The sequence below is a fragment of the Hippopotamus amphibius genome, chromosome 1 (assembly GCF_030028045.1).
Source record: "Hippopotamus amphibius kiboko isolate mHipAmp2 chromosome 1, mHipAmp2.hap2, whole genome shotgun sequence".
Classification (NCBI taxonomy): domain Eukaryota; kingdom Metazoa; phylum Chordata; class Mammalia; order Artiodactyla; family Hippopotamidae; genus Hippopotamus; species Hippopotamus amphibius.
Genome location: NC_080186.1, coordinates 115237897 through 115309985, shown reverse-complemented (window position 1 = coordinate 115309985; position 72089 = coordinate 115237897). Strand labels below are relative to the sequence as shown.

The window sequence follows — 72089 nt, the reverse complement described above, 5'->3', positions numbered from 1 at the left end:
GATACATGGAAACACACAGGCTTCGGAGGCTGGCAGACCTAAGTTCAAACTCAGGTGTATCACTTTCTAAATATGTGGCCTTGGGTAGGTTACTTAATCTCTTTATATCTCAGTTTCTTCATCTGTAAATTGGATATAATGATACCTACCTCACGGTTACCCCATAGAAAAAGCACCAGGCTTATCACTTTCTTATTTTCATTTAGTTTCCAAGTCTTTCTCGATGTTCTAAGCCCCCTTTGACAAGGCTTAGCACATCACTTACAGCAGGAAGGTCTAATCTGCTGAACCCCTCTTGTTCCCCAACTTCCCCCTCTCATAGTGACCTTCTCCTAACCCTGACCAGTTATCATAGCAACCTCTGTCCCCTGCCCCCAGCGGGGACTGGAGCCAGTCCCTCCCCTTGCAGACAAACCTCCCCAGCCCCAAAGCCTACCGCAGCTCCTCCTGCAGTCTGCATCTCACCCCTTCTCTTCGTCCTGTACTGGGGCTCCTGCCATGGCTGCAGGGCTGCCCTTTCTATGCCAGACACTGCAACCAAGGCCCTTCCTGCACCTGCCCAGCCTTCATTGCCTTTCCTGTGTGCTGCATGCTAACTTGTAAGTGAGGGTTGCAAAGATGCCTTTCCCCATCCAGAGGCACTCGAGAAGCTACCAGTACTTTCTGTAAAAGTGTGGCTTAGGAGTGCCTTTGGGACTTGACCTCGGAGCTAAGAATGTTTCCTTCTCAGCATCCTCAAGGATGGTTGGTTTTCCTGCATGGAGGACAAAGTTGATGCCTGGATGGAAAGTGTCAAAAGTCGTGGAGACAAGAATAAGCGTTAGCGTGCTATGATGGAGGGGACCATGGCCCAAAGTTGAGGGCTCTTGGGCAGCCCTGTCCCTTCTACACGGAGTAGCCACATCTCTGAGAATTCTCAGCATCTTCATTTATAAAAGGGCTTAGCCATACCACCTCACAGGCCTATCCTGAGGATCCAAGGAAATGAGATGGTGATGGAAATCAAAGTAAAGAGTGATTACCAATACTCTTATCCTCTTAGGGACTTTCTCCTGGGACTGCCAGGCTATAAACTCCCTGAGACATAAGCCCGCAGACGTGACCTGCTGGTCAACACTGAGTCCTCAGGCTTGAGAGCTCTGTGTCTGAATAGTTCTCCATAAATATTTGCTGACCAATTGGCCAGCTGAGTTCCCTAACTTTACAATGAAGGGGTTACACATAATCATCTTAAGCCTCTTCTCCCACCAGCTGTAAAACTCTACCTACCTCTAGGATGGGGTTGCAGGGGAAGAGGTGTTAACATTCTTTGTTTTGATCAAAAATGAGGCCAACCATAAAGAAAATGACAAAAGATTTTGTGCGTGTCTCATAAACTTGGTATGAAAGGCAATTCCACAACAAGAATTCCAAGAATGTTCTAAGGAACGGCAACATCATCAGAAAAACATGTATAGCCTCCCAAGTGACAGCTTTGAAAAGGATAACCCTCAGTCCATGCATATGTTTATGAATGCTTGCATTTAAAAAAAAAAAAAAAAAAAAAGAGGACTCTCATGACTGTGCAGTCACACCAAGGTGAAGAATGTTCACCAGGAACCCCCACCTGTGCCAAGCCCATCACATAGCAAACGTGATGTCCTGTCATGAGGAGGCAGACCCAGGGAGAGATGAGAGATGGACAGAGGGCACCAAATGTGGTAGGACGTGCCTGCTAATTAGACCAGCAGGTGAAACACACAAGAAAGGAGGTGAGGCTGGGCTGGGCGAGCTTGGGGTGAATCAAGCCTTCCCTTAGGGTGCGGACATCCTGTCTAAAACACTAGCCTGGATTAAACCCCATATAAAAGGTTTCCATCCCACTCACCGGGTGCTCCACGCACTGCTTAACAGCCACCTGCTTCATTCTGCCTGTGCTTTAGGTAAGTACCCGCCTGAGGGACCCCTCTCTCACTTTCAGTGTCTTGATGATCTGAGCTCATAAAACCAGGGCTGCCGGTAAGGGGCCCGTGGGTCTATCCGTGGCAGCTGTGGGCAGAAAGTGTCTGCTCTGACTGGGCTGTGGGCAAACCAGGCACTCTCCAAAAGCAGCTGTGCTTTCTCCTCCTCTCCTCCTCTCCTCCTTCCCTCCTCCCCTCCTCCCCTCCTCCCCTGTGGCTGCCCTGACAGCAGCAACTCTCACTGGGAGGCTGTGTTGGCAACAGAACCACCCACGTGCCTTCTTGGATCAGCAAAGTCTCTGGTTCTTGGGGTTCTGGAAGCCTCTTTGCAGTGCTCAGAGTCTGTGACACCAGGTTATTTCTGCCAACCAAACAATGGGCTTGAGCCTTCCCATGGAGGGAGGGGCTTACATGGCGGCCCTCCCCCACCCCAGGGCCATATTTAGGCGAGATGAGTTTGTGCATTTATTCTAAGGGATTTGAAGTGTAATGAAAAGGTCATCTTATTATCTGTACTGTTCATAGGTCAGTGGCTAAGATCTGCTACATGGATAAAACAAAACAAAACAAAAACAAAAAACCAAGATCTTTTCACGTCTCTGTTGAGGTGCAATATTCTGAGCTTTGTACCTTGACATAAACAAGAAAGCAAGGTCTACCCGAGATTTTTGGCTACCAGATGGTAGCAAGGTCACCCCTGAAGAGCCCTCTTGGGGTCTGTAACCTTCCACACTGACCTGCTTCGTCTAGCACTGAGTCCCCTGCCTTCCTTTACTCCCTTGGTTCTCTAATCATGCCTTCCCCTTCCAGTGCCTTTCTCCTCTCCTTCTCCAAGGTACTCCCTCCCCTGGTTTTCCAGCTTCTGCAGCTTTCCATCCCCCACCCCCGCATTTGAACCTCACCAGCTGTGATGGTCACCTTTTTTGGTCTCTCCGAGGCTTCTGCTCAATGCATCTCCAGATCTCTTTGCCTCTCACACATCTGCCAAATCCAGAACCCAGAAAATCTGTCCCTTCCGTTCCTCACAGACCACCAGGGCCATGGGCTTAGAGGGGCCACACAGCTATGGCAGCTGACTTCTCCCCAGGTCCCAGCACTGAGGACAGAGGTCACATTCAGAGAAACTTGGACTCTCAACTGGAAGGCCTCCCACCGAGGGAAGGCATCCCCCTCCTCAGTATTTCCAGCAGCTGGTAGCCCAGCCTCTCTAAGAACACCTTCTAAAAAGGAAGCCAGAAAGGGCAGAGTTGAGCCCTGGGGTTCCTGCTGGGCCCCCTCCCAAGGCAGGGGTTGATTCACACAGGTTATTACTTCCTGTTGGTATTCCCAGCAGGACCGTAACACCTGTGACCGGCAAAGGCATTGCCCTGTCCACAGAGTATTGTCTAGAAGACTCGCTGCATCTGGGTTCTAGGATTTCTTGGCTCCTTACAAGCTGTGTGGTCTTGGGCAAATGATATAACTTCTCTGAGCCTGTTTCTTCGCCTGTAAAAAAGTGAAGATAATAAGGGTTATCAGAGATGATGCATCTGAAAGTGCTTTGTGAATAGCGTGTACGTAGATGTACACAAATTATATCTGTGTATAATAACGTACTAATATTAAATAGCTAGCACTTAGTCTAAGCATCTGCCAAGTGTTTTATATGCATAATCTCTTTAATCTTTACAAGAATCCTATAAAATAAATACCAGTACTACTTTCATTTCACAGTGGGTAAACTGAGGCATGGAGCGGCAACGCAACCCGCCCTAGCTCACCTGAGAGGTGGGCGGCGGGGCCACATCTAGATCCTGCCGCAGAGCCTGCCTGCAGCCACACGTGCTCCTCCTTCCTGTTCCTAAAACGCATTCTGTAGGAAAGGTCAAGGAAGACAAAGCCGCAGAGAGGCCAGAAGCAGAGCTGAACATGCAAGGAAAGGACGTAGAAGCAGGAGTGCGCCCTAGGAAACAGCTGAGGTTGATTACGGAGCCCCCAAGGGGGGCCTTTCCTCTTTCCCCAGGTTGACTCAAAAGATGCCTCAGTTACTGCGAAACATTAATGGCATCATCGAAGCCTTCGGGCGCTACGCCAGGACCGAGGGCGACTGCGTGGTGCTCAGCCGGGGGGAGCTGAAGAGGCTCCTGGAGCAAGAGTTCGCTGACGTCATCGTGGTACGATTTGCCCAGCAGTGGGGGGGCCTGGGGGAGGCAGGAGGGGAGGGAGAGTGGCCGTGTCTGCCTGGGGACTCTGAGCTGGCCGCCGCTGGATCCTGGCCCACCAGTCCTCACGGAGGCTGTGCAGCAGAGAAAGAGGAGGAGAGGGAGCAGAGATGATCATAGCCCTGGTCCTTAGAGAAAATACCTTGACTTCAATTAATTCTAATTTGGAGACAAGGTAAGAGGACACTAAAGGGACAACTCAGGAAGGAACAGAGCCTTTGATTATTCTAGAAACGACAGTAATTGCTACTTTCCACGGCTTCTTAAATCTGATACAGTGGCCACTTCCTACATCTACCAGACGTGTGGTCATCTATTAATCCGCAGCCATGAGAAGCTTGGCTCTGTGCCTGGTACGAACATATTAGCTGACAGGTGACTTCAGAAGTGGGGTTTTGGAGAGCAGGCTGTTAGCAGCTGGGGGAGACTCTGGGAGCCCGTCCCTGGCAAGCCCGACCTGGAGCCTTGATGCCCTTCCTTGCCTCTCCCAGCCTTTGGTGCACAGCTAAAGCAACCAGGATGGTGAAAGTCCTAAGGGCAGGAATGTGCGGGCACAGCAGGCTGCTGCTTCTGCACCCTCAGGGCAACCCACGGTCCCACCAGACCCCCACCCAGCCTGTGTTGGCAAAACACCTGCGCCTCCTCAGTGAGGAGCTCACAGAATTCCCTAAGGGCCGTCTTTCCGCTGTGCTTCTCTTGGTCTTGGGCTCAATGGAGAAAATACAGCCTCCATGCCAGGGGCCAGGGGCTGAGGACAGCCTGCAGAATCACTATGAGCTCAATTATTTATTCATTCTTCATTAAATCTTTATCCAGTTCTCCTGTAGACCAGAAATGGGGCCAGACACAGAGGATACAAAACAAAGAGTGCTTCCTACCTTTGAGGGAGAGGCTGACTAAATGAAAATGATTTTGTGTTAGTGCTGCTATAGCAGTGTGTGTGTGTGTCTGTCTCTGTATGTGTGTGTGTGTGTGTGTGTGTGTGTGTGTGTGTGTGTGTGTGTGTGTGTGTGCGCCTGCGTGCAGTGTGGGGGCACCTAGTGGGTGGGCTCCCAGGCTCAGGGGTGGGATGCCTGGAAGCTGAGTGGACCGGCCTGACCACGTCCTCCTCGGGAGAGGGATGCTGACTTAGCCTCATCTTCTCCCCAGAAACCCCACGATCCGGCCACTGTGGATGAAGTCCTGCGTCTGCTAGACGAAGACGACACAGGGACAGTGGAATTTAGCGAATTTTTGGTCTTGGTGTTTAAAGTCGCCCAGGCCTGTTTCAAGACACTGAGTGAGAGTCCTGAGGGAGCGTGTAGATCTCAGCAGTCTGGAAGCAGCACCCCTGTGGCCTCCCGAGAGCCAGGGGATGGACAGAGAAGTGGCACTGCAGTGGGAGGTGCTGAAAAAGGACAGGGCCATGAGGGGAGCAGCAGCACACCAAGCAAGCAGGCTTCCAGGGCGCCGGGTGGGCCCGGGCCTCAGACCCAGGGTCGGGACATCAGCCCTGCTCAGGGCAGTCATCAGGACGGGCAGTCTGAGTCCCAGGGACAGGAGGGAGCCAGCCAGCTGACGCACGCAAGGGGCCGCGTGGGGCAGACCCAGAGAGTGCAAGCAGACAAGAGTCCTCAGACCAGAGAGAGGGGGGCAGAGAGGCAGTCGCAGACCAGGGAACAGGACAGAGCCCACCACACAAGTGGCACCGTCACTGGCACCATAACTCAGACCCAGACAGGTGCCACCCAGACTGAGGAGCAGGACAGGAGCCACCACACAGGAAGTGCCAGCACCCAGCCACGGGAGTCCACCTGTGGCCAGACCAGAGGGACCGAGCTCCATAGTCAAGACAGGCATCAGACCAGCCAAGTGGTGACAGGAGGACATGTTCAGACACAGACAGGGTCACAAACCCAGACACACACCCAGAGTGTGGAGCAGGACAGGAGCCACCAGACAGGAAGTACCAGCACCCAGCCACGGGAGTCCACCAGAGGGACCGAGACCCACAGTCGAGACAGGAGGCAGACAAGCCAAGCGGTGACAGGAGGACATGTTCAGACACAGGGAGGTGCCACCCAGGCCGTGGAGCAGGACAGAAGCCATCAGACAGGAAGTACCAGCACCCAGCCACGGGAGTCCACCAGAGGGACTGAGACCCACAGTCGAGACAGGCATCAGACAAGCCAGGTTGTGATAGGAGGACATGTTCAGACACAGGGAGGTGCCACCCAGGCTGTGGAGCAGGACAGAAGCCATCAGACAGGAAGTGCCAGCACCCAGCCACGGGAGTCCACCTGTGGCCAGACCAGAGGGACCGAGCTCCATAGTCAAGACAGGCATCAGACCAGCCAAGTGGTGACAGGAGGACATGTTCAGACACAGACAGGGTCACAAACCCAGACACACACCCAGAGTGTGGAGCAGGACAGGAGCCACCAGACAGGAAGTGCCAGCACCCAGCCACGGGAGTCCACCAGAGGGACCGAGACCCACAGTCGAGACAGGCATCAGACGAGCCAGGTTGTGATAGGAGGACATGTTCAGACACAGACAGGGTCACAAACCCAGACACACACCCAGAGTGTGGAGCAGGACAGGAGCCACCAGACAGGAAGTGCCAGCACCCAGCCACGGGAGTCCACCAGAGGGACCGAGACCCACAGTCAAGACAGGCATCAGACGAGCCAGGTTGTGACAGGAGGACATGTTCAGACACAAGGAGATACCACCCAGGCCGTGGAGCAGGACAGAAGCCATCAGACAGGAAGTACCAGCACCCAGCCACGGGACTCCACCAGAGGGACCGAGACCCACAGTCGAGACAGGAGGCAGACAAGCCAAGCGGTGACAGGAGGACACGTTCAGACACAGGGAGGTGCCACCCAGGCTGTGGAGCAGGACAGAAGCCATCAGACAGGAAGTGCTAGCACCCAGCCACGGGAGTCCACCAGAGGCACCGAGACCCACAGTCGAGACAGGAGGCAGACAAGCCAAGCGGTGACAGGAGGACACGTTCAGACACAGGGAGGTGCCACCCAGGCCGTGGAGCAGGACAGAAGTCATCAGACAGGAAGCGCCAGCACCCAGCCACGGGAGTCCACCAGAGGGACCGAGTCCCACAATCAAGACAGACATCAGACGAGCCAGGTTGTGACAGGAGGACACGTTCAGACACAGGGAGGTGCCACCCAGGCCGTGGAGCAGGACAGGAGCCAGACCACAAGCCACACAGGGGCTAGAGAACAGAGCCAGACCCAGAGGCAGTCAGGCAGTGGTCAAAGATGGACACAAGTGAGCAACTACGAGGCAGGAGAGGCAGTGCTGGGTGGACAGGCCCAGGCTGGGGCAAGCTCTGTGACAGGCAGCCAGGACCAGAGCAGCACTCACCCACCATGCAGTGTGACCGGAGGGCAGGGAGAGAGCGAGCCCACCGTGGTTAGACAGGAGTGGGTTGATGACCACACGAGGGAGACAGTGACCCGAAGGCAGGACCAGGGCAGCCTGCACACCAGTGTGGCACCAGCACAAGGCCAGGAAGTGACCCAGCCAGAGGGGAAGCAAGGCTTCACAGCCAGGGGGCTATATTCCTACTTCAAAAGCAGCAAGCCATGAGTGCCCAGCCCCGGACTCCAGTGCCCAGCTCTGGGAGAAGAGTGGAGAGTGGTTGGCTTGCTGTGCCCTGGGCAGTCCACTTAGCAGGTCCCTGGACATGAAGTCTTCACCGTGGTGCTTCTTTCTTAGGTCTTTCTCAGTGAGACCATTTCTGCAAGGTGCTTTCTATCCTAAACTCTTCTCTCTTACCTGCTTTGCTGTGCAGACCCTCTCAGGAGCAAGACGACATGGAGCAAGTCATCCCTTTGTGCCAGATTTTCCTCAGCTTGTGGGGGTTTTCAGAGCTACTTTTATTTCTGCCATCTGTCCACGGCCCCATCTATCCTAATGCATCAATAAAACCTTCCTAAACAACTGGGCTTTGTGTTCCATTCAATCACTACTGATATGATGGACTAAGGGCTTTGATGCTAAACTGGACATGGTCCCAGCTTTGAAGAGCATCTGACTGAGTAAACACTGTGCAAGATTACAAGAGTTGTGCAGCCACTATGGAAAATAGTATGGAGATTCCTTAAAAAACTAAAAATTGAGTTACCATATGATCCAGCAATCCCACTCCTGGGCATTTATCCAGGAAAAGATAAAAGCTCTAATTTGAAAAGATACATACACCACACTGTTCATAGCTGCACTATTTACAATAGCCAAGACATGGAAGCAACCTAAATGTCTATTGACAGATAAATGGATAAAAAAGATGTGGTACATATATACAGTGGAATATTACTCAGCTGTAAAAAAGAATGAAATAACGCCATTTGCAGCAACATGGATGGACCCAGAGATTATCATACTATGTGAAGTAAGTCAGATAAAGACAAATATTATATATCATTTACATGTGGAATCTAAAAAATAGTGCAAGTGAACTTATTTACAAAACAGAAACAGATTCACAGACATAGAAAACAAATTTACAGTTATCAGAGAGAAAGGGGGGTAGGGATTAACAGATACACACTACCATAAATAAAATAAACAACAAGGTAAAAGGCTATCACTTCAAATTAGATATTGAGGAAGAAATAAGTTGGGAGAGTGAAAAAGATTTCAGCAAATTCCGCTGTTACTTAGAGAAGGGGTTGAATAGACAGTATATTTCAAAAGGAAGGTGCTACATATTACATGAAGATGTTACTATAAAAGTAACATTAGAATGAAAATACAAACCTTTCTCAACATCAAAATATATTCCGGGGGGAAAAAAGCAAATACAGTGACGACATAGTGAATGATGTTATTTATGTACAAGCCATATATTTGCATAAATGTGACACAAAAGAGTGTGGTAGACTGAGATCAAGCATACAATTTATAATAATAAAAGCCTTAATTCACTATCGAAAGAACACGTTCATATTAGGTCTATGTAAGTCTATGCTCTTTACAAGAGACATTCAAGTCAAAGAGATTCGGAAAATTATTTTAAAAGGTGTGAGCGGGTTAATAAAAATCAGGGAAATGCAGATTAAGACAAAACTTTAAGAGCAGGGTCATGATCTTGATTGCTGACAAGACAGACTGTCAAAAAGCATTAAATAAGACCAAGAAGACTACTTTAAAATGTCAAAGGCTATAATCTCACAATGAAAACAGAACAATTTTTAGTATCTATACTTTCAATAATGTACCACAAGTCTCATAAAGCAGGAACTACAGTAGGTACAAGGACAAATTTTAAAAACAGAAATAATAGGGTACTTTTATTTCAAGGCAATAAGTGCAGAGATGAATTAAACAACACAAATATTAAAATATAACTCAACATATATAATCCACTAATATACTAACAATAAAAAATACACCTTCTACACATGAAATAGTTAACATTAGGCCACAAAGAAACCCTCAGTGCATTATTCAAAAATAGAGATAGTACAAATAGCATTCTTACAGGCACATGTACTAGCGATGGGAATATTGCCAAATCTGTCGTTGTTGTGGTTGGAAATTAACAACAGACACACACTCTATTAAACAATTTTTGGATAAAAGGAGATGAATACAAAATGAAATTGCAGAACTTTTAGAAAATGATGACAAACTAGACACCTTAGGATCTATAGAACACAACTGCATGAGTGCTCCAAGGAAAATTCAGAGCCTTAATAACATGCGAATAAAAATTAAAATAAATGAATTAAACGTGCCAATTGAAAAGCTAGAAAAATACCAATGAAGAAAACATGTGTGTGTGTGTGAATTTTTAAAGGTACAAGAAGAAACTGATGGCTAAGAAAGTAGAAAAGTAGTATAATAAGTAAATAAATAACCAATTTCTTTGAATCGATAAAGTAGAAAACCACTAATCAACCTAATAGTTAAATTAGGTGAGAAAGCCCAACTACACAAAATAAGAACAAAAGATATAAACAGATGGTTGACAGAAGAAATACAAACAATCCTTACATATATAAAAAGATGCTAAAGCTTGTTTATACTAATAGAAACACAAAACTAATATGAGATGCCATTTCTCACCATCGGCTTGGCAAAAATCTAAAGGAGGCTAGACTTGAGAACAGATTTTCTGAGAATAGATTTTGCTGATAAGGCTGTGGGGAGGAGCTGCTCCCACATTTTTCTGGTGAGAGTGCAAAATGATACAGCCTCGATGGAGGAAATTTGGCCAAATTCATCATTGCAGCTGCCTGTTTTGCTCTATTTCCCTGGACCTGAAATAGATCCGGGCTGACAGTAGTCATCCATGATTATTTGTTGAAAAAAAATGGAATGACTTGACCTTAAGGTAGGAGATAGATGTGCCCCTGGGCAGAGTAGCTGGAGTTTGTCAAATGGAGTAAATCAGAGCTTTTGTTTTCCCTAAATACTCCAGGGACAAAGTTAAGGGCTGGAGCTGAGCTCTGCTGGAATACAGAGTTAAGATGACCACTCCTTCGCTCAGGAAAAACCTCCCTCACTGCACACGCGCAGGACGGCTCCTGGGGGGGGGGGGGTCAAAAAGGGCGGGGGCGCCAGCCCATAATGTGCTGTCAAACTTCCCCCAGGCCTCTGCTTTGGAATCCACCTTGGCAAAAACATGCACATGCATACTGCGGAGGGCCCTAGGACAGGTCAGGTGTGGGAAAAGAAACAAGATAATTGGCCAAAGGGGAAAAAAGACCCAGAAGAACGGCCCCTACGTAAATGATGTAACCACCTCTTTACTGTGCTCCCCCCTCACTGCAACCCCGACACCCTTCTTCTCCGGGTGTATATTTCTGCCTTGTTTCTGTCTTAAATAAATCAACTGCTTCTCTCTGTGCTCTCCCACAACTTGTGCTGTGCTGATAATAATAAGCTTTGTCCCTGTTTTTGCAGTTATTGCCTCCTTGAGAAATTCATTTCTCGAGGGCCACGTTGCCTCTAGTCTCTGGCCCCTGGTGGACCACCAGCTGAGAGTCCTGGTTTTCACCCAGGCTACCCAGGTCCAATTCCTGGGCAGGGAACTCGGATCTCACTCCAAGCCACTGCTCACTGCTCTCTGTCTGAAAGCAACCTCTCCTTTCACATAGAGTAGTTCATATAATCTCTTATCGAATAAGAAGATGTAGTTTCTTTAATGTTGCCAAAGTCACATAGTTAGAAAATGGCAGAGGTAGGACTGAACCCAGACCTTTTAGAGAGAAACTCAGGGATGGATCACACCTCACAGAGAAAACAGGGCACAGGAGTGTGTGAGGAGCTACCCAAAGGGGCCCGTGGGAGTCACAGAGAGCGGCCCTTCCAGGCCCGCTTCCAGCCCCAAAAGGGGATTCAGACCGTGAAAGCATGGAGGCCACTGATGCCTTGGAATAGATGCCACTCTCAGGATCCATGCTCTCGGGGAGCTTCCAGGAAGAGGAAGGGGGCTGCCCTGCAACAGTCGGGGAAAATATGAAGGCATACATGGTTCTGAAAGAGAAGTCAAGCAACCGTGAGTCATGGAGAGGCGAGAGCAGGCAGCCCCTCTCTTCTAACCCTCCCTGCGCCTCACTGGGTGGATCCGGAAGCTACTGTGAGAGTCCCCCTTTTCCCAAGTTTTAGGTATAAATGAATAGAGATTCCTTATAAACATTGCAATGGATCAAATCACAGACGTATCCATAGTGAACCTTAAAAAGGAAGAATGGTGTCCAAGTCAACAGAATCTGACGGCAACTTTAATTTAATGTATTCACCTTACATTCAGAAGGGAAAGGGGTTATTCAGCCAAATATAGAAAAGGGGAGTCACGCAGCCTATGAGGCGGGACCCACATAAGCAGTCCGTCTCTGGGCGAGAGGGCCAGCTCCCAGCGGCAAGGCATATGGTCGCCATGGACCTCCATCAGGTGAATGGCTCGATGCCTTCCTCCAAATCAGGAAACGAGCTCTCCTCCTCTGCGTCTGTAACCACCAACTCTGGTCATGATGTGGGTCCATGTGGGAGAAGGCACTGCCCAGGGGATGTGAGTGACTAGTTCTTCAGTTTTGGGGACAGGAAAGTAGGATTTATTGGTGGGCACAAGTAAGGAGGGGACAGCGCCAAGGCTCTCATGAGTGCAGGGCCCACCATTTGTCCAGAGGGTCACGATTAGGGAAGTATTTGACCCCACAGCCATCTGGGATGAGTCACTTTCCTGCCACCATGTTTTCAAATTCATCCGCATTAAACTTAGTAAATCCCCACTTCTTGGAGATGTGAATCGTCTAGTGGCCAAAGAACTTGAACTTGGCCCTGCAGAGGGCCTCAATCACATGCTCCTTGTTCTGCAGCTTGGTGCAGATGGACGTTATATGACTTGGCCAACGTGGACCCTGGCCACTGTGCCCTGGGGCTTTCCAAAGGCACCACGCATACCTTTTTGGAGCCTAGACTGGGTACAGCATGCCAGTCATGAATGTCCACTGAAAAGGGCTGTCTCCAAGGTCCCTTAGGGCAACTCGTACAGGCAACAGGTGGCATACACTACCAAGGAGGCTGTTTGTTTGCAGCCATTGCACACCAGGGAAAAGACCACAATTGGCTTAACTGGCTGCAAATTCTTGTTATAAATCAATGAACTGAAATCATGAAGGTCAGTCCTCTGGGCTCGGCAGATAAGAGTCTGCCACTCGAGAAGACTTTCCTGGGACTTCCCTGGTGGTCCAGGGGTTAAGAATCCACCTTCCAATGCAGGGGCTGCGGGTTCGATCGCTGGTCAGGGAACTAAGATCCCACATGCCACAGGGCAACTATGCCTACACACTGCAACTACTGAGCCCACATGCTCTAGAGCCCGTGTGCCACAACTGAGAACCAGCGCGTGGCAACAAAGACCCGATGCAGCCAAATAAATAAAGATATTTTTTAAAAAGTATTGTACTGTGTATAACATTTAAGATGCATAATAAATTATACATTTAAAGAAAAAAAGAAGAAGGCTCTCCTCTCAGATTCAGAGCCTGGGGGGCCTGTGCCTGTGTCCTAGCCCCTGTGAACCAGGGCATTCGCTAAGGTAACCAGGCTGCTCCAACCCTAACATGACTCTCTTTCTCTCAGGACTTACTAGCCTTGCTCAGTCTCTTAAAGTTTCCACATAGATGCTTCTTTCAAACAATGTGCATGTTATCTTAGACCCAAGAGGAAAAACTTCTGGAAAATACACAGGGGCTTGATGGGAATGGCATGTTTTTTTTCACAGCCCCTGAGATAAACTCTATTCCCTTTCAAGGATGGAAGAATCATCCTTCCACATCATATCAAACATATTAAAATGCACCTACAGACCACTTAGATATAATTTTTACTAATTTTGGGGAAAGTTTTAATAATTTTGATTTTGAAATTATTTACATATAAATAATACATTTACCTGATTTTAGTTATGATTTCTTTGCAATTACAGTACGCATTCTTCAGAAAAACTCTATTAAAAATTGTTTAAGAGGGTGGGGGGAGTCGAGGGAGGAAGGGAATACGGGGATATGTGTATAAATACAGATGATTGAACTTGGTGTACCTCAAAAAAAATAAATTAATTAATTAATTTAAAAAATTGTTTAAGTAAGAATTTCTTATGATTACTAAATTTAACAAAGAACAGATTTCATGAAGCTTTATTTCTAGATCTTTAAAAATTTACAGAATTAATTTTGCACATTTTTTATTTTGGAGCAGACACATATATCACATATAGAATGACATCTATTTATTTTTGACTCAAACACCCTGTTGGCCTTTGCAAAGCTCAGAAATGCCAGTTATATGCTTTGTCGCATGTAAAGTGTCCTACCTCCCCAAACCTCTCCCCGGGGTGGGACACTTGGGGCTGAAGCCACATTCCAAATCCCTCCCAAACCTTTTCCACCAGGTGCTTTCCGTTCACGCAGAGAGCAGGTGTGCCGCACTGCTGCCCCCTGGTGGTAGTGGAGACTGAAGCCTCTAAAGGAACTCCCATAAGATATTTGCTTATGCTGGAAAGAGAGATGGTATCAGAAACTAGGACAGGCTCAGTAGTGTGACACCAGGCACAGCAGCATCTGGAGGAAGTGACCCTGAAATATCAGCAGTGACCCACCCCAGACTGCTCTGAGCTTCAGAGTTGATAGTGGGCGTGTATATGTGTATTTGTTTGTTTGGGGGTTCCCGTCACAGAGCTGCTCCCACTGACAAATGGGCTCCCAGTATCTGGCTTGGGGCAGACCCTGCCTCATTCCTCTGTAGAGCTAGACCTCTTGCCAGGGCTGTGGCTCCACTGGGCAAGGACGGCCCTGTGGGTGTCTGGTTATCCCACCTGGGAAAGTACATTTCTGGAGCACTCCACGTGGAAAGGCAGGAAGGTAAACATCCCTTGGCTCTCCCACCTCACGTCAGAAGACAACAGTCTGTGCACTTCTCCTGGGGTCCCTGAGACCAAGGCTGCAGGCCACCCTTGTCTTAGCCACTCATAGGACCACTCTGGGTTCATCTCCCAGGGCTGATGTAGGCCACTCGGCTCTGTGTAAAACGTTCTCAGTGCTCCCGTTTATACACGGGCTACAGGCAATAAATGGTGGTTCCCTTCTCCACATCTCCGGGAAGTGGGCAGGGTTTGGGGTGGGAGGAACATCCTATTCTTATATATCTCCATTCAACAGAGAGAGAAAAAACAAGGGAAAAAAAAAGGCCAAATGGCTTTGCCTGTATTGCTACCTGAATGGTGAGAGGCTTGCAGGTCCACAAGGCCAGTGATTGTGGAGGGGCTGAGGAGTAGGGCTGGGGGCTGTTGAAACAGACACGACTAAACTCTCAAGGTGGCACCACCTCCTACCATCAGGGCTGAAAGGGGCTCCTGGACCTTCCTCTTACAGCACTCACTAGATGGCCAGGGGAAGAGGCTCCCCATTCCCTGGTACTACCAGGGTAGCTGAGGCAGTTTTGAGGCCCATGGCTTGGGTGAAATGTGGAGGAATTGTTGTTCCAGTTATCTGCAGATGCTCCGGAAAAGAGCTGACATCACAAAGATAAAATGAACCCAGTTCTAATAGGAATGCTTGTTGGGGTCCTGCGGGCCCTTATAGTAATGCATGCCGTTGGAAGACTCCACCCTCTCTTGGAAAAAAAGTAAAACCCATTATAATAATGAGACAGCCCGGTGCCATTCCAGACCCAGGGTTCTGCTTGGGCTTTGTGTCATCCTGTACTGAGCAGGTAGGAACTCAGTCAATGCGTGTTTTTAAATATGTTAAATAGAGGAAAATATTCTATTTTTAATTTTTTTGACATCTCTGAGAAGCTTGTGGCATCTTTGTTCCCTGACTAGGGATTGAATCCAGGCCCTCAGCAGTGAAGGCCCAGAGTCCTAACCACTAGACCACCAGGGAATTCCCCAAATCCTTTTTTAAATTAAGAAAATTTACCTTCAAACCATTATATGTTTATCATAGAGAAATCACAAAAGAAATAAGCAAAGAGATGAGTACAAAAAACACCAAAAATAAATCCCTTCCACACGCTTCTCTTTATGCAAATTACCATGTAAATATCTATATGAAAATGCACATCTATTATATGTGCAGATGACTATGGAAATTATATTTGTAAATTATATATCTATATGTAAACCATATAAAAGTTATTCTATGAAAATTACATTTATATGTATATGCACATATATATTATTTAAAGATATATGATTGCAGAATAGCTTCCATGGACTTTTTCCAATGATTTAGAGCATCGCATGTCAGTACTGTTTGATGATTAAGACTGAGTGCTAGGGACCCAGGTTGCCAGGGTTCAAACCTCAGCTGTGCACCTTATGAGAGGTGTGTCCTTGATCAAGGTACCTGTGTTAGTTATCACCTGTAAAGTGGAGACATATGGTATCTCCTTATAGTAGTTGTGAGGATAGGTAAATCCAAACATATAAAAGTGTATGTATACCTGACACACAACATGGTAAGCACTCAAAAATGTTACAAACTGAATAAAGCATTCTTTGAGGCCAGCTATTTATAAAGCAAAGGATGTTTGAAGAAGGAGGAGAAGGTACAAATGGTCCTAATCAGCTTGACCTTGACCCAGTATAGAAGATTCTCACGGACTGGGCTTTCTTCCTGTGAGGATAATTATGGCTTTTAGCAGCTGCTCTGGACCAAGACCCAACTGTGGAGATTTCCATCTCAAAAAAAACCCTAAGGATTAGGGCTGAATGTCAGAGCATTACTCCAAATGTACCCATGTAATACAAACCCTCCCCCCTTCTCTCTCAAGTCCCTGTCCTGTCTACCAGGGTAAAATCAGTTTCTCACTGGTCCATCTCTCTCCCTCTCAGGATTACTAGGCTGTTACCTAAGAAGAGGGTAGGGAGTGGATCTCTAATTGGCTTATTTTTTCACAGGACTCAGAAAGCGGAACGGAGGGTGTGTGTGGTTGGAGAAGGCATAGTCAACCATTTGTGTCTCAACTTTTGCATCTAACTTTAAGAGGCACATTTAACAAACTAGAACAAGCTAGGCCACATTGACCAGAAAAATCAATCTTTTGTTCCATGAGATATTTCATCACCTATCATGACATACTTATCATTTGGGTTCAGTTTTTTTCTTCCACGGGAAAGTCACCATCCACAGAGGAAAATTCCCATACACAGGCTGAAATCTACCTTGTCTTTTAATCCTAATCCCAAATATAAATAACCACAAATAATAAAAATGGGATGATATGCTACATGCTGATTTGTATATTACTATGAATTTACTGAGCACCGATTTTATACTTGGCATGTTATAAAATGAAACAGACCTAGTCTCTCTGTCAAGGAACTAACATGAAATTAATAGATATAATGGAATGCATATTGAAATAACCAAAGAATCTTAGCTCAGAGAGCAAGCACTCATGCTGTCTGCTTATGGGCTCCCCTAAACTAACCTTAGCTTTGGTATGATTCCAGGGGGCTCCATTACCGTCATCGTCAAGCCTGAAAATGGCTATTTGGGCCTCATTCTCTGGTGCAGAGAAAGATGTTTTGTAAAGATGTTTTGTAACTCTACTCACAATGACTGCAACACCCTCTCCACCAAAAACACTCTCTGTCATTTCATCAAGGATCTTTTTCCACTGCCTCCCACTCACAACAAGCATGTAGTTACCCTTATACAACAGAGGGCTAAAATCCACTTCTATTTTCCATGATACACAAGCCAAGAACTCACTGCTTTAATTACCATCTATTTTGTGATAAGATCAGTAGCTATATGTATTGTTGAAGTGTTTGTTTGACTTGTGAAAGGGTGTTGTAATATTTAATTACACCTCCTTTCTCACAAACAGTGAAAGATCAAGTCACACCTTAACGTAACAGAGGGTATTATTTATGCCCACTTAAGCAGTAATGCAGGAATCTGAGGTAAACCACAGATTTATGATTTTTTCACCCATGACCTGATCTTTCTCACTTCGCTGGTTCTGGCCATCTGCCTCCCCCTTAGAGTTTTGCCATCAGAATAAGCTGCTGATTACTCTGCTCTCCACCCTTACATAAGCACCTCACCTAGGAGGATGTGGGGCCTGCAGGTGGCTCTGCTGTGTTTTGTGGGACCTGTGGAAATAAATCAGATTATCTAGTTCAGTGGCATGCCACAAGTGAGAAACCCACACATCTTCGTAGGGGAATTTGACCATCCACCAGACGGAGGCACCTTTCATCCTCTTACCTCTCCCTGGATCTAGGAACTAACAATAGAATTCGTCTATGCCAAGCCTTTTTATTTTGACCTTGTAACCTTGCCCATCTTCTTTGTCTTTCCTGTCTCTCAGGGTTCTGGTCTTCTCCTGAGAGCATCATGGTGTAGTGGAAAGAGGCCAATGCCAGTCCCCAGGGTCAGAGTGTCAGGTAGACCTTGGCTGAGTCCTGGCTCTGCCACCTGCCATCTGCATTAATGTACAACCAAGGCTCTTTCTGAGCTTCAGTTTCCTTATTGGAAAATGAGGATCATCTTATGTATCTCTCTTATAGAGTTGTCGGGAGATTAATACCATATGTAAAGCATGCAGAGTGCTTAACAAAGGTCGGTGCCCTGTACTCTCCCCACTTCCCCTCTTCCATCCACACCTATCCCTACCACCTCACCAATCTACTCTTACTTTCTCATGCAAGAAGCTGCCAGTTTCTGTTCTTTTTCCTCTAATAATACTTCCCAGATCCTCTTTCTAATCTGTATACCCACAACCTCAGCCTGATAAGGTTCCTGCGAGGCCAAGACCAGAAATGTGTTGTCGGTAGATCAGTTACCTGGGAGGCCAGGTTGAAAAAAGAATGAATTGTTTTTAATAAATGTTAGACGCAGGTGGGCAAAAACATTACTGAAGAGTATAAAACTGAAGCAAATTTGATGAAAAAAATATATGGATATACATCAGAAGCTTTAAATATGTTCATATCTTTTGACAATAATTTTACCTCTAGGAATTTATCATATTAAGGAAATAATCAGATACATTCAAATATGTATGTATAGAATGTTCATTAGAGTATTGCAATGGTGAAAAATTAGAAATAATCAAAATATCTCAGAATAGGATGCCAAAATAATGGAGTAAATACGAGGCAGTCATTAAAAATCAGGTTTTAAAAGAGTTTATAATGACATTGGAAAATGCTCACAATTTGACATAAAATTATGAGGATGTTATCAATTTTTATTTTCCATATGATCCAGCAATTCAGCTTCTGGGTGTGTACCCAAAAGGAGTGAAAGCAGGGACTCAAAACATATTTGTAAACTCACGCTTAGAGAAGCATTATTAATAATAGTCAAAAGGTGGAATTAGCTCAAGAGTCCATCAGTGGATGAATAGAGAAACAAAACGTGGTCTGTATACATACGGGGGAAGGAAATTCCCTTCCAACCAAAGGAAGGAAGTTCTGACACATGGTACATGAATGAATCTTGAGGACAAGATGGTAGGTAAAACAGGCCAGTCGCAAAAGGACAGATAGCGTATGATTCCACTTATATGAGGTACCTAGAGTAGCCAGACTTAGAGGCAGAAAAAAAAATGGTGGATGCCAGGGACTGGGGGGAGGGGAGAATGGGGAGTTAGTGTTTAATGGGTACAGAGTTCAGTGTGGGAAGATGAAAAATTTCTGGAGATGGATAGTGGGGTTGGTTGCATAACAGTGCAAATGTACTTAATGCCATAGAACGGGACACTTAAAAATGATTAAAATGGTAAATTGTATTTATTTTATTATAATAAAAATATATATACATACATATGCATATACACTTATACAATACATATATGTACAGATACATGCATGTATAAAAGAAACACTAAAAAGCTGTAAGCCAAATGTCAGCAGTGAGTTGGGAAGTCTGAATTGTGAAATTATAAGAGAGTTTTATTTTCTTCTTTGTGTTTTTCTGCATTTTACAATTTTTCTATCATAAACACATATTACTTGTTTCAGGGGAAAATAAGTGTGTTTCTTTAAACCTGCCTGAGTTTTCCCTGAACAGGCTCTTTGTTTTAGCCAGGGAGGAGGCAGACCCTACAGGCAGATGCACAGCAGGAATTTCTCCTCTCCAGGCCTGCGCTCCGCCTTTACAAGGTGGTTTCAGACTAGCAGAACTCATAAAGAGTCTCTCGCCCACACAAGGAATCATCGGAGAGCATTTACGAGGTCTCTTTGAAATTCGTAGATGAATTTACAGCCGTTTCATAAAGGATTCCTCCCAGTGGCCCCAGAAGCTATGTTGGGACTGTTCTGCCTGACTTACAGCGAAGAGTCATGTCCAGGCTGCGTGCGGCAACCACACAGTGCAGTGGGAAAAGTGCCACAGACAGACGAGTCAGCCGTGGAATTCTGCAGTGTGACCATCGGCCCGACACTCCCCCTCTCTGGCCCTTCCTTCCTTCACTGATAAGATGAGAGGATCAGGCAAACCATGACCCCCTTCTTCGGAGCCAAGCTCAAGATTTGCTTGCCCCAGGGAGCCCTCCCTAATGAACTCCTCCAGACTCTTGGGGCCACTTCAGCAGTCATGGCTTCAGATGCTCTGCTATAAAGTTATGGTCAAGATTAGCCGGTAGATTCTTGAGCGATTTTCACATGAGTCCTCAACAATGCCCAGGAGCCTGTGTCACAAGTCTTCCAATCCCACTTGCCCTTCCGTTCCCAGCAGGGAATCTCATTCATTTGCAATTAAATGGGCCTCAGGCAACACACAAACAGACCTTGCAGGTACAGAGCACTTCACTTGCCCTAGTTAGAAGCCACCATTGGTTCCCGTTCACCCTTAGAACAAATTCCAAATGAGGACCTTATCCTGATACATAGTCACAAGGCCCTATTTGGTCTGCTTTCTGTCCTCCTTTGCCAGACTCGGCTTTTGCTATGCTTTATCCCTGCTCTGTCCCCCTTGGTATATCCTTACCCCTTGGCTATATCAAGCTTCCAGAAATTCCCTAACACACCATGCCCTGTTAGGCAGGGGCCTTTTCATATGCTGGTTCTTCTTCCTCCAGCTATTGAATGTGATACCCTTCAAGACCCGATTCGCATAATAACTGCAAACATTACCAGTCCCTTACAACGTGGCTAATAATGTTCTAAGTGCCTTACCTGTAATAACTCACTTCTTTGCACATAGCCAAATCCCCAAAAGGTTTATTTCCGCTGCCTCACTTTCCTAGTTTTCTGCCTCTTTTCTTAACATAGTTCTTTACCCTTTCAATTGATTCTATAAACCATTAGATAGCCTTCCTATAAAGTGCGATTCTGCCTAAGTGAGCCGGCGTAGATGACTGTTGCTTAAAACCAATAACCTTATCTTATAACACATTTATCTAGCAAGCCTCCACTGAGTGTCATTGAATTCCAGGCACCTGTGCTGGTGTAGAGGGAATACAAGGCCTCAGTTCTGCTCACGAGGAGCTCACATCTGTATGGGGGAAAGAAAGATACACAACAATGCAAGGTAACTGAAGGTACGATGTGAATACTTATGAAAGTATAACTTCACTCTACGTGAACTCAGATGGGGAGTGTGAGAGCGCGTCACAGAGGAAGTGACATCCAAAGAGGCAACACAGCATCAGGGGACAAAGTGGGCTCTGAAGCTGGACAACCTGGGTTCACATCCTACTTCTGCCACACATTGGACATATGAGCTTGGGCAGGTTGCTTAATGTGTTTGGTCCTCAATTTCCTCATCTATAAATGAGTGACAGTAAGAATATCTACTTAGTAATCACCTCTGCAGCCAGCTCAGTCCCCAGGATCTGTCTATGCAACGTGCTCCCAGGCCTGGTGCCAGCACTGTCTGCTTTCTCACTAACCTCACCTTGCTGTGAAGAACCATCTATCTCAAGCCCAAGCCTCAACTCCAGGCACTAATTTATTACTTAGGCTTTTTCCCCTGGCTGGAAGAGTCATTCTTTTAGTCTTGGACATAGAATGTGACTCAGCCTCTCTTTGCTGTTTCCAACTTGACTTGGACTTTAAAAGGTTAGGCTAACATTATTTTAGGTTTAGCTTTCTTATTTATTGAAGAATAGTCTCTTTACTATGAGTCCAGAATCCACTCTTCTGAGCCTATTCTGAATCGTCCCCTACAAAGCCACAAAAATACTATGCGTTAGCCTTCTACTTTCCCCTAAACTAAGCAGCCTAGTAGAGTAAAAACTCCTCTTCTTCTAGAGTCAGAGAGATCCGGGTTAAATTCACAGTTCTTCTAGCTGGGAGACGTCCATCAGGTCACCTACCTCTCCAAGTCTTTAATATCTATTTCATAGGGTTATTACCATGCCCAAACGAAGAAGATATGTATTAAAACTGTTTGAGCCTCTTCTTTTAATTTGTTGCTACTATGTTCTTTATTCCCATTTTGAAATATCTTCTGATGCTCCCATCCACAGCCATTCTTATTGCTGCCTGCTGTCCAAATTTCTCTTCTTTCAACTTTCTCCACTAAAAATTCTATCTCCCAAGAGTCACACTTCTGAGTTTCTGGTGCTACTCTCTATGTGCTGCTTTGCATAAAACCCATGTTCATTGTTCATTCCATTTTAGCTCAAGAAAAGTATTTTCATTCATAATTTAAATGTACATCATAATTATTCCATTATGCTGAAAATGTATGTCGCTGAACTTCAACAGGGAATTTGGCAACATCTCTTACACTATACTTGTGACAAGTTAGAGGAGTCTTGAACATATGAACAATATATTTTGCCAAAACTAAAGGTGGTGACTAACGAAATAGAATCTTTATTAAGAAAGCATGTAGTATCATGTCAGCTTTCTACCCACATCTTATCCTAGTCAACATTTTTATTAATCACTTGAATGCTGATTTCTAAGGCAGATCAGTCAAATTTACAGATGACACAAAGCTAGGATGGTTAATAACCACTTTTAAGTCAGAAATGGTTTTCAAAAAAATTTATGTATATATATCTATATATATATATATCTTAGCAGGTTGTACTGATGCTGAATAAAACAAGAAGTTTAAAGAGGGCAAATGTAAAATTCTTTCTTTGAGTCTAATAAACCAGCAACGCAAGTGTAGGATAAGATCAAATTGGTTTAGCAGTAGTCACACTCCTACAGTCAGCTCAATATGATTTCATATTGCTATATAATTGTCCCCTAAATCAATACAATCTTAGGATGCCTTAGAAGTCTAGCTTTAGAATAAGGGAGGTAATGGTCTTCCTCTATCTTATGCAGCTAGATCACACCTCTGATGCTGAATTTAGCTAAGGGTGACATATTTTAAGAAAGATACTGGTAAGCTGAAATGTATTTAAACAGGAAGTCATTAGGATTATGGATAAGTCATAAGAGGAATGTTTGAAGCAGGGATTTTTAGACTACACAAAACACCCCAAAGTTTCTAAGGGAACAGGACAGTCAGAGGATCCAAAAGTATAGGATAGGCTCTCATCTCAAGGAGCTCACATACTAGGTGATTACTGTTGTGATAGAAGCAGATTCAATATGGGGAAGAAATGACTAATTTTGCCTGGGGTAGGGGAGGGTCAGCAAAGTTTTCACAGGAGAGAATGAAGCTGAAACTGAATCTTAAAAATAATGGGGAGGGTTTTACCACCAACAGAGCAGGTCATTTGAGGCAAAGGGAAAAACACACACTTGAATCCCCAGGGCAGGGATTAAAGAAGTGGGTTAAGAAGTAAATAGGAGGTAAGCAGACTTCCCTGGTGGCATGGTGGTTAAGAATCCACCTGCCAACGCAGGAAACATAGGTCATTTGATCCCTGGTCTGGGAAGATCCCACATGCCTCGGAGCAACTAAGCCAGTGCGCCACACCTACTGAGCCTGTGGACCTAGGGCCCGTGCTCTGCAATAAAAGAAGCCACCACAATGAGAAGCCCACACACTGCAACATAGTAGCCCCTGCTCACCTCAACTAGAGAAAGCCAACACGCAGCAACGAAGACCTAACACAGCCAAAATAAATAAATAAAATTTTAAAAAAAGAAGTAAATGGGAGGTAAAAAAAAAAAATGATGACAGCAAGTACCAAAGTTAGACTTCAGTCTTTTGCTTAAACGTAACTTCCTTAGAGAAACTTTCCCTGATCCCCAACCCCCAATCTAATTAGGTGTCCGTATTATAGTCTCCTAATGCTCCGTAAGGGCATCAGGGGCTGTGCCTGACATATGATAAACAATTAATATGTTGAATCATGCACATAAAGACCAATTTAAAGCAGAGTATATAACAAGTGCTGTACTGTATGTATACAGTTTTCAGGAGACAAGGAAAATTTGAACTAATACCACTTGAACCAATTGAGCCTTATGGGAGAAAGAGAATACAGGAAAGACACTGAAGGCAGATGGAGCAGTTCCAGTGGATGCGTGGGAGCGGGAAACAACACAGCAGGTACAGAGAACTATGAGAACTTCCATATGTTTGTACACAGGTGGATGTGGGGGAGTAGCAGCAGACAAGACCAGAGAGGTAGGCGAGGGCTGAATCCTTCATGCATTCATTGAATATTTATCGGGTACCTACTCATGAAGGGCTTTCTAATCCATGCTAAGAAGTCTGGATTTTATCCAAACAGTATTGAGTAACTACTGGAGGATTTGAGAGTCCTATGATTTGATTCATATTCTAGAAAGTTCATGCCAGAGGTTGGACAATGGATTATTTCGATGGTAGCAAGATTGGAGGTGTGAGTAGCAATGACTTAGGAAGCTGTTTCAGAAATCCAGGTTAAAAAACCAGTGGCAGTGGGAATAAGGAGGAAGTATGTAGACACTAGAATTGGCAGAGTTTGATGGGGATTTCTTTTTTGATGGGAATGTTCTCACTTTGGGAAGTTAGAATGAGTGAAATTTAGGATGATTCTTGTGTTTCTGGTACATGCAATGGAGTGGATTGTGATACACAGAGAAAAGGACTATAGGAAGAAAAGAACATTGAAGTAGGGGTAAGTTGTGAAGTCCATTCAGTACATATTGATATTTGTGGAAGAGATTGCTAGCTGTTTACCAGAATCCATTTTCTCCTTTTTCCACATAACAGTCTCTAGCATGTGGCTGTGCCAGGAGCAAAGTATGCAACTTCTTTCTCACTTGCTTAAGAAGAAATCCTTGTCCCTGGAATTCTGCCCTCTCCTTCTTCTCTTCATTGGAACGGTAATTACTGCAATGACCTAGGGAGTCACACATTGAGGATGGCAAAGCATCCATTAGCCTGGATCCCCATGTGCATCAGAGCTGTCTGCTAACCTAGAACACTAAGCTTAGGTTGTTTATATGATAGAAAAATAAATTTATTGCTCTTTAAGCCATTCAATTTTCAGTCTTTTTGTCACAGCAGCTTAGCCTACATCATACAATATCATGAGGTAGATTTATCAGTCATAATCAAATTGGGTTGGATGAATGACATCAGCAAGTTGGTGAAACAAAAGTTTCCAGCCCTCATCCCCCCATAGAAACCCCAGTTTGAAAACTATCCACAGACAAAAATATCTTCATGAGAGTCCCAGAATCCGTGTGAGAGATCACAGCACTCAGGTGGAGCACAGAAACTAGAAAAGATGCATTTAAGAAAGTAGGAAGGACTGTATCACTTTCCCCATGTCACCCTTCCCCCCAGCCCATGCAGTGCAGCACCAAGAGAGATCCCCTGGCCCAGGAGTTCTCCTGTGGGGAAAAGAGATCAAAGTGAGAGTGCAACTTCACTACTGACCCTGGTACCACACCCACTCCAGTGGACCCTGGTGCTAAGCCAACCCCTGCAGACCTGGGTTTCAGGATCACCACCATGGACTCAGGCACCAGGCTAAGTCATGAATCCTGGAACAAGACTTTCTCGCCCACAGACCCTGGCACCAAAACCACCTGCTTACAGACCCAGGTATCAGGTCTGTTCACCTGTGGATTTTGACAGCAGGCCTACCCATGGACCCTGGCAGCTGGCCTTCCCTGAATTTCTGGCAGGGCTGACTGGTGAAGAGATTTCCCTGCTGAAGCTAGTCTTTGAAGACTGGAAGAGGTGACTACTTCTTTAAATGTGCAGGCACCAATGCAAGACTGCAAGGATCAAGAAGAATCAGGGAAACATGATAACACCAAAGTAACAAACTAGAGCTTCAGTAACTGACCCTAAAGAAATGGAGATCTGCAAACTGCCTGACAAAGAATTCAAAATAATCATGCGAAAGATGCTCAGTGAGCTACAAGAGAACACAGATAGCAGGTTAAACAAAATCAGAAAAAACAATACATAAACAAAATGAGAAGTTCAGCAAAGTGACAGAAATCATACAAGAGAACCAAGCAGAAAGTCTGGAGCTGAATAACACAATGCCTGAACTGAAAAATTCAATAGAGACAATAAACAGCAGACTTGCTCAAGCTAAAGAAGAAAATCAGCAAGTTTGAAAACAAGTCATTTGAAATTACCCAGTCAGCAGAACAAAAAGAAAAATGAATAAAAAAAAATAGTAAAGAAAGTCTATAGGACTTTATGGGACACCATCAAACAACCCAACACATGTTATCGGAGTCCTAGAAGGAGAAAAGAAAGATAAAAGGGCAGAAAGCTTATTTTTTTAAAAAAAAATAATGGTTGAAAGCTTCCTAAATTTAGAGAGGGAGGTGGACATTCAAATTCATGAAGCCCAAAAAATTTCAGATAGGTTGAATCTAAAGAAGTCTACAACTAGACATATTTAATTAAATTGTCAAAAGTCAAAAACAAAGAGAATTTTGAATCCAACAAGAGAAAACTGACTTGTCACATACAAGTGGTTCCCCCAAAAGACTATAAGCAGATTTCTCAGCAGAAACTTTGCAGGAACAAGTGAAATGATATATCCAAAGTGCTAAAAGAAAAAACCCTGCCAACCAGGAATACTACACCAGCAAAACAGTCCTTTAAAAATGAAGGTGAGATAAAAACTTTCCAGACAAAAAAACCTAAAGGCGTTATCACCACTATACCTGCCTTACTAGAAGTGCTAAAGAGAACTCTTCAAATTGAAGCAAACAAACAAACAAATGCTAAACAACAACATGAAAGCATATGAAAGTATAAATCTCACTGGTAGGGATTGCCATATATACATTACTAATAAGAAAAAAAATATCAAATTGTACACTTTAAATATATGCCAATGTATTGTATGTCAATTGTATCTCAATAAAAGTTCTTAGGGAAAAAAAATCTCACTGGTGGGGTAAGTACATAGACAAATACAGAATAATGTAATGCGTTAGGAGTGGTGTGTAAGTCACTTTTAATTCTAGTATAAAAGACAAAAGTATTAAGAAAAACTATAAACACAGGAATTGGTTAATGTATACACAAATATAAAAAAAGAAAATTCTGACATAATAATATAGTGTGTGGGAAGGAGGGGATAAATGTGTAGAGTTTTTTGTATGTGATTGAATTTGTTATCAGCTCAAAATAGACTATTATAACAATAAGAAGTGTTATGCAAGCTTCATGGTGACCACAAAGAAAAAAACCTATAGCAAACACAAAAGAAAAAAGAGAAAGAGAAAAGAATCAATGTATATCAATACAAAAATATCATCAAATCACAAAGGAAGATAATAAAATTGGGTTAAAATCAAAGACATGGATGTGAATAAGTCATAAAAAGTAGACAGATAAAGAAAAGAGGACTTCAAATGAAACAGAGGAATACAATCTTTAAAGTGTGCATGAGGGAAAGAAGACACAATCACAATGAAGTGTGAAAGAACAACAAGAGAATTAGAGGATAGTGGTCTATTACAGAGGCCAAGAGGGGAGACAGTATCAAGGATGGAGCTGTCAAATGTTCAAATGCTACAGAGAAACCAAGAAAATGTCAGAACTGAAAATGGTCATTGAATTTAGCAATTAAGGTGACCTTGATTTTAATATTACAGTGGAGTGTGGCAGAAAGGGAGCCAAAGTCATACTGAAATGGATGTAGTAAAATTAGAAGGAGAGGAAGAAGAGTCAAGGGGAGATTATTCTTTCAAGAAGTTTCACTCTGCAGAAAAATGAAGAAATGGAGTGAGATCAAGGAAGAAGTTATTTTAAGATGGCAGAAACCTGACCATGTTTTATGCTAAGGAGAAAGGGGGAACATTGAAGAGAAAGAGCAAGATTGACAGATGGAGGAAGGAAGTGCCATGAGAATATGGGGGTTGATGGGATCTGGGATATCAAGGATTAGCCTTGGACCAGAGTTGGTACCCTTTTCCCACTGTAAGAGAATGTAAGTGCAGAAGGAGGTAAATTTCTAAAGGTGTAACAGAAATTAAGAAATGATCACGGGGCTTCCTAGGTGGCACAGTGGTTAAGAATTCACCTGCCAATGCAGGGGACATGGGTTCCATCCCTGCTCCAGGAAGATCCCACATGCCACGGAGCAAGTAAGCCCGTGCGCCACAACTATTGAGCCCATGTGCTGCAACTACTGAAGCCCACGAGCCTAGAGCCCATGCTCCACAACAAGAGAAGCCACGGCAATGAGAAGCCCGGGCATTACAACAAAGAGTCGCCCAGCTGGCCGCAACTAGAGAAAGCCCGCATGCAGCAACAAAGACCCAACACAAGCAATAAATAAATAAATAAATGTCTATTAGAAATAGTTAAGAAAAAAACAAGCAAACAAGAAAAAGAAATGATCATTATTTTCTCTAAAAGTAGAGAATAAGGTTAGTGTTTGAAAGTGGTAAAGCTATTGGGGGTGGAAAAAATATGTTGGGGTAAATCTGGAGCTGAGTGATTTCCTCTATATAGACAGTGGGAGAGTGTAGACAGTAAGACTGGTCCAAAATAAGGATTCTGAGCAGCAAGTGTAGTATAAGGATGAAGGTCAAAAGTAGAGGATATTGGTGAAAGCAGTTGGATTTCTCTCTTCATCACTTGATCCTTGGAGATTTTATCCCAGGTTTGCTACACTGTCTTTTACAAACTTCACACCATTACCACCACCAAGCCTTTCCAAGTCTAAGAACTACATTTCCCAGAACCCCTTCCTACATAGTTCCAAATTACAGTTTGCCAATGAAAGAGACTAGTGTGAAATTTGGAAGGTGGGAGGAAAGAGGAAGCCCTCATTCCAAGGAGGAAAATGTGGTCAGATCTGATAGTTTCTAGAACTTCCCCACAGTGACTTTTTCTCCAGTCCTCTGGAGACCTTCACTCTCTCAGCTCCTCCCACATTTACATAACCTCTAATTTCTACATTAAATCCCTTATTCCCATAATACTCATATTGGCTCCCTTTTCCTAATCAAAACCAGATGGGTATACCAGGCCTAGTGTTGACATAGCTGTCCCTACCCTCTTTGAAAGGAAAAAAGAAACCAAATCTGATTATTCTGACCTCTATTCAATTCTATTTTCCTTGGCAATGTCATTTGGAAAAAACAGCTCGGGACACCTCAGACACAACTGCTGTGGATTCTTGTCACCTGTCAACCTAAAATGCTTCCTGCATTCCTGAGAGCAGGCTTCTTCTTGGGTGTCACGATTTCCACAATACTCCCGCGTAATTGGATGCTGTCATCTCAGACAAAAGCTTTGCATTCTTGGCAGTGCTCATCAATAAGGAATCAGGCCAGGGGTTTGGGATTTGGACACATTGTGGGGCTGACCTTGGATCCTCTTTAACACCTTCCTAAGTAGTGATTCATCATGATTATTAGAGAAAAAGAAGGTTCTTCACGACACCATCGGGAATATCATGCCTCACGTAGTGCAGGCTTCCAAAGCCATCCATATACACTGGGTTTAGCAAATTACTAGGATGTGATGGAGTTTAAAGAGCCAACTTTGCCTTAACAGATAATTCCTACTTAGTTCTGGGAACACAGTGAGGGCCTAATTTACCTGAGCCATGTGGGAGCTGGGTTTCTCAATCCTCTTTGATAGCCAGCTGTCTTTCTCTTACTCCAGATACGGAGGCTGCCTGCTATTGTGATCAGTGGTGTAGACTGCAGCCAAACTGCCTAAAGCTAAATCCTGGTTTGACTTTGGGAAAGCTGCTTAACCTCTCTGTAATAGTAGAGATTAAAGTGCTCAATATATTCCTGGCACATAATAAGCACATGGTAATAATAACTTTATTGGCTCTGCACTAAAATCTAATTTCTTTTCCTGTTCTCTTCGTGCCATTCCATCTATTTTATCCTAAATGTGGGTCAAATAAGGAAGTGTTCACCTAGGCTTGCCAGGCATACTCTATCTTCCTTCCACCTGATATACAAAACATATCATGTAATAGGGTTTTTTTTTTTTTTTGAAGTATAACACATTATATTAGTTTCAGGTGGACAACATAATGATTTGTATACATTGTGAAGCGATAATGTCTAGTTACCATCTATCACCATACAACGTTACAAAATTTGTTACTTCTTGAAATAAGAACTTTTAAGATTTACTTTCTAAGCAACTTTCAAGTTTGCAATACAATGTTATAGTCACCTTGCTGTACGTTACATCTATGACTGATTTATTTTATAACTGGAAATCTGTACCTCTTGGTCTCCTTCACCCACTTCACCCACCCTTACTCTACTCCTCTCTGATAACCACCAAATAGCTTTTTTATTTGCACCTGGTCAAGCTTACAACTTGGTCTAGCTTACACTCAAAACTTTCCCATACAGCAACTGTGTTATGGTAGAAGATCTTGCCTCCTCCACCTTTCTAATCTCATCTTCTATCCCTCTCTCCTTTGCTCACTCTACTCCAACCACACTGGTTTCTTGCTGTCCCTTAAATACCCCAAACAGCTGCTACCAAAGAGCCTTTACCCTTATTTCTCTACTTAGAAAACTTTTCTCCCAGGAGCATGGCTTGAGCCCTGACTACCTTCTTGCCTTTGTACAAATGGCACTTTATCAGGCCTTCCCTGAACACCATTTATAAAATATACCCCACACCCTCAATTCCCAATCCTCCTTATCCTACTTTATTTTCTCCACAGTATTTATCACCATCTGTCATATATTTATTCATTTATTAATTGTCTATTTCTTCCCACTCCAATACCTAATGGAATTTCCTTGCCTACACATATTACGGGGAGAAAGACACTTCATCCCATGCACTAAAAGCATATTGGAATAGGACTTGGCATAGCTTTCTAGACTCCTCTACATCCTCCTTTTAAAAATCAAATATAACCAAAAAAAGTGATGGAATAGTTCAGCCTCCCCAGATAAGGTATTTTACTGTCTTATGAATATATTATCTAGTACAATCACTCTCTTATCTTTTGCCAATAGCTAAACAAGAGGCTGGAGGAATACAGAGGAAACAAGTGGTAAATATTATGGAAAACAAACCAAAAGACTATATATTTGTATGTGTGTGTAAAATTATAGGAATAAGGAATATTGATAAGCACACTTCTAGAGTTGAGATATTGCACAAGTTCACTTATGTCCAAATTGAAAGGTATAACACACTGGGTTGGGTTGCAGAAAGACATCATGTTGGCCCCTTAAAAAATCCTATCTTAGTGATTTTTTTCCATTCCTAATGAGATCCACTGGAGATCATTTCATACTGAGTTAATCTTGCTGATGGAAAAACAACAAACAAACCTTGTCCCAGAGTTCCAAAATGCTCAAACAAAGATCTTGAGGTCTCTTTCTTTGGAAATTCACATTTATGGATTCCAAAATGTGTGTCAATTAGTCAATAGGTATTTACCAAGTGTCTGCATCAATGTTACTGAAGTCAGTCAACAGGTAGTTCTCAAACTGCACCATTATTATCCTAAATTAATGACTTAAGACACGGGATCTGGGAAGTGAAGAGACAGGAACCATGCCATCAAGAGTATATAAAGGTATACAGCACAAACACTGCATTCCTTCTGGAGGCTCTAGGAGAGACTCCATTTCCTTGCTTTTCCAGCTTCTAAAGGCAGGCTGAATTCTTTGGCTCATGGACCCATCCTCCATCTTTAAAATGCAGCACTCTGACCTCTGCTCATACCTCTGCTCGTCTCTCTGACTTTGACCCTCTTGCTGCCCTCTTATAAGGACCATTGTGATTACACTGGGCCCACCTGGATAATTCAAGGACACACCCCACATCTCAAGAGACCTAATTTAACACATCTGAAAGTCCCTTTAGCCCATAAGGTAACATAATTCACAGGTTCCAAGGATTAGGATGTGGCTGTCTCTGGAGGGCCATTGTTCGGTCTACCACAATGACCATTATATAAATAATCACATGGTTCTAATGAATAAAACAATGGACTTCAGGTCAGGAAAGTGTAGGGTTTGAGTCTCTCCCCTCTCCTTCATCTGTGTAACTGAGGCAAGTCAAGTGGCCTCTCTGAGTTCATTTCCTAAAATGGAGATAATACTTTTTTTTTTTTATAAACTTGTTTATTTTATTGGCTGTGTTGGGCCTTTTTTGCTGTGCACAGGCTCTCTTTTTATTTGCAGTGAGTGGGGGCTATTCTTCATTGTGGTGCACGGGCTCCTCATTGCCATGGCTTCTCTCGTTGCAGAGCATGAGCTCTAGGCGCATGGGCTTCAGTAGTTGCAGCACATGGGCTCAATAGTTGTGGCTCACAGGCTCTAGAGTGCATGCTCAGTAGTTGTGGCACACAGGCTGTTTCTCCACGGCATGTGGGATCTTCCTGGAGCAGGGATTGAACCCGTGTCCCCTGCATTGGCAGGCAGATTCTCAACCACTGTGCCACCTAGGAAGCCCCGAGATAATGATACTTCTAATGGCTCTTGTAAGGATCAAATGAACTAATTATATATGAACACTTTGTCAACCATAAGTTATTGAATTTTAGTTTGGTTCTGTTCAACAAACATTTCCCAACCCCATACCATGTGCCTGGCAGGTATAGATGCTCGAATACCATGAAAAATAAGACAAGTCCCTGCCATCAAAGAGTAGTCTAGAAGACAGGTAACCAGAAATACTACAATTCAGTGGGATTAAAGCAACAATTTTGAGTATGTATGAAGAGATCAAATAAATCAAAGGAGTGAGTGATTTCTTTGAGAAAGTGGGAGAAGATGTCCAGAAAGTCTACACAGACCAAGTGGCAATTTGAGCAAGGTTTTACAGGACAAATCAGTTTGCAGATAGACAGAAGACAGACTATTTTCGGCAGAAAAGCAGCCCATGCAAAAGCATAGAGGTGTGAAATTGCACTGTGCATTTAGAAAATTAGAAAGGAGTTTGATACTAATGTGTCATCCATACACTATGGGGAGGTGCATAAAACAATATCAGAGAAGAAAGGTGAGATAAGAAAGGTTTCTTTCTGTTGTGCTAAAAATCTCAGCTCTGCATGTAATGGGAAGTCATTTAAGTATTTTGAGCAGGGAGGAGACCAACTGTTCCAGGCTGCTTGGGATCATCCTGGTTGTAGCTCGGTATTCCTGAGACCCAGGAAACCCCTCGGTCCTGGGCAAACTAAGATGGTTGGTCACCCTGTGAGAGGCATGATTTGATCAACTTCCTTCCCACACAGTTCTCTCTGGCTGAAATGTGGAGGGTGAGCTTAAAACAGGAGGATGGAAGAAAAGAGATTGACAGGAAGCCAGAGCTATCATCTTGAGGAGAGGTCATGTGACCTAAACAGTTGCAGTGGCTATGAGGATGAAGTTGAGAGGAAGAATTCACAAGGTATTTAGAAAGCAAAATCTATACAACTTGTTGAATGACTGGATGTGGGAAATGAGGGAGCAGGAGAAATCCAGGATTACTCCCAGGATTTTGAGCAACTGGATGAGTGATTTCAATGTTGGCAGACAGAAGAAGCATACAAAGATAGGTGAGTTGATTGGGATAAGGAATTTCATTTTTGGACATGTTAGGTTTGAGTTCTATGTTTTCATAAGACATCCAGAGGGAGCTCGCCAGGGCATTGTTCAGAACTTGGGGCAGATCAGAATTGGAGAGGTTGTAATGTTCTTCATAAAGCTGTGTGTGTTTGGGGGTGGGGGGGTGGGAAGGGGGAGGATGGATAAAAGATGTTTAGGAAGTTGTATGGTTTTGAATAATAATTATAAGCTTTCACTTTTTGAGTGCCTTCAGTGTGTTGGAACTGGTTGGGAGTAATAGAAACTAGTTTGAGATTATTTAAACAAAATTACTGCATAGATAAAGATACGAGGGTGTATCACAAGAGCCAAGGACTGGGACACAGTTGGTCTTAGCAATGAACTGGTGCCAGGCAGGACCATGCCATCAGGACTTTTGCCATCTTGCATCTCCAGTCGTCGTCTTTTTTTTTTTTTAATTTATTTTATTGGCTGTGTTGGGTCTTTTGCTGTGCACAGGCTTTCTTTTATTTGCAGTGAGTGGGGGCTACTCTTTGTTGTGGTGCGCGGGCTCCTCATTGCCGTGGCTTCTCTTGTTGCGGAGCACGGGCTCTAGGCACATGAGCTTCAGTAGTTGCAGCACATGGGCTCAATAGTTGTGGCTCATGGGCTCTAAAGCGCAGGCTCAATAGCTGTGGCACACGGGCTTAGTTGCTCCACGGCAAGTGGGATCTTCCTGGAGCAGGGATGGAACCCATGTCCCCTGCATTGGCAGGCAGATTCTTAACCACTGCGCCACCTAGGAAGCCCTCCAGTCTTCTTTGTGCCTCTGTTCCCTGCTTCATTATTCACTCTTGCTAGAGAGTGTTTTGTTTTTTTTTTTCCTCTTTCCCAAGCTACACTGCTCTTCATACTTCCGGAGTTAATATCACCTCCCTTTAAGAAACAAGGCAGAGACTAAGAATGGAACCACATAGTGCTAATACTGAATCCCGAGAAAAGGTACTCCTTGGCCTAGCTTGATTGGGTAGATGACCTGGACCAAATAACCATGGAGAGGGCTTAGAAGGGGATAGGCAGTTCCTAGAAAAGGTAGCAGTTGGGAAGATGACCCATGGTATCCACTACACACACATTTTCTTATTTATCCTTAAACAACACTATGAGGTATTTATTATTACTATCTCTTATACTATAAATGCCCTGAAGGCAAAGAACACTATTTATTCAGCTTTGTATTCCCAGCACCTAGCATGATGCCTAGCTCACGTTTAATAAACACACTTTGTGTCAATGAGCAATTGAATAAATGAGTCTCAATTTCACATTTGAGGAAATTCAAGATTAGGGAAATTCAATCACTTTCCAGGGTGACACTGCCAAGTAGCAGAAAGAAGAATCAAATCCAAATCCAGTTGACTTCAGACTGTGTGCCCTTAACTGAAGAAAACACTTCTGGCGAGGCCCTCAATGCTGCTCTGGAAGTCTGACTTTCCTTAGTAAATAAAAGTTTCCAGATACTAAAAAAAGAAAAAGAAAAAAGAGACGAAAAAAATCAGTAGCAGCGAATCCAGATGTATCCCAACGAGAAGCTAGGATTGCTGGACAGGACCTGGCCTGTGTTGGAATGAGTGCTGGCACCTTCACAGAAGTCTCTGTGTGCTGTGCCAAGTGCTCCTAACTGGTGACAGTCACCCAGAATAGCTAGTCACCCAGAATAGTGACAGTAGAAGATGGGGAGGGTATTGGGGTACATCAGTCTAGGTGGATATGTCACACAAGGTGTTGGGGTACATCAATCTAGGTGGATATGTCACACAACTTGGCCCATGCCACCACCAAAACCTTCAGTTCAAAAAGGTCCCAGGTGCATCTCTACCCTCAGGCCTAAAGAGTAAAACAAGATGCTTTTAGACTCTTCAAGAAGGCCGCAGAGCTTTCAGTCCTCTTAATAAAAGAATTCAAATCCCCCAACTAATAAGCATCTCTTCAGCATGTATTATGTCCACTGTGCTAGGTGTTTAGATAATAGGGTAAAATGACCATATTTTCTAAGCCTGATGACATGTGAATTGACATTTTCCTGCTTTGTTTCTTTATTTACATAAATAAGGATAAACGATCAAATATTATTATATATTTAACAAATCATCTCTTGCCTGTATTATTGCAGTAGCTTCATAACTGGTGTCCCCAATTCCACCTTTGCTCCCTCACAATCTATTCTCAACATAAGTGGGTAGAAAGAAGCTATGAAAAAGGAAATCAGATCACCTCACTGTTCTACACCTGACATTAATTCCCCATCTCACTTAAATTAAAAGCCAAATCTAAGGCTTAAACTTGTGGACCACACATTCTGAGTACTCTCTCTCTCATTCACTCTGCTCCAGCCACACTGGCCTCCTGCCTGCTCCCTGAACTTGCCAGGCACATTCCACCTCGGGGCCTTTGCACTGGTTGATTTCTTGAGTAAATGAATAAAAAGAACAAAATCCTTTTATCAAGAAGAATTTTAAACATATGATATAGAACTATAGTTTCCACTGTCTGAACTTAAAATCTAGTTGGGTGACAAAACATTTCACATTTTAAATAATTAGATCAAGCTAAGACAAGGTGCTAAGTTGCAGGTCTGAGACTATTCACGTTACATAAGTGGAAAAAAAAGAAATGAGTACACAAAAAGATTAAAGATCACACAGATTTTAAAAAGCAATAATGATTATATTAATTCATACACTATAGAGTTTATAACAAGCTTTTATAATTTTTTTTCATTTTATCCTCATGAAGCCCTTTGAAGTAAAGCATATGTTATCACCCCATTTTATAGAAAAGATAGCTGAGTAAAGAGATTCTATATAATTTATCCAGGTAATAAAACTAGGGAGAGGTAGAAGAAAAATGCAGATCTCCTGATGCTAAATTATCCATTAATTTATTCACCTATTCAACAAATATTTTGAATATCTATGATGGGCTGGGCATTGTTCTAGGTATTTGGAATACATCAGTAAATAAAATAGATAAAGCTCTACCCTTACAGAGCTTATATACCAGTGTAGGGGGCGACATATACCATATCATAACAGATATTATCATAACAGATAAGTAAATTATATAGGTTGGTTAATGAGAAGCACTATGGAAAAAATAAACCAAAGAGAAACAGAAATGGGAGTGCTGGAAAGGGGATGTGATATTAAACAGAGTGGCCACAGAAGGTCTTGTTATAAAGGTAGTATCTTTAAATTTATTTAAAAGTTTTTATTAAGATGTAATTTACATAGACTAAAATGTAATCACTGAAAGCTTTGACAAATGCAAATAACTGTAAAACCACCACCGTAATCAAGATATAGAACGGCATCATTATCCAAAAAAATACCTTCATGCCCTTTTGTAGTCAACCTGTCCCTCCAATCCCAGAGTTTGGCACAACTGATCTGATTTCTGTCCCTATAGCTTTGCCTTTTCCAGAATGTCATATACATGTAGTTACACAGAATTCAGCCTTCTGAGCTTGGCTTCTTTCACTTAGAAAATGGGTTTGAGATTCATTAATTTTGCTGCATATAACTGTGAATATATCAGTTTTTGTTGGAATGGATAATTCATCAGGTGAAGGACATTTCAGTTGTTTTCAGTCTTTGGTTATCACAACTAAAGCTACTATCAATATTTGCATGCAGGCTTTTGTGTACATATAAATTTTCACTTCCCTAGGTAAACACTTAGAAGTGGGACTGCTAGGTCAGATAGTGAATGTATGTTTACCTTTATAAGAAACTGTTAGTTTTCCAAAGTAGCTGTACCATTTTTTCATTCCAAGAGTTCCAGTTGTTCTGCATCCTAGGTAGTACTTGGTATTACTAAATTAAAAAAAGATTATTCCACTAGGTGTTAGTGGTATCTCGTTGAAGTTTTAATTTGCATTTCCCTAGTGACTAATGATATTGAAAATCTTTTCACATGTGCCGAGACCAGCTCGGCGACTCGAGGTGAGTGACGGGTGCCGCAAGCTTGAAGAAGACACAGACACAGACTGAAGAGAAAAGTGGGACCGGGGGGCTCAAGACCTCTCGGATCAAGAGCCCCGCTGACTCATCCCAGGCTGCTTTTATTGAGTTCCTGGGCTAACATTCTCAGGTTACACTCATAAACAGTCAAAGGCCTCACATGATTGAGGCAATTATCTTTGTTTACTTCCTGGGTCCGAGTTGAGCAGGTGTGGATTTGAGCTGGGGGTGGAGAGCAAAACAGCCCTGGGGGCAGGAGACCTCTCTCAGATATTAGGGGTCTGTGCCCCACCCGTGTTGGCCCCTCTGCGACTGTGCCTGTCTTAGGTTGTTCCTCCCTTGAGGAATCTTACCCGTCTCTGGCTAACCAGTCATCCTCCAGGGCCAAACACGGTGATATAAGGATGCACCACCCCTGTTGGCCCCTCTGTGGCTGTGCCTGTCTTAGGTTGTTCCTCCTCTGAGGAATCTTACCCGTCTTTGGCTAACCAGCCATCCCTCAGGACCAAACAGGGTGATATTAGTCTCCACGCCCTGCACCCTCAGCTCCTCCACTGCTCAAGAATCCCATCGCTCGGCCCACATCAAAAAGGTTCCCGAATGTCTTCCCACACACATGGTCATTTATCATTAGTATATTTTCTTTAGTGGAGTCTGCATTCAAGTTTTTGCCAATTTTTTCACTGAGTTTATTTTCTTATGATTGAGTTTTGGGAGTTCTTTATAAATTCTAGATACAAGTCCTTTATCAGATATATGACTTGCAAATACTTTCTCCTAGTCTGTGGCTTGTTTTACCATTTTCTTAACAGTGTCTTTGGAAGAGAAGTTCTAAATTTTAGTGAAGCCCCATTTATCCTTTATTTTTTCTTTCATGGATTAAGCTTTCAGTGTCAATCAATCAATCTGAGAAACCTTGCCTAATCCAAGACCACAAAGATTTTTTTTTCTATGTTTTATCCTAAAATATTTATTAACTTGGCTTTGAAATTTAGGTCTACAATCCATTTTAAGGTAATTTTTGTGCATGGTACAAACAATCACATGGCATCCATGTTCCATCATTCCCGGTTATAGTGTACTGCATTACTAACATAGTGAGAAATCTGGGGACATAAATTTCCCAACGAAAAGACAAGAGAAAACATAAGTGTAATAAAATGTATTCTGTAAAAAATATCTTTCCTTTCAAAGATAAATGGACAAAGAGCTTTATATTTTAATTACCAGAATGAAAACGAAATTGTAAATCAAATATATTTCAATAAAAATTAATTTAAAAAATGCAAATTGTAGCTATGAGGAAAAAAGAAAAAGAATTAATCAAAGTGGGTTTTTTTTTCCCTTTTCTTTTTCTACATATAGCTATCTGATTGTTCCAGCATCGTATGTTGAAAAGACTATCTTTCTCCAATTGGTGCCTTTGCACCTCTGTTGAAAATTAACTGACCACATATGTATGGGTCAACTTCTAGACTCCCTATTCTTTCTTTCTATTCTACTCTGTTCTACATGGCTAATCTTTTGCCAATAAGATACTTTCTTGATTACTGTGGCTTTATAGTAAGTCTTGAAGTCAACCAATGTGAGTTCTCTAATTTTGTTATTTTTCAAGTTGTTTGCCTATTCTACTTTTTTTTGCCTTTCCCTACAAATTTTAGAATCAACTTATCCATTTATTTTAAAAAAATCTATTAAGATTTTTATTGGGATCTTATTGAATCTACACAACAATCTGGAGAAAATTAACAACATAATGTTGAATCTTGGAAGACAGGAGTCCATGAATATGGTTAACTCTTCATTTATTCAGGCTTTTCTTTGATTTCTTTCACTAATGTTTCATAGTGTTTAGCACACATATCTTGCATATATTTTTAAGAATTATACCTTAGTATTTCATGATTTTGGTGCTTTTATAAATGGTACTTTTAATTTCAATTCTTTATTAATAGTGTACAAAAATATGATTGATTATTTTGTATACTGACCTTACATACTGGGACTCTGATAAACTCACCTATTTATTCTAGTAGGTTTTCTTGGTTGTTGTAGTTTATTGGGGATTTTCTTTTTTTTTTTCTTTTTTTTAAAGTCTTAATTCAATTTGTTACAATATTGCTTGTTTCATGTTTTGGTTTTTTTGACAGAGAGGCATGTGGGATGCCTCCCCGATTGGGGATCAAACCTGCACCCCCTGCATTGGAAGGCAAAGACTTAACCACTGGACCACCAGGGAATCCCCTCTTTGGGATTTTCTACATCAACAGCCATATCATCTGCAAATAAATAAAATGTTACTTTCTCCTTTCCCACCTGCCTTATTGCACTGGCTAGGGTTCTCTGTTATCATGCTGAATATGAATGGTGAGAAATGTGCTCCCAATTTTAAAGGAAAAGCATTCAGTCTTTTACTATTAGGTAAGATGCTAGCTGTAGGAATTTTCTAGATGCCTGATATCAGGCTGAGAAAATTCTCTTCTATTCCAGTTTAGCTAAGAAAGTATCACAAACGGATGCTGAATTTCATCAAATGCTTTTTCTGCATCTATTGAGATGATAATACAGTTTGTTTTCTTTCATCTTTTGATATGATACATTACCTTGATTAATTTTGAATGTTCAATCAGCCTGGCATTCCTAAGATAAACCCCACTTGGTCATAACATATTACAGTTTTAATATACTGTTAAATGATTTGCCAAATTTGTCTTGAGAATTTTGGCATCTACATACATGAGAGATATTAGCCTGTATTTTTCTTTTCTTACTAAGTCTTTGTCCAGTTTTAGTATCATGATAATGCTGGTCTCATAGAATGAGTTGGGAAGTATCCCCTTCTCTTCAGTTTTCTGGAAGAGTTTATGTAGAATTGGTATTATTTTTTCCTTAAATGTTTGGTAGAATTTACCAGTGAACCCATCTGGGCTTCTTTGTTGGAAGATTTTTACTACATATTCAACTAATTTAATAAATATTAGGCTATTCAGTTTAGTCATTTATCTTTGAGTAAGCTTTAATTGTTGATATCTTTCAAGGAATTTGTCCATTTCATCTAAATTGTTGAAATTATTGGCATAGAGTTGTTCATAATATTCCTTTATTATCCTTTTAAGGGCTATAGACTCTTTGTGATGTCCCATCTCTCATTCCTGACACTGAAAATGTGTGTCATCTTTTTCTCTCTCTTTTTTTCCTAATTAGTCTGGCTAAAGACTTTTCAATTCTGTTGATCTTCTCCAAGAACCAGATTCTGGTTTCATTGATTTTTCTCTATTATTTTTATGCTTTCTATTTCAGTGACCTATTCTCTTATCTTTATTATCTCCTTTCTTCTTACTTTGAATGAAATTTGTTCTTCTTTTTTTCTAGTTTCTTAAAGTGCAAACTTAGGTCATTGATTTGAGACCTTTCTTCTTTTCTAGTATAGACATTTTAGTGCTACAAATTTTTCTCTAAACACTGCTTTAGTTTCAACTCACAAATTTTGATTTTTTTTTTCATTTCTATTCAGTTGAAAATACTTTCTATTTCCTCTTTGATTTGTTCTTCAGCTCCAGAGTTATTTTGAAGTGTGTTTTAGTTTCTGAATATTTAAGTTTCCAGATATCTTTCTGTTAGTATCTAATTTAATTCCTCTGTGATCAGAGAACATACTCTGTAGGAGGTGAATCATGTTAATTTATTGAGACATTTTATAGTCCAGAATTTAGCCTATCTTGACGTATGTTCCATGTGCATTTAAAAAGAATGTGTATTCTATTGTTGGGTGTTCTATAAATGTCACTTAGGTCAAGTTGGTTGATAGTATTCTTCAAGACTTCCATATCTTATTGATTTTCTGTCTATTTGTTTTCTCAATTACGAAAGAGGGATTTTTGAAATCTCTGTCTATAAATGACTATTTTTTCTTGTAGTTCTATTCAGTTTTGGTTCATATAACACATAACTCTGATGTCCTTTTGATGAATTGACCTTGCCTAGATTTCCTCTCTTGCGCTGCAACCTATAAACTCTCTCTGTAAAGCCTGTAGAGCTCCAGACTTTAAGCTGGAGCAATTGTTTGCTCATTTCATTTATTTCCCGTGTTGTCTGTTGTCCAATGGGTGAAAACATTTGTTTCCTTTTCTTTTACTAGGTTTTAGTTGATGAAAGGGGAGGGTAAATCTGATCCATATTAATCCATCTTGGCCAGAAGTGAAAATCCTGAAGGCAATAATTGAGCAGAGACAAAGTAGATGGGGGTGCAATAGCTGCAAAAGAGTACTCCAGAAAGAGGAAACTCTGAGATGAGGCTGTGCCTGGCAAGTTCATGAAACACCAAGGAGGCAGGATGGCTAAAGCAGAGAGAGTGAGGAGAGCAGCAAGAAATGAGGTCAGAGATCTCTTGAGTCTTTCTCAGGCCTCCAGCTTCCTCTAAGCAAGATGGGAGCCTCTCTAGGGTGTTAAGCAGGGGAGTGACATGCTTAGCCATCTGTGTTAAAACATTCAGTCAGTCTACAATGTTGACATTATACTGTAGAGGGTTGAGAGTAGAAGCAGGCATATCAATTAGGAGACTGAGAGTGGCAGCAAGAAATGATGGCAGTTGGACCAGGATAGTAGCAGTGAAGATGGCAAGAATTGCACAGATTTTGGTTATCACCTGAAGGTAGAATCAACAGGATTTGCTGATAGTTTGCCTTTGAGGTATGAGAGGAAGAAAGAAGTTAAGAATAAACTAGTGTTCTCTGTATTATACTGTGTCATATTTACCTTTTATATTTTCACAAAAAGTTTTTGGGGTTAGTTCTCCTACGATTGAGGCTGTGTCTAGAGAATGAGCACTGGGTTTGTGCTTCATGCTTTTCCTCCTATTCCTTTTCCAATGGCCCAGCACATATCAGCTCCTGTGACTAGCTCTTGGGTATAAGGATTAAAGCATGTGGGACTCTCCTTTCAAATTGGCTAAGAGTAGAAGTGCAGTCCTCTGTTATGGGCTTGGTGCAGATGTGAGTTAGAATAACCAACCTTTGAGTTTCGTAGGGTGGGGGCCATGGAATCTATATTTAAATTAATATAAAGGGCCCTCCCTTCACTACCATTCTCAAAATAGAGATCCAGCCTATCTTATCACTCATATTGCTTTTTGACAAATAGTGTAGCCTAGGTCCCAGATTGCTGGGTTATGGAACTAATAGGTGAGGGAACCAGTCCTACAGCAGGCAGGATCTGAACTTGGCTAGTATGTACCTGACTCAACTTGCCTCTGGTTTTACATAAAGCCCTAAAGTGGGTTGGGTTTTGCTACTTCAGCCACTGGCAGCCTTGAGCAGCTTGCAGGAGAAAGAAGCAGCTAACTTGGTAACTTAGCTTTACACGTAGGTAGAGGAAGGTTCTAAAGCTGCAGAATATACCTCAGTCAGCTAATGTCTCCCTGACATTTAGACCAATTTGAACCACTTAGAATTACCTGTCCATCAGAATTCTATGGGGTAGGAGGGCAAGAGGCAGTAAAGAAGTCCATAAATCCATAATGCATTAGAGATTGCTGGGACTCTGGCTTCTTTATGAAAGAGAAGCAACAGGTTTGCTATAAAATCCCCGAAGAATCTGTGCTCTCAAGGTTTGCGAAGAGTAAGCCTTCTTGCTGAGGTTAGGAACCATATACAACCAGGAAGGGGCTTCTAGAAGCTACAATGTAACCAGAGGAAGAAAAGTGATAGATTGTAAAAGCAGGATAAATACACTATAGACCCCCTTCCCGGCAGTGGATCAGTCATAGAGTGAATGGAAGAGAAAGAAAGACAAAATCTATGTACCCTGCAAGCAAATCTTGGGCCTATGCTTTGACCTGCTGATGTAAAAATAAACGGTCTCATCTGAGGATTCTCTATCCATCATGAATGGAGTTTGTGTCACCATCATCTTCATCACTATAAATAGCATCAAGATTATTGGCATCATAACTACCTTTAATCAATGTGACCCACCAGCCAACTGAGCCATAACCGAGACCCTCTACCAAGCAGACCAATCACAGGCCACTTTGTACAGTATTTGATGCCAGAGATGCTAATTAATCCTGACCACATCTGATTTATGATTTTATCTCTCAAAACTATTAAGAGCAACATTCACAATGATGATATTAGCCACAAAACAGACATAAAAATATAGTATTTCAATCAAATTTAGGAAAAAGACAGTCTTTTTTTGAAGTAAAAAAAAACCCCAGCAATTTCTACCTCTTATTGAATGGCTGTTTTGTTCCAGGCACTTGACTTAATTCTTTGAAGCTTGATAATAACCCCTATGAAGAAAATTCCTCACATTTACAGAGATATTAAGTCACATAACCAGTGAGTGGCAGAGGCAGGATTCCAGCCCAGATCTGTCAGATTCCACGTTTTATGCTCTTAATTACTGGGCTAAACAACTTGGCTATCAATTTTGTTTTAGTTTTTAGGGAGAAGTCAATAAACATACTCCTGTAAGAGTCCAACCCTGTGTCTGCCCTGAATTCTTCTGTGTGGATCAGACTTGGGAAATGGATATGAGAAACACGTCTGGGCTAATAGCCACTCCTGTTGTAGTAAAGGTCCCAAGCCCCCCTCTGCATGAGTATGCCTGCCTCTCAAGCCATATTCATCTCAGAAGTGAGTGGGATGTCAAAAGCTAAATATTGGTCTCCCTAGGCCAGGGGTCCTGGCCCCTCAGGAAGCAGATTCTGCTTCAAGTGTCTTTGATCTGCACAAAACTAGGGGCAGGAGGTAAGGAAACTGGGTTAGAGAACACGGTCAATCCTGAGACCTTTGTCACCCTATAATAATTACATGAAATAATTACTCAATCTGCCTTTTGCAATTATCTTGGGTGGTGATCTAGTGTCTCTAATTCAAGACACCAGTCCCCAAGGAGAAAACTCCCCACTGAAGAAAAAGTAAGACACTGCAGATGTAGTTTTCCACAGATCTCACTTTACTATCCTTCCTCTTAGAGTTCAAATGATCAGAGGTGATTGAAACTAAATAGTCCCAGAAGACCCAAGCCTGATTAGTCATGCAAGACTAATGCATGCTTAGTGCCAGAGGCAAGGAATTAGCATGTAGTTGGAGTGACTTCACAAGTAAAATAAACACAGTTAATTTTAAAGGGAAAACAAATAAAATTGTCATAGATAACAGCAACAATCAATAAAACTAATTTATCCAAAATTAATAAAATCTAAACCTGATAGCTGTAACTCATAGAGGTCCTGGATTTATTTTTCCCTAGTCCTACTCAAAGATGTCACCCCATTGGTAGATGCAAACTATTATATATAGGATGGATAAACAACAAGGTCCTACTGTGTAGCACAGGGAATTATATTCAATATCCTGTGATAAACCATAATGGAAACGAATACAAAAAAGAAGATATATATATGTATAACTGAATCACTTTGCTGCACAGCAGAAATTAACACAACACTGAAAATCAACTGTATTTCAATAAAATTTTTTAAAAGAATACAAAGATGTCATCCCAAGCAGCCCAAGATATTTTTTGTCAATTTTCTCCTCATCCATAAGGCATGAAAAATCATCCTTATTTGCTACTGTAGAGCAAGTCTGTCCCTTGTGAAAATTTGATGATCTGGGGATGGATAAATGTACATACACATCTAGATATTTGTGTAAATATGTGCACATGCACGCACAATGTATCCCAGGCAATCCCAAATGCAAATCCTCAACACCCTTTCAAGTAAGGGAGTACCAAGATTGTTGAAACGAAGTGATGGAAAATTCCAGGCTTATAAATAATACCAAACCAATATAACTTCACTGAAGACACCAGGCTTAGCACTGGGCCTTGCATATTATAGCTCTTCAATAATGTATATTAACTGTGTGTGGGAGTATATGTAGAGAGAAGTGAGTGAGTGTGTGTGTGTGCGCGCACGCGCATGTGTGTGATATATACATAAACTTTTAACGGTTTTCCTGATGCCAAATCCCCAGGCCAAGCTTCAATCCTGATTTAGCTTCATTATACTATTTCACAGAATCTTAGACTGCCTCACCATTGGAAGAATCTTCACAAAAAAAAAAAAAAAAAAGGGTCATGGGAGCATAGCAAGTCCTTAAAAAACGCCTGCTGAAGTAATATGAATTGCTGAGAGCCACTGCACTGAAGAAATTAGTTTGGTTACTTTAAATTCATCTTTAACAATGACTTCCCTTTAAAAAAAAAAAAACCTTATGAGTTATTCTCTTTGTTACCAAACGTGGTTCCAAATGATTATAAATGATTCCAAAAATCAAATTCATGCTTAAACTGCCAATATTTTCAGCTACCAGATGATATTTAAAAGAATGTAATGCTCTGAATGCTTTGCAGGAAGAGCTCCTGTTAACATTTTGAGCATATATGTATACAGCCTTTCAGGGAAATTAATTTTATTTTACAGGTTCTAGGCTGTTTTAAGGGGAAAAATCCCCTGCCTTACTTAATCATACCTTGCAAATTGTCAAAATACAAATTCTAGATCATCTAGTGAATCCTAGAGTTCCAGTGCTAATCCAAGTCCCTTCCTCTTCAGTGAGGTTTATCTAAGCCAGTAAGTTTCCAGATTCATCAGGGAGCAACCTCTTCTTCATATAGTCATCACAGGTGATGGATATTGTGACTGCAAAAACCATTTGAGTTGCTGAGCCTCAGTCTTCAGAAATGGCCCTGTGGAGATTTCAGCAAGCATCTGGAGGCCCCAGATGGTATCGCTCACTTAGATCTGCACAGAATGAGTCACTGAAGCCTCATTGTGTGTCAGTAGGCACCTCTGGGTATGTTAGTAGGCATCTCTTTGTGAGTCTCTGTGGCACCAGTGCATGAATCTTGAGATATCAACAGTGATGTGAGAACAAGACGTGGATCTGGGGGTGAGGGCAATCTCAGCTGGTGAAGCTAATGGTTCCATCTTCCCCACAAACTTTTCATAATAGAAAATTCAAGCTTTTTTGAAGGTTAGGTTCCAACAGTTCAACCCACTTGGCCTCTATTTCACCTAGGAAGAGAGAGACTATCAGGAGGGAAGAGAGTTAAGAACCATTTCCAAGAATCATTAGCCACCAAATCTATTGATAACCCTCTACCAATCAAATTAAACTTGAAAATAAGAAGGAAAGAAAAGAAAATATATTAAATTTTTATCAAGCAGTCAACATTATCCTAATATTATCTCATCTAATTCTCATATCTGACATTATCTTCATTTCACAGGTATGGAAAGACACTCAGATTTAGAAACTTGCCCAAGGTATTATAGGTAGTACATGTTGGAGCTGTAATATAAAAACAATTTGTCTTACTTCAAAGCCAGCATTCTTCCTACTGCATCATATTATGAGCCAAGAACAGCTCCCTAAACTGTTTTTACAGAAAAGACGCATTTAACAGATATCAGTGTCCCTGGATCAACTCTCAGGTATCAGTTCTAAGTTGAGTTCATTGAGAAACCCCAAAATATGGGTTCCTAAGAGTCCCAGCACAGAGGAAATGCTTGGTTCTTAATGACAGATACAGGTCCATTTAGGCCCTAAGGCAAGTCCTTTAAGAAATTCCCTTTGAACATGACAGGAAGCTAAAGCAGACTACTTTAACTTGGAGAAGGCCCCCCTTGAATAGGATGAGATGCGGATACAAAATTCGGCTGATATTCAGTGGAAAAGCCAAAAGATGGGACTGTCACAGATACAATTAAAGGTGTTTTTAATATTCTATGGTATTGCTTCCCCCTCAAGACAAGCCATTTGCCAACAATGCATAAGCTTCACCGAATGGGCCTAAAATCGAAGAGTCTGGTAGTTACTGAGAATCCAGAGCAGTGTGGGTGTGGAATGAGCAGAGGATGATGAGCTGATTGGAACAGGGCAAGAAGAAGGTCCAGACCCGGAGAAATGGCATAACTGAGAGGGTGTCCTAGCCCCTGACTCCAGGCCTCTGCTTCATTGGACTGAACAACATTTCAGAACCCAGGCAGGCAAAGTTCTCTGCAGGTGTCACCAAAGCGATCCTTAGAAACCATCACTTTGTTTTCTTTCCAAATAGTGCTTAGGCCTCTGGTAGGACCATAACTGTTCTCCAGAATTGCAGCTGAAATGATCTGATGTGTGTTCACTTATTCCCTGACACTAATAATACCTTGTGGTTATTACAGAGGGAAAACTGAAGCATTGAGAAGTGAGGAAACTTACTTAAGAACACTAACTAACTATGACTTAGTTGCACAACTCTGCGAATATACTAAAAACCACTGAATTATACACTATAAAAGGCTGAATTTTATGGTATGTTATTTAAGCCTCAATAAAACTGTTATTAAAAAATCATGACATCTTCTGGGACAATGCTCTTCACAGATGTGTCAATAGTATTTCTGCCTTTAAAGGCCTACTGTTAGCTCCTAATTTATTTTTATCAAACATGATTGAGTGCCTCCTATGTGTAAAACACTGTGATAGATGCTATAAAAATTTTTTTAAAGTACCTTGAAATAATTATATAGTTTACTAAGTATTTATTATATGCCAGGTAAGTACTAAACAATTTCACGTTATCTTAAGCAATCGCCATAGTGAGGTAGGTGTTATTATTAAAATTGGAAGACTGAGGCTCAGAGGATTAGATAATTGTCCAAGGAACACAACCAGTAAAAGATAGAGCTGAAATTTGAACTCAAATATTTCTGACTCTTAAGTCTATACTTCTATCTAGTATGATCTGCAAGTCAGAAGAGGAAGAGAAATCTGAACACAAAAAATACAAGCACGAGTGGCAGAGTTCTGAGAGCAGGCAAACTATGGAACTAGTTTCAAAGTTCTAAACCAGAATCCTGAAGTCCCAAGGATGGCTTTAAATATCCACCTCTCTAGAGACTGTCATACAGATCAAAATAAGCCAGAAAGAGAAAAACAAATACTGTCTCCTAACTCATATATATGGAATCTAAAAAATGGTACTGATGAACCCAGTGACAGGGCAAGAATAAAGATGCAGATGTAGAGAACTGACTTGAGGACACGGGTGGTGGGGGGGGGGGGAAGCTGGGATGCAGTGAGAGAGTAGCATTCACACATATATACTACCAAATGTAAAATAGATAGCTAGTGGGAAGTTGCTGCATAATACAAGGAGGTCAACTCGATGGTTAGTGATGACTTAGAGGGCTGGGATAGCGAGGGTGGGAGGGAGTCCAGGGAGGGAGGGGATATGGGGATATATGCATAAATACAGCTGATTCACTTTGGTGTACAGCAAAGACTGGCACAACAGTGTAAACCAATTATATTCTAAAAAAGAGAATAAATAAATTAAATAAATAAATAAATACATACATATCCACTTCAGTGTAGAGTCTGGGGGTTTGAAAATCCTCCTGACATGAGTCATCTCAACAAAAATGAAAACAAGCACAATTCCAAAAGATGCATGCAATTGAAAATAACCGTGGACTTCCTAGGTGCAGTGGTTAAGAATCTGCCTGCCAGACATTTCCTCAGGAAACGCAAGGAGAGTTCACGTGGTGGAGATCTCACTGCTGGGCTTTTGTTTCTACTTCGTGGTGTGAGTTTGTGCTGTGCTGTCCCCCGTATTCTGCCTTCAGGGTGTTGGGAGCGACTATCGATCTTACACCTCAGCATCTGGCCCTCCGGCCGAGAACAGTTGACATTCGGGGATGTGGCCATAGAATTTACTCAGGAAGAGTGGAAATGCCTGGACCCTGCTCAGAGGGCCTTGTACAGGGATGTGATGCTGGAGAACTACAGGAACTTGCTCTCTGAATGTCACAAGCCCATGTATCAAAGTTAGCAGAATTCCATTTTATCCCCATTCTGAACAACAGTTGTCATCCCTGGTCTTTTTGATGAGAGCAGTTGGAACAGGCCTGATGCGGTATCTCCTTGTGATTTTTTTTTTTTAATTAAATTGCTTTCTTCAAAATCCTAACTGGATTTTTTTTAATAAATTTATTTTATTTATTTAAAAAAAAAAAAAGAATCTGCCTGCCAATGCAGGGGACACGGGTTCCATCCCTGCTCCAGGAAGATCCCACATGCCACGGGGCAACTAAGCTTGTTTGCCACAACTATTGAGCCTGCACTCTAGAGCCCATTAGCCACAACTATGGAGGCTGTGTGCCACAACTACTGAAGCCTACATGCCTAGAGACCATGCTCCGCAACAAGAGAAGCCACAGCAATGAGGAGCCCATGCACCACAATGAAAAGTAGCCCCTGTTTGCTGCAACTAGAGAAAGCCCATGTGCAGCAATGAATACCCAACACCGCCAATAAATAAATATATAAATATCTATTAAAAAAAAGGAAAGAAAAGAAAATGACCGCAATATCCAAAGGACAACAGAACTTCCTGTGTGATTGTTTTGGTCTGAGACTCCCTGGCTATGAGAGCAATGGATGTATCAGTGGTATATCCATTAACATTCTGTGAGCAGACACTCTCTCTAAGTGTTAACTAAGTTCTAGGCATTGTGTAGACAGTGAGGTAAATAAGATAAATGGATTCCCTGAAGGAGCACCCAGATAGGAATTGATTGACCCCAAATATGTGGTATATATGTTGTTAAGTGACAGGCTTTAGCACTGGAAGTATGGGTTTCTATCCTAGTACAGCCACTTATTAGATGTGATTTTGGACAAATTATTAAATTTCTCTATGCTTTCATTTCCTTATCTGTAAAATGAGAATGACAATAATATTGACCTCGCAGGATTACTGTGAAGAATAAATATATAAGCATGTAAAAGCGCCATGTCAGGCGATTCCCTCAGGCATTATATTTGATATATTTTATGTATATAAATGACATTTTTCCCAAGGGTCTAGGCCCAAAGCTTCCAGACTACCAATGGATAGCAGAATGCTCGAAGAAAGCCCACTCTAAACTCACCTTGACCGCTTCTGAAAACATTATTTTTATGTAGAGCCTATTAACATACTTTTATAGTCTAGAAAAAAAGCCTTCACAGGGCCAGAGAGTTTGTTTCTTCTCTTCCTGGATGATAGCACTCCTTTTATTACTCTTTCATATATTTCCTAAAACAGTGCATGATTTTTTGTGTGTAATAGGTGTATATAATAGATACACAGAGATAAGCTACTATAATGGTTAAAAGAAAGGGCGTTATGATAAAGTAGATATAGGTTCAAACCCCGGGTTCCTCCACCTATGAGCTGTGTGACCTTGGAGAGGACTCTTATGATCTCTGAACCTGTTTCTTCATCTGTAAAATGGAATACAGTACAAACCTCACAGAAATGTTGTGGAGATTAAATGAGATGATATGTGAAAAGATTTCAGCACAATATCTAGCACATAGTAAACACTCAGTAAATAGTAGCTATTATTATTGCAAAAAGACATGAATTAGGTAAGCCTAATGGCCCAGGTTCATTTTCAATTAAATAAGCATCTATTGAACACCTGCCAAGTATCTTACCCCTTGCTACTCTTTAGTGGGTACTAAAGGGATTGAACTACATTTGTCCTCTAAAATATAATCTCTGCTTTTTCACAAGTATAGGACCCTGAAAATGTGTCCTGCCACATGCCCTCATACTGGAAGGTTGGCTGGTATCAGCCCTTCTGCAATCACCTCAGAGATGTGAAGAAGTAGGAAGGTAAACAAGGACAGAGGTGGAGTTAGGTTTGTTGAAAATGAGTCATTCCATCCAACAGAGGGCAGCACCCACACCTTAGCTATATAAGGGCCACTAGCCCAATCTGTTGTCACCCTGCAAGCTGCATCAGGCTTTATCCTACTTGTTCCTTTGGTGAACCAGGTGAGAGAAAATTCATCCAGCTACATCAGTGGATACTTGGTTGGTTTTTGTCCATGATAGAAATCCAAGCATATGAGCTAAGGCAGAGTTAATATATATTTGGCCTTCCTGCCTTCCTTCCTTCCTTTTTGTTTGTTTCTTTTTTTTTCTTTCTTTCTTTCTTTTTTTGTTTTTTGGGTTTTTTGAGGAGTTTTTTTTTTTTTTTTTTTTTTTTTGGCTTATTTGTTTGGTAAGTTTAGTTTATTCCAGGGTCTTTTTAGAATAAATTTATGGGGTTGTTTTGTGGAGAAGAAAAATATAACTAGAAATTTGCCTTCTTCTAGGCCATTCCACACTCTCTTCATAGTCATTTTTCATGCCACGTTTTCTGGATTGTCTAGCTCAAATAGGGAAAAGACCAGCACTGTTGTAGAGTCCCGTCCTTGTTCAGTGTCAGTTTCCAGAGCCCCAAGATCTAGTCATCCACTAATCAAACTACTATCTACATTGCTGAATCTTTTCCCCTGATTACTGAAAGAGAGCGGTGTTTGGTCAAGGCGGAGATTAGGATACCTCCTGATCTCTGATGAGAGCTATCTCATACTTCTGAAGCACCAGGATAGTTGTCCCACTTTGCCCACTTTTAATTTGCTAAATGCCATCCAGCTTAGCTTCTGGTACCCAGAGGGGAGGCAGATATGCATGTTAGAAGGTCTGTTACTTTTGACTCAAGAAAACCAGTGAAACTAGCCAGAGAGACTGGGGAAATACATCTCAGCGGTTCTAGAAAACTTGGAAGCTCCAGACCAACACCCAGGACACCAAAGTACAAAAAGTGTAGAGATAGTATATAAAGAATATATTCATCCAGGACATGGAGATCTGAGATCTAGTCCCAGATCAGTCAGTAACATGCCATGACTTGATCTGAGCGAAGTAACTCAAAGTTAACAAAATTAGTTATCACTGTGTTGAAGTGCATTGTATCATCCCTGGCCTATCCTTACTTGTTGAAGTATTTTAGGTTTAAAAGAAACAAGATATTTGAAAAATCATGGTGATTATTATTAAAATCAGAACTGTTTACAAATTAAAAGAAAATAAAATGAATGATAGGATACTTTTTTTTTCCCTACAGGTTCACTTAAACCTGCAAAAAGATGACCAACCTCTTGAGAAGTATTGTCACCATCATTGACGTTTTCTACAAATACACCAACCAGGATGGGGAATGTGACACCCTAAGCAAGGATGAATTAAAGGAACTTCTGGAGAAAGAGTTTCGTCCAATTCTGAGGGTGAGGACAATGTGCCAGGACTGAAAGATACTAGGGTCCTGTACATTCTCTGTTATATGACCAAAGAGTAGCTAAAAAGTGCACAGTCTCCATGGTCTTTGAGCTAACTCTATGAGCAGTACTCTTTGGGGACCTCCAAAAGGCTGTTGAGACAGCATTTATTTTTTGAAAGGTGAATGTTTTCTTCCTTGCTCTCCTGTACACTCCCACCATGCAGAACCTCAGACTTTTTCATGCCCCAGGTTTTTCCTTCTAAAAAAGCAAAAAATTAATTTGTAAATTTCCCTAGCAAATGAGGAAGAAAAGGTATACAGAGGGAAAACATCTTTAAGGGGAGTTGATCAAGTAGCCAAGGTGACTAAAAACTGAAAACAAAATACAAGCATTTTTTTCCATCTACTTGGGAAGGCCTCAGCTATAAGCTTCAAAATTATAGATCATAGCATAGAATATATTGGCATGCAAGGCTTAAAATGTATGTAAACTAAAACACACCAGGTACTGAACTTGGTTTATTCAGCTCCTTCTTGTATGCCATACCTGAGTACCTAGTCCTCTAGCTTAGGTCCTTGAACTGTATCCTGCTGAGGATCCCAATAGCTTTTATTCTTTTCTATTACCTCTTCATACCTGTTAGGTGCTGTTAGCCTGCCTTAGCCTAAAGTATTTCTTTCTTCCTTCCTTCTTTTCTTTTTTTTTGGCTGTGTTGGGTCTTTATTGTTGCATGCAGGCTTTCTCTAGTTGTGGTGAACAGGGGCTATTCTTCGTTGCAGTGTGCAGGCTTCTCAGCGAGGTGGCTTCTCTTGTTGCCGAGCACAGGCTCTAGGCACGCAGGCTTCAATAGCTGTGGTGCACGGACTCAGTAGTTGTGGCGCACAGGCTTAATTGCTCAACGGCATGTGGCATCTTCCCAGACCAGGGATCAAACCTGCGTCCCCAGCATTGGCAGGCAGATTCTTAACCACTGTGCCACTTTAGGGAAGTCCCTAAAGTATTTCTTGATTGGATTAAAATACCTAATGTCAAACATCCACAATTCTACAGCTCTAAGCAAATATTTTAGCTGGGTATGTGGACTAGGCTGACAAGGTCTCCTTTGCTGTGTTGCTTGTATACAGAACCCAGATGATCCAGACACAGTGGATGTCATCATGCATAAGCTGGATCGAGATCATGACCGAAGACTGGACTTTACTGAGTTTCTTCTGATGGTATTCAAGCTGGCTATGGCCTGCAACAAGGTTCTCAGCAAAGAATACTGCAAAGCTTCAGGGTCAAAGAAGCACAGACATGGTCACCGACATGAAGAAAGTGAAACAGAAGAGGAAGAAGAGGATACATCAGGACAAAAATCAGGTTACAGATATTCAAGTTGGAGTGAGGGAGAGGAGCATGGTTCTAGTTCTGAGGGCTCGAGGGGAACTGCTAAAGGTAAATGTGGGTCTAGCTCCAGGAGTCTGGGAAACCAAGGTGGTTTACCTAGCTCAGAGAACCAAAAGGGATCTGAAAAGAGGTGTCATGGGTCTAGCTCTGGTCACCCCTGGAGTAGTGGCAAAGAAAGACACGGTTCCAGCTCTGGAGAGCTGGGGGAAAAAAGAAATAAGTCACATGTTAACCCCTCTAGGGAATCTGGGGAGGAATATGAATCTGGATCTAGATCAAAGAGTGGGGGAAGGAAAGGTCACGGTGATCTGTCACATGGATTAGATGCTAGTGAACACGAATCAAACTTCACTCAGTCGAGGAGTGCAAGACACACACTTGGGTCTGGCTCTAAAGATTTAGGAGATGGTGGAAGGGAAAGCCATCCATGTGGTTCCAGCAATTTAGGTGGGGGTGGAAGGCCACAAAGTGCTTCTAGTTCTTGTCAGGCAGGTAGATTTGGAGGGCAAGGAGACCAATCTAGCTATACCCAATCAGGTTATCAATCAGGAAGTAGTGGAGAAGAAGGTCATAGATGTATTTCAGGAGGTCAGTCCTCTGGCTTTGGACACAATGAGTCTAGATCAGGGGAATCTGGCTATGGCCAATATAGGTCTGGCTCAAGTCAACCCTCTGGCTTTGGCCAACATGGGTCAAATTCAAATCAGTGTTCTGGCTTTGGACAACAAGGGTCTAGTACAGGTCAATCCTCTGACTATGACAAAAATAAATATAGGGTAAGTGGACAAGGAAGCAATGGGCCTAGTTCATGCAAACAGTGTCCAATATGTAGAAAAGCAGCATCAAATTCACCCCACAGTCAAAGAGGAAGCAGCCAAGAAATAACTACTCAGAGTGATAATGAAAGAAGCAGGAGTCACAGTACAACAGGAAGTGACACTGACGATCATCACAGCATTCATGGACATAGCCAACAAAGGCAAGGATCAGGTCAAGAAAGGAGACATTCTACAAGGCAGAAAACAACAGATAGCCACTCAAATGACAGTGAAGGCAAGTCAGATAACTGGGAAAGATATTCAGCATCTGCCCATGCACATTCTGGAAATGAACACGGAGATTCTAGATCTAATGCAAGTCGAAATGAAAACACAACCCATGGGCAGTCAGGAGACAGAACAAGACACTCTGGTGTAGATCGTGGAGATAAAGCAACAACGCATAAACAGTCAGGATCTAGCACAAGAAGACAACAATCTACTCATAGTGAGTCAAAGGATACCACTACACATACCAAGACTGCTTGTGGTCATTCTGTACAAGGAGAATATAGCAGAAGTGAAAACCAAGGATCTACTAAGAGTGAGTTCAGGAACAGTGAAAGCCATTCAGGAGTCTCACAGGGACACTCAGGATCCACTCATGGGCAGGCTGGATCGCAACATGGACAGTCAGGACCCACAGGTAGTGGGAGACAGGGAACTGCTCATGGACAGTCAGGAGACACTACCAGACGTGGCCATTCTAGTCATGGACAGTCCACATGGTCAGGGTCGAGTACAGCTGGAAGACAGCGATCTAGTCACAGTGAGTCCAGCGACAGTGAAAGCCATTCAGAAATCTCACAGAGACACTCAGCATCCACTCATGAACATTCTACCGCTGCCCCAAAATGTTCAGTTTCTGATACAACGAAAGCACATGAATCTAGCAATGAACATTCAGGAGAAATACCTAAACACTCAGTATCAGATCAAGGGCAGACATTGAATCATGAATATTCACGAAATAGATATTCAGGGAGAAAGGGATCTTCCCATAGACAGACAGGAAACCAATCTACACAGTCACAGTCTGCTGGTGGGCAGACCACACCTACCTATGAACATTCAGAATCTCGCACAATAGAGAGATATGGGTCCAGTCATACACAGTCACATGAAACTCATAGGCAGTCGAGGCATAGACTAAGTAAAGAGTCAAGTAGCAGCCATGCCCAATCTGGAATAAATCATTCTCAGTCACAGATTAGTGGAAGACAAAGACATGGATTAGGTCAAGACTGGAAACATGGCAGCTATGGAAGTGCAGACTATGACTATGGGCAGTCTGGGTATGGACCTTCTGGGGGCAGCAGAACAACCAGTCATAATTCTAGTCCTTTGAGGTCAAGAGATAGATCTGCAACCAAGCAAGTGTCTAGACATGGACAATCAGTTTCTAGTTTTGACCATGTGGGATCAAAAGCAACTGAAAGAGCAGGAAGACAAGATTCAAGTCATGGACATTCAGAGACAAATCATGGGCAGTCAACTGATTCTCATAATCATTCTGGATTCAGTGTAACTAGACAGCAGGGATCTAGCCATGGACATTCAGTAGCAATTCAGGAACATTCACGAGACACCCACGTTCAATCTGGAAGGCAGGGATCTACTCCTAGCAGCCAGCCAAGCAACCACCCTGTATCTGGCCATGGAAAATCCTTATCAGCTCACAGCCATTCACATTCTGGTTCAACTAGAAGGCAAAGATCTGATAGCAATAGTACAGGGCATTCAGAAGATTGGGGTGGAAAGATTCATGAACCATCAGGATCGAGGCATAGACAGTCAGAGTTCAATACAATAGGTATACATCGATCCAGCCAGCAGCACTTGAGAGATACAGTTTCCCGTGAGCTGGTAAGATCCAGCACAAATTTAGCAACACAGGGATCAAGTGATAGACAGTCAGGAGATATCCAGGGTCAATCTGGATTCAGCACCAATGAAAGACAAGTATATAGTCATGGCCAATCAAGTGACAGCTATGAGCAGTCAAGTGGCAGTCACTTACTTGATAGCCAAGACCCTATGGGAACTGAAGAGTACACAAATAGGTATTTATCAAGCAGTATAACCATGTGGATCGGGGAAAGGCAAAAGCAAGAGTCTGTATCAAGTCCATCAGGGACCATGAAAAGATACAGTCAGGATGTGAATGATACTCAGACAAGAGACTCTGAGACCAGAGGTTACCATGGAAGAGAGAGAACAGACTCAGGTTCCTTTTACTCAGATAGCAACACACCACTCTATGAATATGTCCAAGAACAAAGGTGTTATTATTTTGAATAATAATTTGAAACCAGAAAGGAAATCTAACTCAAGATAAGAACTAACCCAAAGGAGAAATGAGACACACAACATGGAATTAAGATATTTAACATGTTCCCATCTTTTGGTAGATATGTCTGATCTTTTATTTTAACTGTAGTACTATATTTTATTTCTTTTGTTTGGTGCAAGACTTTTTGGTATGACTCCATAATCATTGAGTTCTTTGGTTAGAAAATAGTGGATGGAAGAAGTAAACTGTGGGACTTCCCTGGCAGTCCAGCGGTTAAGACTTTGCCTTCCAGTACAGGTGGTAAGGGTTCGATCACTGGTCGGGAAGCTAAGATCCCACGTGCCTTGGGGACAAAAAAAAAAACAAAACATAAAACAGAAGCAATATTGTAATAAATTCAATAAAGACTTAAAAAAGGTCCACATCAAAAAATCTTAAAAATAAAATTAAAAATAAAGGAAGTAAATTGCATTTGGGACTGTATTTAGAACTAAGTGACAAATTGATTGGGTGCTCTGGAATAAAGTAAGAATTTAAAAAGAAATCTGAGACTTAAATTTTGAATGTTCCAGGTTGTTTTATTTGTTGACAAACTATCCAGGAAGCTAAGAGACATGGTTTAGGAACCAAAATTTCCCTGATAACATTGTAACACATTCCATGTACTGAACAAAGAATGTTGTAGTAGTTGAAGATTCAGAATATTTGCATCTTTTGTGCCACCACTAGAACTCTGTACTACTACTTTTGAATTTATTGTCATGACTGCTTGAAAATAGGAATCCAGAAAATTGTATTGTGTAAAAATTGACAATAAACTTTCCACCAAGGTATATTTTGTCTTCTCTTTCATCCTTGCAAAAACAATCAAAGCCTCCTGCCATGGGGTCAGATGCACATTTCTTTCTTCTACCTCTGAACACCTAGATGGCGGAAAAACACCCAGATACTATTAATAGGGAGTCCAAAGAAGGCAAAACTCCATCACATCTGATCTTTTCCTCAATCTAATCACTGTCCACAGCATTTATAAGAAGAAATGTTTTATACTGAGGAGTTGACCTCAGATACTTTGGTTAATCATGATCATCAAAGCAATCATTATTATACATAACCCCAAGTGGCTATTTCCTGAGACCACACAAGCTCTGAAAATAAGAGTTATGAGTCACATACTTTCTCTGTCAGAGATATTAATTGAAATACGCTTAAAAATGGAGGTTAATGGGAGTGGAGGCTAATGGGATCCTGAAGTTTCCAGTCAAATAAAAACAATTAAAAATATACTCCTCCCTAGGAGGAAAAAATATGTGAATTTATTATAAACAGAGACATAACAAGGAGTAGAAAAGTATGTACAAAAGATACTAACTTCAGTAGAAAACTTCCTGCTATAAAATCAAAAGGAAAAGTCCATAATGTGAGAACTAGTACAGACTTTAAAGATCATCCCCTTAATTTACAGATTAAAAGAAAAAAAATCAAAGCAAAGCATATTTAATCTAACCAAAAAGAGTGGTAATTCCTTAAATCGGACTTTGATGCTCCATCATCTTCTCCCTCTCCCCCGCAAAAAAACTCAAGCTACTTTTCTTCCACCTTCACCTTTGGAATTTAAACTTAAACACAATTCATCAATGGGTGTTCAAGATTGGAAGCCACTATTAGAGACAGAAGTTATATGAAAGACCAAAAAATAGTCTCATTCTTCTGATTAGACTTAGAACATATTCTATCTAGTATTTAATATTTTATTTTAAGAACTATACAAGCTTTACGTCATGCAAGGTGATAAACAGAACACTAGTTATATTAGTTTACTAGTGAAAGAAAATAAAATTATTGTTATACTGTTAATGACAGACATAAAAAATAATTGAGTATATGGCAGTGAACCCTAAATGGTAACCAATTCTTATAAATCTACCCATCATCATACATTCATTGAATAAATGCTAATTACCAAAGAATCATTAGAAATTTAAATATTATGTTTAATCTCATCCAAACAATTTCTATTGTAAGTAAAGCAAATGAGACTCAAAGAGATTAACTTGCCCATACCATGCAGACAATTAGAAGTGCTTCTATGACCAGGGTATAGGTTTCTGATTCTTAAACCAAAGCTCTTTCTATTCTGCCAGGGGCTCCACACTCATTGTATTCATTTATAATTTCAAAATTTAGGAGTGTCTAAAACTTCGCCAGTCCCCTGAATCAATGTTAATTTTCCTTTATTGTGTGTGTGTGTGTATAAATATATAGGTCAAATATTCATCAGTAATTCCCATAATTCCTTGACCACACTCATTTGCAGTTTAAATATAATGAAAAAATATATATTCCGAACTGCTAAGACCATCAATAATTTATTTTAGTCAAATTGAAGGAAACTGTCCCTTATAAATTACACCAAAAGTATCCTAAAAAAATTCAAAGAGAATTACATATTCTCCTTCTAAGATAAAAGGAAAGATAAAAGAGAGATGACAGGTATAGTCTACAAGGAAAAAGATTAGAAACTGGAGTGCACCCATATGGAATCCCTGTGAACAGTTGAATTTCTTAGATGTAATTCTGCTGGGAAACGAGTCATAAGGTATGTACAGTTAGAGACTGCCACTCTACCACCACCTGTGTACTAGCATCCTATGGATAAAACAACACTGTGCCAAGAAATACTGAGGTCAAAGCATGTCTGTACTGTCAGGGAGGAGCATGTGGCACTGTGGAGAAACTTTGAGTGGCCAAATTAGGAGGAACAAAGATAAAATTCTTCTTTCCCCAAACTTTCTAGGTAAAGATGACCTTTGGATGTAAGAAACTGAAGATCAGTTTGGACTGGACACACTGCATGCACTGGCTGCTTTGTTGGAGTGTAAGTCATAGTCCTCTGTGTTACGAGAGTTTATGATAACCAGAAAAGACCTTCTAAAATAATACTACATGCAGTTTGTTTTTGTTTGTGATACAAAAGAATGTTCTAATTTCATTCTTTTATGAGTAGCTGTCCAGTTTTCCAGTACCACTTATCTCCATTATATAGTCTTGCCTCCTTTGTCATTGGTTAACTGACCACAGGTGCATGGGTTTATTTCTGGGCTTTCTATCCTGTTTCATTGATCTATATTTCTGCTTTTGTGCCAGTACCATATTTTTTCAATGACTGTAGCTTTGTAGTATAGTCTAAAGTCAGGGAGCCTGATTCCAATGACTCTGTTTTTCCTTCTCAAGATTGCTTTGGACGTTCTGCCCACGGTCCACCGTACACGGCTGGGTGTCGCTCCAGGACCTGGCTTCTGACATATGAGAAAAAGAAAACAAAGAAAGTTGATAATGAACTCAACCCTGTCTGGAATGAGATTTTGGAGTTTGACTTGAGGGGTATACCACTGGACTTTTCATCATCGCTTGGGGTTGTTGTGAAAGATTTTGAGACAATTGGACAAAATAAGTTAATTGGCACAGCCACTGTAGCCCTGAAGGATCTGATCGGCGACCAGAGCAGATCTCTGCCCTACAAACTGATCTCCCTGCTAAACGAAAGGGGGCAAGAGACCGGGGCCACCATTGACCTGGTGATCGGCTACGATCCACCTTCAGCCCCGCATCTGAATGACCCCAGTGGGACCAGCGTGCCAGGCATGGGAGGAGAAGAGGAGGAAGATGGCGGTGATGAGGACGGGCTGGACAGTGCAGTCAGGGTCCCAGGGCCCAGGGGGCCGGCACGGATGGTGTCAGAAGCTCACCTTGCCCGGAGGCTCACGAAAGGGAAGAGCAGCCGGCGGATGCTGTCCAACAAGCCACAGGACTTCCAGATCCGTGTCCGGGTGATTGAGGGCCGGCAGTTAAGTGGCAACAACATCAGGCCTGTGGTCAAAGTCCACGTCTGTGGCCAGACACACCGAACAAGAATCAAGCGAGGGAACAATCCGTTTTTTGATGAGTTATTTTTCTACAATGTCCACGTGACTCCTTCTGAACTGATGGATGAGATCATTAGCATTCGGGTTTATAATTCCCACTCTCTGCGGGCAGATTGTCTGATGGGGGAATTTAAGATTGATGTCGGATTTGTTTATGATGAACCTGGTCACGCTGTCATGAGAAAATGGCTTCTCCTCAATGACCCTGAAGATACCAGCTCGGGTGCTAAAGGCTACATGAAAGTCAGCATGTTTGTCCTCGGAACCGGAGATGAGCCTCCCCCTGAGATACAAGATCGTGATCATGACAGTGACGACGTGGAGAGTAACTTGTTACTCCCTGCTGGCATCGCCCTCCGGTGGGTGACCTTCCTGCTGAAGATCTACCGAGCGGAGGACATCCCCCAGAGTACGTATGGATTTAATCCTGCCCCAGGACTGTCAGTTATCTGTGTGAATAGTTGTGTTAAAATCATACTCTGAAAAGTGATCAGTGCTCCCCACCACATGCCTTTCTTCTTAAAGGTCTTCATGGAGTTACATTCCTTCGTTTAGCCCCCATGGGAAACTACCTAAGCGGGTTCATGGGGCAGCCTATTGGTCACGACCCATGGCCCTCATTAAGCCTTTGGCCCATTCATCTCCATCCCTTCTCTCTCCAGGGTTCTACATCTTCCCCTTATTCTAGAGAATACCAAACAGGTCACCAGTCAGCTCTGCTGACTCCTTTCATCCCAAATGAGACTGAAATTTTATAAACAAATACACGTGTTTGCTCTCGGATTATTAAAAATGGCTGAGCAAAAGGTGATTAAGTGCCAGTAATCAGACGTCTGTCACTATTGTACTAAGAGATTGGATCATTTAAGAGAATTACTTAGAGCAATTCTATCCACAGAGGCTAGTCCAGTTTCTCCTCTGTCCTTGCTGAGGGCCCAGCATCCTATCCGCCTAGCCTGGCCTGTCTGCTTCCTGCTGGGCCCTGGGACGGAGAACGCCTCTCCCAGCACCCACTGCACAGGCCATGGAGCTCTTCAGGATTTGCTCTTTCCTGGGAACCCCCCTCCCTGGCCTAACACCCTGTAACGCTTCGCCAGACCATCTTTCCCTCAGAAATATCTTAAATGAAGTAAATAAACTAAACCTCACATTATACTGCCTACTTGGGCCTGTCCAGCTGAACTTTGTTCACTTTTAAGTTTGTTAGAACAGAGGTCTGCTGTTTGTATGATTAAACGTATTATTTATGATTATGTCAAATTTCCTTGAATTTCTCAGGAAAATTCAGATGAGACTGATATGCTGACTAAAGAACCTTTTCCAAATTAAAACTAGGCCTGAGTTTTTTAATTGCCTCTTCCCTTATTTGGATGGACTTTCTTTATTCTACTGTTTTCCTCAATAAATGATTGGTTCTCAACATAAAAAAAAAAAAAAAAGATTGCTTTGGCTATTAGGGGTCTTTTGTGTCTCCATACAAATTTTAAAATTATTTTTCTAGTTCTGTGAAAAACGTCATTGGTAATTTGATAGGGATTGCATTGAATCTGTAGATTGCCTAGGGTGGTATAGTCATTTTGACAATATTGATTCTTCCAATCCAATAACATGGACTAAAGACCTATGTAAGACCAAATACTATAAAACCCTTAGAGGAAAACATAGGAAGAACACTCTTTGACATAAATTGCAGCAATATCTTTTTTGATCCATCTTCTAGAGTAATAGAAATAAAAACAAAAATAAACAAATGGGACCTAATTAAACTCAAAAGCTTTTGCACAGCAAAGGAAACCATAAATAAAATGAAAAGACACCCCACAGAATGGGAGAAAATACTTGCAAATGGTGCGACCAACAAGGGATTAATCTCCAAAATTTACAAACAACTCATGCAGCTCAATATCAAAACACCAAACAACCTAATCAAAAAATGGGCAGAAGATCTATATAGACATTTCTCCAAAGAAGACATACAGATGGCCAAGAGGTACATGAAGAGATGTGCAACATCATTAACTATTAGAGAAATACAAATCAAAACAACAATGAGATATCACCTCACACCAGTCAGAATGATCATCATTAAAAAGTCTACAAACAATAAATACTGGAGAGGGTGTGGAGCAAAGAGAACCCTCCTACACCATTGGTAAGAATGTAAATTGGTACAGCAACTATGGAGAACAGTATGAGTTTCCCTAAAAAACTAAAAATAGAGCTACCATATGATCAGCAATGCCACTCCTGGGCATATATCCAGAGAAAACTATGGTTCAAAAGGATACATGCACCCTAATGTTCATTGCAGCACTGTTTACAATGCCCAAGACATGGCAGCAACCTAAATGTCCATGGAAGCAACCTAAATGTCATATATATATATATGGTTGAATATTACTCAGCCATTAAAAAGAATGGAATAATGCCATTTGCAGCAACATGGATGGACCTAGAGATTATCATACTAAGTGAAGTAAGTCAGACAGAGAAGGACAAATACCACATGATATCACTTAGATGAAGAAGCTAAAAAAAATGATACAAATAAACTTGTTTACAAAACAGAAACAGACTCACAGACTTAGAAAACAAACTTACAGTTACCAGCGGGGGGATAGATTGGAAGTTTGGGACTGACATATACACACTACTATATTTAAAATAGATAACCAACAAAGACCTACTGCATAGCACAGGGAACTCTACCTAATAGTCTGCAATAACCTAAATGGGAAAACAATTTGAAAAAGAATAGGTATATGTATATGTATAACTGAATCACTTTGCTGTACACCTGAAACTAATGCAACATTGTAAATCAACTCTTCTCCAATATAAAAGAAAAAAAATTTTAAATACTACATGTAATCAAAGGTGAGTATATAAGCTGTGGGGGCAATGAGCAAGAGGAAGTAGAAGAACAGAAAAGGATGAAGATTGAGGCAATGTTGGATTTGACTGGAAATGAATTCAGCCAATAAACAGAGGGCAGCTTCCTCTCTAATAATAAACCATTTGGCATGATTAAAAGTCCACTAACCCAGACTCTTAAACCTATTTTAAGCAACATCTTACCCCCTTTGGGGAGTATGTTAAGTAAAAGTGAGAGAAGTTCTACCTACAAAGTACACAGAGGTACCAATAGGAGAAGTTTATAAGTATTCTCTTTGTATTATAAAGCCATCTAGCACAAGGAAGTGTGCGATTTGCAAGGCATTGTGTCCATTTTTAAAGATTCTTTAGATATATTAAATTGTCTCTTATATTGCCTGTTTTGTTCATTTCTCCATGATGAATATTGATGAAAATCTTGTGACCTCCTACTGCCTACAATAAAATAATTAGGAGAAGGATGAAATGGAGAATCACTCTCTGTTCCCAAACATTTAAATGTGTTTCTGGCTTTACAACTTTCTCTAGGATTAAAGTTTTAAGGGTTAACTGGTTATCAGTCCTTCATTAGAGCACAGACATGAAGGGTAGGAGAAGCAGTTTCCCATAGTGAGGCTATTAGAGAAGAGGAAATATAGAGAGAATCTGAAACCTGCAAATGAGATGATTTGCTGGGAGGACAGGACTTAAGGACTCAATAACTTAGATTTCAGTGTAGGCAAATTTCCCTCCTCCCCAAATGACCCAGCTTAGAGTCCTTAGAGTCATAACTTCAAGATTCCTCTAGGGCTGGGAGTCAAAAAACTGAGTACCAGTCTACTTCTATTACTTGAGTTAATACAAATCATGTAACATTTGTGTTATTTATTCCACTATGGATTAAAGGAAGAAAATCAAAACTTATTGAATGCCTACTTACTGTGCTAAAGATACTTCCCCTACAACTGCCTTGCAAATCAAAAATGATCCATACTTTACAGACAAAATTGAGCCTTAGAGGAGTTTTTAAAAAACTTACTCAAATCTGCATAGCTGGTATGCAGCTAAGCAAGAAAGTCAGAGCCCACATACTCAAAAGTCCAGGAGTCTTCCACTCCCTCAGGCTACCCAACACAGAACTCTAACATCCAGAGAGCATACATCAACTGTTGGTTTCCCTTACTCTCTTTCCTCTAAAAATCAGCTTACATCTCTTCTTTTAGATAGATAGATGATAGATAGATGATAGATGATAGATAGATAGATAGATAGATAGATTAGATAGATAGATAGATAGATGATAGATAGATAGATAGATAGATAGATAGGTGATAGATGATAGATAGATAGATGATAGATAGATAGATAGATGATAGATAGAGCTAGATAGAGTTTTTAATTTTTTTAATGTTAGCATCTTCGCCATACCTCACTCAGCAGTATCTTTCCCTTTTTGTCAAAAGGGCTTTAATAAGACAATAATTCAACCCTTCTTCTTCCTCAAAGTCTCAGGATGAATTTTTTCAGCTCTGATGTTGTTTGTTGAACTGCTTGGCTGGCTGGGTGTCTTAAAACCCAATCAATCAGTACACAAACAAAATCACATCTTATTTACACTAATTTATTCCAAGTAGCATTAAAGAATGCATTAGAGAAATTATTTCCAACAGGTACAATTTCAGGGGTTGGACAAGGGTTATGTTGCCTACCAAAGCATACTACATAAGCCTTAGATTTGAATATTTGGGGGAGTAGGGAAATACCCAACAGCCTTTATTTTCCAGCAACATTGCTATCTAGTTCCTATTGTTTTTTTCTTTCAAATCCTTGCCTTACTCTTCCTAATACCCTTCCTGACAAGTTCTGTCAGACTCAGCTACCCAAGCCTATAAGAATAAATGGTTGAGCTCCACCTATGTGTGACAAAATATGTGTATTTCTACAGCTCTCCAGCAAGTAATCCAAGAATGTGGGCTAGGCTGATGAGCAATCCCTCTCTGATCAGTTTGATGACAGAGTCCAGATGATCCAGATAATGTAGGTGCTGTCAATGCAACATTAGGATCATTTGTTCACTCATTCATTCATTGGAGGCAAGTTAGTAGCTACTTAGTTGATAGATGCTGTATTTGGCACTGAAGATGCAAATATCAGAAAGACATTGTCCCTGTCCCTTAGGAGTTTACATATTCATCAGGGAGAGCAACATATGAGAAAGCAGCAGATGAATACTGTGGCAAGTGTTATAATAGATATGATTAAGGGACTGTGTTTGCAGTGAAGTGATTCATTGATTTTAACTGATTAAAAGTGAAGGAACCGGATTCAAAGAAATCCTAAGAGGAGAATTTTGCAATGAGTCTCCAGAAATGGCCAGGAGTTATCCAGGTTTACTTGGGGAAACTACCCCAGGCATATGTATCTTTGAGTGTGCATAAAGTCTTAAAGTAAGAAAGATAATGGTAAGCTAAAGGAATTCAAAAATAATTCAGCATAGGTGAGACACAGGTTGTATGTGGCAGCATGGCAAGAAATGATGTCAGAACAACAGGCAGAGGTTGAATCACAATGAACCTGATAAAACTTGCTAAGAACTTTAGTCTTTGTCTATAAGCAATGAAGAACCATCAAAGGGCTTTTGTAAAATCACATGGTCATATATTCATTTCAGAAAGTTTTTTTTTTAATGGCATAGGGGCAAGACTTGAGGTGTGAAGACCAATCCAGCAACTACTATAATAATCCAGGTAAAAGATGACAGAGGTGACATGGGGTACATAAAAGGAGTTGGATGCAGAACATATTTCTAATATTTGTGGTTAGATGGTATACAGAGACTTGAGATGAAGGTATCTAACATGACTTGCTAGATTTCTGGCTTGAGTCATAGACACAACAACTTTGTAGGAAGGAAAAAAAAATGAGACTTTGATGAGAGAGTAAGCTTTGTTGATATTTTCTTTATATGGTATTGTTTTGTTCAGGCCATTGGTCATATACAGAAACCTAGAAGTTCAAAAGTGACCAACAAGCTATATCTAGTCTACTGATATGTTTCATTTAGCCAGCACACCACTAGATCACACCATTTAAAATATGAATTAGTGAGCAATGTTTAGAAATTGGGAAATGACACCCAAAAAAAAAAAAATCCCTGGTTTTCTGTTTTCTCTTAAGACAAATATCCAGCCTCAGTCAACATCCTCCTCTCAATAATCAGACAGATCTGAATAGCTCTGATCTCACTTTGGAGTGGACATGCACAAGTCAGTTCATGAATGTCTCCCTGGCGCTGAAGCCAGCTTTGGGCTTTACATGGATTTTTCCATTTAATAATCATATTAAGTTTGAAATTAGGCATTTTTATCCTCATTTTATGGTTGATGAAACTTGTTAACTGCTTTTGTCTTTGTGTTTGTTTGATGAGAGGAAGGAGAAAAAGAAAGGACAGTATAAAAGGGTCTCAGTATTTACCTTTAAAAAAATTTCACAGCTGGAAAGGACACTGAAGATTACCTAGGTCAGTGACTATAAACATTTTGTTATTGCTGTTTTTCTTGTTCCATAACCATTTAACCAAATGCCCTCCCAACAAAAAAAAACACACGTACCTACCTACACACAGATTTTTTCCTCTAATTTCAAGGACTTTGCAGACCCACTGAAGTCTGCTCATAGATATAGACAGATTAGGAACCTCATGATAATCCTTTTATTTATTATTTGTGGGAAGTGAATCCCAATTGCACACAATTAATATATATCGCTGTTTAATCAGAAAAAAAAGCTGCAGACTTTATCACAGCCCAGTTCTTTTCCTACCATATTCTTTTGTCTTTTGGAAACAGAGCCAAAGGAAAATGGATTCATGTCGGTATAGACTGAGGTTAAAGGAGAACTCAACATGAGAACCCAGCTTTTTAAGTAGTCTCAATGTTTTTTCTTATTTCTTATTATTGGCATGTTACATAAACATGCAAGCCTACTAGTACAATGAGTCAATTTACTATTGTAAATTGATAAAACTCACATCAAAATTATCCTGGCCTCTATTAACCACAGGCATACAAATGACTGTGCACATCATTATTAGTTCATACAATGCATTCTTTCAATGAAAACACACCAGAATAGTAGAAAATGTTTTTTAAATTAACTTTAATTATAAAGTGATGTGAATATATTTTCCTTTTAAAAGTAGAATATTTATAGATAAAGCTACAGTCCTTTCTGACCTTCATCCCAAATTCAATCCCTCTCCTCCTTCCCCAGAGATAATCACTGGGAGCTTGAGCTTTATTCCTTCCACACACCTTATATTTTTTATACACAGAATCTGGTACACAGAGAAAATATTTTACATTTACTGTGCATTTTTATATCAAAGATGTCATATTGCACTTATTTTCTGCATTATAAATTTTTCACTGAATAATGTTTGGAGATGTTGATTTATATAAATCTAGTTCATCCTTTCTAATTGCTATAGAATTCTCTAATACAGATACACTGTATTTGGCCATCCATCTATTGGTGGGCATTTAAGTTGTTTTCAGGTTTCTCAGTATTGCAAACAATGCTGCAATTGGTGTCTTGCACTTGTCTCCTTGTTCACACCCTAAATATTTCTCTAGGGTGGAAACCTAGAATGGAATTATTGACAGATAGGATGTGTGCAATTTTAAATTTAATAGATATTGCCAAATTATCTTCTAAAGTAACTGTATCAAATTACCCTCCTAACAGAAGTATACGAAAGTTCCCTTTCCCCAATACTGGGCCAAAAGTTAATATTATCAACTTTAGAGGTTTTGCTAATCTTATGGATAAATAATGGCATCTATCATCATTTTAATTTGTATCTTCCTGAATAGCAGCAGGTTAAATGTTTTCTCTAAATTGCATTGCCTTATTGGGTTTTCTTTTATTTTTCTTTCCTTTTTTTGCCATTATTATCATTTCTTGGGTATAAATAAGGGAAGTGAGTCACCCAAAACACAGGGAAGTACTGAACGATTACTATTCACTGAGCTTGATCATGGATAAACTTTCTTTCTTTTCTTACCTTTTTATTTTCTACACCTTTCACCCATTTCTCCCACCCTCCTCCCCACTGCCTCCACCTCTGGGAACCACCAATCTGTTCTCTGAATCTGTAAGCTTGTTTTTTGGGGTGTGTGTGTGTGTGTGTGTGTGTGTGTGTTGTTGATGATGATGTTTTAGATTCAATACAAGAGAAATCATACAGTATTTGTCTTTCTCTATCTGACTTATTTCACTTAGCATAATGCCCTCTCAAAGTCCATCCATGTTGTCATAAATGGCAGAATTTCCCTCCTTTTTGGCTGCAAATATTCCATTGTATATATACATGTATATATACCACAATTTCTTTACCCATTAATTCATCTGTTGATGAGGTTGTTGCCATACTGAACATTGTGAATAATGATGCAATGAACATGAAGGTACATATATCTTTCTGAGTTAGTGTTTTCATTTTCTTTGGGTAAACACTCGAGTGAAATTGCAAGAGCATATGGTAGTATTATTTTTAAGTTTTTGAGAAACCTCCACAGTGTTTTCCATAGTAGCTGCACCAATTTATATTCCTACCAACAGTGGACAAAGGTTTCCTTTTCTCCACATCCTCACCAACACTTGTCATTCCTTGTGTTTTTAAAAAGAACCATTCTAAAAGGTGAGGTGACATCTCATAGTGGTTTTTATTTGCATTTTAGTGATTATTAATAATGCTGAGCATCTCTTCATGTACCTGTTGGCTATCTGTATACTTTCTTTGGAAAAATGTCTATTCAGATCTTTTGCCCATCTTTAACTGGATTTTTTTTTTTTTGCGATTGAGTTAAATGAGTTCTTTGTATATTTTGAATATTAGCCACTTATTAGATATATGATATGCAAATGTTTTCTCCCGTTCAGTAGGTTGCCTTTTTATTTTGCTGATGGTTTCCTTCAGTGTGCAGCTTTTTAGTTTGACGTAGTCCCACTTGTTTATTTTTGTTTTTTTGTTTGTTTTGCCCTTAGTGTAAGATTAAAAAAATTATTGCCAAGATCCATGTTAAGGAGCTTACTGTCTATGTTTTCTTCTAGGATTTTCATGGTTTCAGGTCTTTATGCTCAAGTCTTTAATTCATTTTGAATTAATTTTTGTGTATGGTGTAAGACAGTGGTCAGGTTTCATTCTTTTTCATGCAACTTCCCAGTTTTCCCCCAAACATTCACTGAATAAACTGTCCTTTTCCCATTGTATATTCTTGACTCCTTTGTCATAAATTAATTGACTGTATATGCTCGGAGTTATTTCTGGGTTCTCAATTTGGTTTCATTGATCTATGTGTCTGTTTCTATGCCAATATGATGCTGCTTTAATTACTAAAGCTTTATACCATAGTTTTAAATCAGGAATCATGGTGTCCCCAGCTTTGCTCTTCTATCTCGAGATTGCTTTGGTTAATTCAGGGTCCATTATGGTTCCATACAAATTTTAGGATTGTTTCTTTTGTTTCAGTGAAAAACATTCTATTGGAATTTTGATAGGGATTGCACTGAATCTGTAGATTGTTTTGGGTAGTATGGACATTTTAACAATATTAATTCTTCCAACCCATGAGCATGGAATATCTTTCCATTTATTTGTGCCTTCTTTAATTTCTTTCATTAGTGTTTTGTACTTTTCAATATACAGGTCTTTCACATCCTTGGTTAAATTTATTCCTAGTTATTTTATTCTTTTTTAAGCAATTGTGAATGGGATTTTCTTAATTTCTCTTTCTGATAGTTCACTGTTAGTACATAGAAATGTAACAGATTTTTGTGTATTGATTTTGTATCCTGCAACTTTACTGAATTCGTTTATTAATTCTAATGGTTTAATATCATGTCATCTGCAAATGATGATAATCTTACTTCCTCCATTCCAATTTAGATGCCTTTTAATTCTCTTTCTTGCCTAATTGCTCTGGCTAGGATTTCCAATACTATGTTGAATAAAAGTGGCAAGAGTGGGCATCCTTATCTTTTTTCTGATTTTAGAGGAAAAGTTTTCAGCTTTCCACCATTGAGTGAGATGTTAGCTGTGGGCTTGTCACCTTTATTATGTTGAGGTACACTCCCTCTCTACCCAATTTGTTAAGTTTTTATCATAAATGCATGCTGAATTTTATCAAATGCTCTTTCTGCATCTATTAAGATGATCATGTAATTTTCATCTTCATTTTGCTAATGTGGTATATCACATGGTCTGATTTGTGAATGCTGAACCATGCTTGAACCCCTTGAATAAAACCCACTTGATCATGGTGTATGATCCTTTTAATGTATTATTGAATTTGGTTTGCTAATATTTTATTGAGGATTTTTGCATCTATGTTCATCAGGGATATTGGCCTGTAATTTTCTTTTCTTGCAGCATTTTTGTCTGGTTTTAGTATAGGAATACTGCTGGTCTCATAAAGTGAGTTTGAAAAATTTCCCTCCTATTCTATTTTTTGGGAAGCATTTGAGAAGAATTGGTGTTAATTCTTAATTAGAACGTTTGGTAGAATTCAACAGTGAAGACCTTGGGTCCTGGATTTTTGTGTGTTGAAAGGTTTTCTATTTACTGATTCAATATTTTTACTAATAATCAGTCTGTTCAGATTTTTCTATTCATCATGATTCAGTATTGGTAGGTTGTATGTTTCTATATATTTATCCATTTCTTTTACATTGTCCAATTTGTTGATGTTCTAAGAAGTCTGTTATAAACCTTTGTGCTTCTGTGGTATCAGTTATAACATCTCTTTCATTTCTGATTTTATTTATTTGAGTCCTCTCTTTTTTTCTCGGTGAGGCTTGCTAAAGATTTTTCAATATTATTTATTTTTTTCAAAGAACAAGTTATGAGTTTCATTGATGTTTTCTACTTTTTTTGTTTCTATTTCATTTATTTCTGTTTTAACCTTTGTTATTTCCCTCCTTCTAATTTTAGGCTTCATTTGTTCTTCTTTTTCTAGTTCCTTGAGGTGTAAACTTAGGCTGTTTATTTGAGACTTCTTATTTGTTGAGATAGGCATTTATCACTATGAACTTCCCTCTTAGAACTACCTTTTTTTGCATCATATATATTTTTGTATGTTATATTTCCATTTTTTTGTCTAAAGATGTTTTTTGATT

General features: G+C 41.0%; 3 protein-coding genes and 1 pseudogene across 3 annotated transcripts; 3 read left to right on the top strand and 1 right to left on the bottom strand.

Moving 5' to 3' along the window:
- Positions 1–3955: 3955 nt before the first annotated feature.
- On the top strand, positions 3956–8049 carry CRNN (cornulin). Its single transcript, XM_057747951.1, has 2 exons — positions 3956–4093; positions 5291–8049. The coding sequence occupies exons 1-2, from the start codon at positions 3956–3958 to the stop codon at positions 7736–7738; spliced, it is 2586 nt and encodes an 861-aa protein (XP_057603934.1). The 3' UTR covers positions 7739–8049.
- A 4568-nt stretch (positions 8050–12617) lies between these two features.
- LOC130843003 (small nucleolar RNA SNORA70) lies at positions 12618–12743 on the bottom strand (annotated as a pseudogene).
- A 38550-nt stretch (positions 12744–51293) lies between these two features.
- Positions 51294–57944, top strand: LOC130845959 (filaggrin-2-like). Its single transcript, XM_057723854.1, has 3 exons — positions 51294–51340; positions 52458–52617; positions 53736–57944. Exons 2-3 carry the CDS (start codon positions 52480–52482, stop codon positions 57117–57119), a joined length of 3522 nt encoding a protein of 1173 aa, XP_057579837.1. The 5' UTR covers positions 51294–51340; positions 52458–52479; the 3' UTR covers positions 57120–57944.
- A 1970-nt stretch (positions 57945–59914) lies between these two features.
- LOC130836588 (myoferlin-like) lies at positions 59915–61520 on the top strand. Its single transcript, XM_057708917.1, has 2 exons — positions 59915–59927; positions 60346–61520. Exons 1-2 carry the CDS (start codon positions 59915–59917, stop codon positions 61518–61520), a joined length of 1188 nt encoding a protein of 395 aa, XP_057564900.1.
- Positions 61521–72089: the final 10569 nt, after the last annotated feature.

Bases quoted from the DNA above. Each gene is read 5' to 3' on its own strand.
- CRNN (XM_057747951.1), top strand. From the start codon at position 3,956: ATGCCTCAGTTACTGCGAAACATTAATGGCATCATCGAAGCCTTCGGG. The intron at 4,094-5,290 runs GTACGATTTGCC...TCTTCTCCCCAG, and splicing joins AGTTCGCTGACGTCATCGTG to AAACCCCACGATCCGGCCAC.
- LOC130845959 (XM_057723854.1), top strand. From the start codon at position 52,480: ATGACCAACCTCTTGAGAAGTATTGTCACCATCATTGACGTTTTCTAC. The intron at 52,618-53,735 runs GTGAGGACAATG...GCTTGTATACAG, and splicing joins AGTTTCGTCCAATTCTGAGG to AACCCAGATGATCCAGACAC.